The following is a 72,089-nucleotide window of genomic DNA, read 5'->3' on the forward strand; positions in this document are numbered from 1 at the left end:
GCCGGATTCGCGAATATCGTCGAAGGAATGAGCGTTACACCGAGGCCTGTACTCTGGAGCGGGATCGATTTGGAGGTGGAGGTCCGTCATGGTCTGGGGCGGTGTGTCACAGCATCATCGGACTGAGCTTGTTGACATTGCAGACAATCTCAACGCTGTGCGTTACAGGGAAGACATCCTCCTCCCTCATGTGGTACCCTTCCTGCAGGCTCATCCTGACATGACCCTCAAGCATGACAATGCCACCAGCCGTACTGCTCGTTCTGTACGTGATTTCCTGCAAGACAGGAATGTCAGTGTTCTGCCATGGCCAGCGAAGAGCCCAGAACTCAATCCCATTGAGCACGTCTGGGACCTGTTGGATTGGAGTGTGAGGCCTAGGGCCATTCCCCCCAGAAATGTCTGAGAACTTGCCTTGATGGAAGAGTGGGGTAACATCTCACAGCAAGAACTGGCAAATCTGGTGCAGTCCATGAGGAGGAGATGCACTGCAGTACTTAATGCAGCTGGTGGCCACACCAGATACTGACTGTTACCTTTGATTTTGACCCACCCTATGTTTAGGGACACATTATTCCATTTCTGTTAGTCAAATGTCTGTGGAACTTGTTCAGTTTATGTCTCAGTTGTTGAATCTTGTTATGTTCATACAAATATTTACACATGTTAAGTTTGCTGAAAATAAACGCCGTTGTCAGTGAGGACGTTTCTTTTTTTGCTGAGTTTATATTGTGTATTTTTTTATATAAAAATAGACAAAAAAACATAATGAAATGTATCTTATTAAATATCAAATGAACAGATCCATATAATCGAAAAACAAGCAAACAAATTCCAGGAAGCTTATTTACAGAAGTCATAATGTGAAATGATATTTTGTCACGTTACTATGCACAATCCACCTTGAATCCGCCTTGGAGGAGACTAAAATAAAATTCAAAACATGACTCGGTGATCGTGGTTCGTCCTTTTCCTCGTGTTGATAATGTAGTACTGTAGGAGTCTGTGAGGGGAATTAACTGGGGATGACACCTGTAGCAAACAGGATGATGAGGATGAGGATGATCAGAACGATCACTCCGATGATGATCATCATCTTGGCGTTCTTCCACCAGTACTTCCGGGCTACCCGCGTGGATGTCCTCTGAAAGGAGTCTGCCTGAAAATGGGAGGAAATTATGGAAGGTTAACTCGAATATAATTGTGTTTCAAGTAAGCTAAAGCAGAAACAGACAGGAAAGCAAATGCAGCTTGGCTGTTTAAAGCCATTCTCCACACTACAGGAACCGCACTTCCTTATCACCTTGCCAGGATAAGAAAAAAAAAAAAACACAATTGTCTTTTTTATAATACTTACGGTTGCTTGTAGGTCATGTGTCTTGTCAACCAAGTCATCTAACCTCTCTCCCCTCTCCAGCACTTTGTTAATGTTGTCTTTGAGTATAACTTTGACTTCGTTGACTTGGCCCTGCACCGAGTCCAGCTTAGAGGAGGCTGGCTGTTGAGAACTGTAGTCAGCCTACAGAGAGGAGGAGGAAGGGGAGAGAATCTTCTCTGAATAACATCAACATATTAGGTATGACATACTGTGTAAACATTGTCGTCAGAATAACATGACACGTATCATTACTGTAGGATAACTATTTTTATGACCAATTTCACCACAGATCATCACATAGAAGGAAATGGAAAACCTGCATTTGTTCACAGTGTGGAAATTTGCATCTGACTTAGCAATGATAACAGTAGCAACATTAAGAGGACTCGTCAATATCAATTAACTTAAACAAAATGTGCAAAATATAGGAGCCAATACATGATGGGGCAGAATGCAATTCCATGCAATTCCAGGACATATCATATGAACATACTGTATCTGAAAGCAGGGCCAAGTGGATATTGCTTTAGCGCTCAGCCTCAACCATTCCTTTATTGACACTCTCCTGACAAAGAAAATCCTCCTCACAGCTAGGTCACCGATTTGTTTAGTCCAAAAGCTTCTTGCAATGTTACGAGATCACTGGACTCTCAGACATTTACTTACACATGCAAGTCACATGTAAATAATTGTATTCACAGTCTGTTGTTCCTAGTCTCCGAGGCTTTAACCATTCATGCGCTGCTCACCCTAGTGCTAACAGTTCAGATCATTAGTGTGCCCTCAAGGCCTCACAACCTCCACTTGACAAAAGTCAAAATACTTACCATGTCAGAATAGTACAACAAAATGAATATACATCCACAACCACTTCAGAGGGTAAAGGTTTCACAAGGACGTTTTATCCAGACTGACTACAAGCATAGTAAATAAAGTCGAGACGGGTAAAGTCTGTTTCAAGCAGCTGCAGGTTGAGACACAGGTTTCACACAGCGCTTCCCCTCCCTGTAGTTACACATTAACTACTGCTGCTGCACTGGAGCGCTACCATTGGCCCAACGTTAGTCACTCATCTCTTTACATAGAACTAGGAGTAGTAGAAAAGACATTGCTCTTAAACCCACCCCATGAAGATCTTCATAACGTTATATATTTCTATGGCACACCCAATATTGCACGTAGAGCACTTCAGATAGAAACAGGAAATCTGACTGAGAGATGATGTGATAATAAGAATGTATGTCATGTTGTTCTGACTAGGAATTCTCATTCTACTAATTCTATGTGTCTTTAGGACATACCATCAGCTGTCCAAGCACCTGATGCAGGTCAGAGCTGAATTCATACGGCTGGGCAAAGGCCGCTTTCTTTATCAGGGGGCTGTTAGCAAAGAAACTGCAGATCTGGAAGGCAATAAGAAGTGAAGTCGCTTGCTACATAAGCTACACCTGATTTCCATGGCTGGTCACGTTCAGAGCTTTCTGTTCAAACCAGGAAGAGCAGGGCATACACTATATTTATGGAAATAAGCTCTGCTCTTGTTCTTTTAAAGAGACAGATTTGATCTAATTGTTTTGGCATGCTTAAGTGTTACTGTTTAGGTATCACAGGATGGTTTAGAATGAATTGTATAACTTAGTGACTTCTGTAAAGAGGGTATAACTTGAAGAAAATAAAGAAACAATTTCTTTGGCCATCAAACAGTACCAGTACCCTATGTCTTGTGGTGGAGTCTGCCATTGTAACTCGTTATGTAAGCCACTACAGTATAAGATTGTACATGTAAACTGACCTGGTTAAGGAATTCATGGGCCCTCCTGGACTCATAGCTGAGCTCTGTGACACAGACGTAGGACACTCCACCCTCTGACAGGATGTGGTATCTGAACCTGATTGTTAAAACAAACACATTATGGCCAGCACATGGAATTACATTTGCAATGATGTAGTTTAGTAATAGTTCTCTCACCCATCCAATTGTATGGACCTTCGATACAGAGCTCCAAAAGGAAGAGGTCTCAGAAAACTCAGTGCTGCGTCCTACAACCCAAAAATGCATCTACAGTTGTGTTAGGAATAATCCCCCCCCCCCACACACACACACACACACACACTGACACACACTAGCCTACCTGAAACCTTCCACCTCTGAGAGCAAGATCAGCAAGGATGATGTTGCTTCTTTCTACACAGCAATACACTATTGGCATGGTCTTTGGTTGATTACAAAAAGTCAAAATACTCATCTGTGCTGCAGTGTTCTTGTAGGTAAATCTGTCATTTGAGGAGAGTAAATATTGCTTGGTTAATCACAAATGAATTTATGATACGCTAAACTCATATGTTGCATAGGTTTGCAGCAATTTCACTTTGTTGCTACGGTTATCTTTGTCCATCTGATGACCCTACCTGTGTAGCCTGCGCGCTTGTCACTGTTACTTTGTAACAATTTATTCAATATAATCTAGCTAGGCCTATGTTGGATTCAAAAGCATATGTAAAAGCACAACGTTAGCTAGTTTAAAACAGAACTAGTAACATACATTTAGTTAGCTAGCAAAATGGCTGGACCGTTCCGTTTCCAAGGGGACGTTAGAATGACACGAGATTCGAAGACAGATCCATCATAAGGTTGATCAACAGCTGGATGCATGCACATCATATCATGGCCAGCAGCCGGCGCTATTTTTATTTTGTGTTTTTGTATTTTATTTCATCTTTATTTAACTATGCAAGTCAGTTAAGAACAAATTCTTATTTACAATGACGGCCTACAAAAAGACAAAAGGCCTCCTGCGGGAACGGGGCCTGGGATGAAAAAATCTAAAATAAATACAATATAAATATAGGACAAAACACACATCACAAGAATAGAGACAACACAACACTACATAAAGAGAGACCTAAAGACAACAACATAGCAAGGCAGCTACACATGACATGGGAGCAACAACATGGTAGCAGCACAAAACATGGTACAAACATTATTCGGCACAGACAACAGCACAAGGGCAAGAACAATACATCACACGAAGCAGTAAGAGTGTCCATGATTGAGTCTTTGAATGAAGAGACTGAGATAAAACTGTCCAGTTTGAGTGTTTGTTGCAGCTCGTTCCAGTCGCTAGCTGCAGCGAACTGAAAAGAGAAGCGACCCAGGGATGTGTGTGCTTTGGGGACCTTTAAACAGAATGTGACTGGCAGAACGGTTATTGTATGTGGAGGATGAGGGCTGCAGTAGGTATCTCAGATATGGGGGAGTGAGGCCTAAGAGGGTTTTATAAATAAGCATCAACCAGTGGGTCTTGCGACGGGTATACAGAGATTATCAGTTTACAGAGTAGGATAGAGTGCAGTGATGTGTCCTATATGCAGTGAACTTGAAACGGTCGCCTACTGTAGATGTATAAATGTAATAATCATTCATCAATAGTATGTATGGCACCTGTTTCCGTTCTAACCTCAAATCCAACTCAAGCTTTTGATTGAAGCGCTTGTTTAACCAACTGAAGACGAATCCCAGGGGCAACAGGTCCAGTGTGAAACCACCTCAACATGACTGAACTCTTTGTGCACTATAAGCTGTTGTGAAGACGGGTATGGTTATGTTGTGAGGAGAGGTCACCTCCAAGGCTGTAGTGGCTCTCGTGGAGCTGGTCAGGAACACGGTTAAGAAGATCGGTTACGTTCATTCCTCCAAAGGTACAGTTATTCACAGAGCAGAGTTAGCCTCAGCCGAGGTAACAGACTGTTTATGCATTTCGCAATGGTACATCTTTGCAAGACAGCATCGGTCCACAATTTAATTTGAAAATAGAGTAAATTGGTTTCTAGTGATAGCCTACATCACGAGGTCAATGTGTACGTGAAAGTGACAGTAATGTAAGGCGGCTGTGTCTTCCAGGGTTGGACTGTAAGAGGTGGAACTGTTTCCTCCGGGGTTTGACTGTAAGAGGAAACTGTGTCACTGTCTTTCTCTATTTGACAACTGTCTCCTATACTGCATGGTTTGACCTCAGTGGCGATTTTAGCATGTAAATCTTGGTGGGGCAAAAAAATACCAAAATGGGATGCATGCCAGCAAGCCACTACACAACACGACACTAAACAATACATTAATTACACTATAACGGTGACAAACGGTGCCCACAAACTGTTAGGGCCTACATAAAGCTGTCTGGCAGCGAAACAGATCATTCAGCCTTATTTACTGACCTTTAAAAAAACATAGCTGATATGGCTGACTTGCTTAAACAAATGTGGCTTCTAATGACAATTGAGATGTACAAACTATGATATAAGGGGACGACAAGCGGATAAGAGGCAATCCGTGATTTCGATTAAGACATTAATGAGCGATCTAGGACAGACGTAGTCAATATAACTATTTGTTTAGCACTTTTGAAATGTACAGCGATAGAATTCAGAACATGGGCCATTCTTACAGTGTTCTCCCTGTACACCAAGTCAGAACCGTAGGATAAATAATGAGGGCACATAAGCAGACAATGAAAGCTCTTACAATATTCGATGATTACATTTCTCTAAAACAGGTTATAGGCTACATGTGCACCACCAAGTCAGAACAGTAGGCGAAATTAAGAGGGGTAAATAGACCAAATTATTAGGGTGAGGCTCATGGGCTACTATCATCTTACTACACAACATACTTGTGTATTACTTTCTTAGCTACAGTATACATATCTCCCTGGCATATTACAACATTTATGCAGCAGTATACAATACATTTTTGGGCACACCATGTTGTACTGTGCTCACTTGAACAGGAAGGTGGAGTGGCGGTCCTTCGTGGGCAAATTTTGTCATCAAACTTTGTCATTTGGCCAGTCTTGAGACAACATTTTGAACAGAAATGCAATGGTTCATTGGATCAGTCTAAAAATTTTGCACATAAACTGCTGCCATCTAGTGGCCAAAATCAAAATTTCGCCTGTGCTGGAATATACATTATGGCCTTTCTCTTGCCTTTCAAAGATGATGGTACAAAGAAATACACAAGAACGGTTGGTTTTTTCTTTGTATTACCTTCTACCAGATCTATTGTGTTATATTCTCCTACATTCCTTTCACATTTCCACAAACTTTAAAGTGTTTCCTTTCAAATGGTACCAAGAATATAACTCTACCCTACTGAGGCCATTTGCCCAGAGTGGATTTGCCATACATAGATTTTTTTCAGCATTAAAAATCTTCAGCATTAAAAATGTATTAAAAGATGATCTTTTAATTAAATCTCTCCTTTGTGTCCTCATGTTCACATTAATTTGATGTGTTCTATCATCATTTATAATGCTTATTGCTTCTGCATTGCTTTACGTTACAGACAAGTATATATTATACACATATATTTTATTTTAGACATTAGAAAAACATATTTTTGTGCATTTTGGATTTCCTACATTTACTTACTGTACAGACAAGTAGATTTTATACACATATTTAGATTTTAATTTTAATTTTCGGTCTTCCCTGTGGCTCAGTTGGTAGAGCATGGTGTTTGCAATGCCAGCATGGTGTGTGCAACGCCAGGGTTGTGGGTTTGATTCCCACGGTGGGCCAGTACAAAAATGTTTTATGCATTCACTACTGTAAGTTGCTCTGGATAAGAGCATCTGCTAAATGACTGTAATGTGAAATGAATATGCATATCCTTGCTTCAGGGCCTGAGTTACAGGCAGTTAGATTTGGGTATGTCATTTTGGGTGAAAATTGAAAAAAAGGGGAGGATCCTTAAATAAGCAAGTCAGCCATATCAGCTATGTTTTTTAAAAAGGCAGTAAATGAGGCTGAACGAACAATGAAATAGCTGCCAGACAAGGCTCCGCTGATTGTCAGGTGTAGCAGTGGTAAGGTGTTGGGACTGCTGTTGGGACAGTTTTATGTAGGCCCTAACAGTTTGTGGGCACCGTTTGTCACCGTTATAGTGCAATGAATGTATTGTTTAGTGTTGTGTTGTGTTGTGTAGTGGCTTTACTGGAATGCATCTAAAAAAATGTTTTTGCCCCACCAAGATTTACATGCTAAAATCGCCACTGATAATATTTAATAACCGTGGCTTATGAGTCAACCTGCGCAGTAGCAACCAATGTGATAATGGCTTGGGTTATTCATATCACTACACTGTATTTATTTTATTATTTTATTGAATGTTTTTCAGGTTATAAAACGTTTTGAATTCAATGCACTAAATTTTGTATCTCTAAATGCCAATGGTTTACGAAACATAACTAAAGGAAAAGCACTTTTTTATTTTGTTAACACTAATGCAGATTTCATTCTACTCCAGGAGACTCACTCCTACGATTCAGATTCTAGTTTGGTCACACCCTGATCTGTTTCACCTGTGTTTGTGATTGCCTTCACCCACCTCCAGGTGTCTCCTGTTTTCCCCATTAGTACCCGGTATATTTATCCCTGTGTTTCCTGCCTCTCTGTCCCAGTTGGTCTTGTATTGCCAAGTCAACCAGCATTTCTCCTAGCTCCTATTTTTCCCAGTCTCTGTTTTTTTCCTAGCCCTCCTGTTTTGTTTTGTTTTATAGTATTTTTATTTTTAGCCCTCCTGGTTTTGACCCTTGCCTGCCCTGATGCCGAATCCACCTGCCTGACCACTCTGCCTGTTCTGACCTCGAGCCTGTCTATCCCCTTGTACTGTTTGGACTCGGACCTGTTCACTAAACCCTTGCCTGTCCTGACCTCGAGCCTGCCTATCCCCTGGTACTGTTTGGACTCAAACCTGGTTTATGAACTCTCGCCTGTCCCCGACCTGCCTTTTGCCTACCCCTTTTGGTACAATAAATATCAGAGCTCAACCATCTGCCTCCTGTGTCTGCATTTGGGTCTCACCTTGTGCCCTTATAAGTTTTTGGAAATCACAATGGGGAAATACTGTTAATTATAGTCACGGGTCTAGCCACTCAGCTGGTTATATGATATTGCTTCATAACTTTAGAGGTGATATTTCAGAGTCTTGTGTGTCCAAAGATGGGAGATGGGTTATATTGATCTCCAAACTAGATGTTTTTTTTTCATATGCAATGTGTATGGGTACAATTCTCACACCTCAAATAATACTTTATTTTTGGATCTTGCTGATAAGCTTACTGAGCTACAAAACAAGTATACACATGCATGGCTTATAACAGCCAGGGTGTTTCTTTAATACAAACTTAAACGATTATACCTGGTGTAATAGGTCAATGATGGTCAGATCCAGAATTGATTTGTTTCTCATTTCTACGCCACTTTTACAGTATGTACAAGAAGTAAGTCAGAAACTTGCTCCTTTGATTGATCATAAAAGGATATTTTTGAAGTTGGAATGTTCTGAAAAATCCAGTGGCATTTGAGGATACCGGAAACTTAATAATTCACTTCTAAATGATCCAGTTCTTTATGCTCTTGTTAAAGACAAGAGCGTAAAGAACTTGATCATAGACTTATTTAATTCAGATGATTTAGAACCAAAGTATGGAAGTAACTGGGAAATATTTCATATTTAAGGTAAGATCTATCGCCATTACACTCAGTAAGGAACTATAGAAGCAAAAATGTTTGAAAGACAATGAGCTTATGAATAAATTGAATGTTCTTTTAGAAAAGGCTACCCTTTCAGCAAAGGAAGAAACAGATTTGAATACATCTCGAATAGAACTAGATCAAATCTACATTGATTTAGCTAAAGGGGCCTTTATTAGATTTAGAGCAAAATGGGTTGAGGAGGGTGAGAAAAACACAAGCTGTTTTTTTGCTCTTGAAAAAAGAAACTATAAGACCAAATCTCTTTCTGCCTTAAATATTGACAACACCTTGTGTAAAGACCCTATGAGCATCACTAGCTTTGTGTATTCTTTCTATGACAATGGGTATACATTTAATGGGATTGAATGGGAACATTTTATGAAACATGTCCATGGTCATGTTCCAATTATTTCTGATGAGTTCAAGTCCATATGTGAAGATTAGTTTCCTTTAGTGGAAATTAGAGATGCGCTTAAATCTATGAAGAAGAGCAAAGCACCTGGAACAGATGGTCTTTCTGCAGAATGTTATTTACACTTTTGGGAACATTTAGAGGGACCAGTATTCAACATGTTCCAAGAATGCCTAGCTAAGGGTGAAATTCTTACTACGAAGGGTTATTTCCTTAATACCGAAACTTGATAAAGATCCCCTTTTCATAGATAATATGGATACCTATTACATTATTAAATGCATATTATAAATTGATTACTTTAGCGTATGTTAATAGACTTACAATGGGCCTAAACCACCTTATTCATGATAGGTTGCCACATCAGCTGTAACATTGGGTTCGTTTTAGACTTGATTAATTATGTTGATTCAATTGACTCAGAGGCTATTATTTTATTCCTCGACTTTTGTATAACTGAACACAAATTCCTAATACAGTTGTAGTACACTTTTGGTTTCAGGACTAGCTTTGTGTCTGTTATCAATATGTTTTATAATGATATTAATAGTTATATTATGATTAATCTTAACACATCTAAAATATTTAATATTCACCGTAGTGTACGTCAGGGTTGCCCTATTTCAACTTTCTGATTCCTTTTAGTTGTAGAATTACTATATATTAGGATTTTAAACAACCCTGAATTAAGAGGTATTTCAATATTTGGAAAATGAATACAAATATCTCAATTAGCAGACGACACAGCTCTGTTTCTAAAAGACAAGGATCAAGTTGCTATTGCACTTAATATTATCAAATCATTCTCTTCAGCGTCTGGTCTGTAACTTTACTTAAATAAATGTGAAATATTCGCCATAAATAACTCAAATTACCAATCTGTTGAGAATATTCCAGTGAAAGATCATGTGAAATATTTAGGGGTGCACATGGCGAAAAACCATATTGTCCATCAACATCTCAATTTCTCTCAGAGATTAAAGAAAACAAAATCCATCTTTAATAACTGGCTCCAGCCTGACCTCTCTATTATTGGAAGGGTTTTATTGTCCAAAGCAGAGGGTCTGTCACGTTTTGTCTACCCTGCTCTATCCCTATCTGTAGCTGATCAAACCAGCAAGGAAATCAACAAAACTTCCCTAGACTTTATATGGAAAAATAAACAACACAAACTTAAGAAGTCTGTAATATCAAACCAAAGAGCTGATGGTGGGCTTGAAGTACTAGACTTCATTGATATCAACAATACCTTTAAAAATATGTATGCTTTGCTCTGAATCTATATGGTACTTCATTCCCTGTCATATTTTTATGAAACCGTTCTCCAGCCAAATTACCCATCAAACTGTTCAAATTTCATGAACAAGCCCTTTTAGCCTGGAAACACTTATGTCCACAACTTCTCCCCACACAAGGCACTTCTGTGGAACAACAAAGATATCGTTGTTAAAAACAAGTCTTTGTCCTTCCCTAAGTGCTTTGAAAGAAATATTATATTTGTGCTTGATTTATTTGATAAAGAAGGAAATATACTCTCTTATAGAAAGTTCTTACAAACATCTAACTTCCCAATACATTCAAAATAATTTAATTCTATACGCAAAGCAATACCTTCAGGACTTACTCAATTAATGAAATCGAATCTGTGCTTTGGAGAACATAGATGCACAAATTAAGATAGATGCACAATTTATGTTAGAAGGTTGCCCTCTGCTGGATAAGAAATGTAATAATACATTCTTAAGAGAGCCTTTAAACTCCGAAAACAAGATCTCTCCTAGAGAGAAAATCTTTTGGAATGCATATATTACTGAAATTGAATGAAAGAAAGCTTGGTTGCTCCCTCACAAATTTTGTATATCAAATAAAGTAAAATAAATTCACTTTACAATTGTGCACAAAATATACCCTTGCAATAACTTGTCTAAATTAATGAACATAGTGGACATATGCCTTTTCTGTGGTAAAGAAGGGGAAACAATTATACACATTTTTTATGAGTGTGACTCTGTGAAGTTATTTTGGAGCGAGATAAGTATCTACATTTATTATTTCATTAATGAGACCCATGTATGTACAATGAAATATGTAATATGTTATTATTTCAAATGAAAACTACGGAATTTGTCATTCATTTCTTCATTCTCTCTGGTAAATATTATATACGCAAAAACAAATATTAGAAATCTGTCCCCAAATGCAATATATTTTTATTTGAAATCCAATATTTCATTAAAAACAAATAACAAAAAGCCACCGTATTCCCCAGGTGGTAAAGGTAGGCAATAACACGTCTGCCACGTTGATCCTCAACACTGGGGCCGCTCAGGGGTCCGTGCTTAGTCCCCTCCTGTACTCCCTGTTTACCCACGACTGTGTGGCCAACCACGACTCCAACGCCATCATTAAGTTTGCTGACTACACAACAGCCTCATTATCGACAATGATGAGACAGCCTATAGGGAGGAGGTCAGAGACCTGGCAGTGTGGTGCCAGGACAACAACCTCTCCCTGAATGTGAGCAAGACAAAGGAGCTGATTGTGGACTAGGCCCCCATTAACATCGACGGGGCTGTAGTGGGGCAAGTCGAGAGTTTAAAGTTCCTTGGTGTCCACACCACCAACAAACTACCATTGTCCAAACACATCAAGACAGTCGTGAAGATGGCACGACAACACGTTTTCCCCCTCAGGAGACTGCAAAGATTAGGCATGGGTCCCCAGATCCTCAAAAAGTTATACAGCTACACAATCGAGAGCATCCTGACCGGTGGCATCATCGCCTGGCATGGCAACTGCTCGGCATCTGACCGTAAGGCGATACAGAGGGTAGTGCGTACGGCCCAGTACATCACTGGGGCCAAGCTTCCTGCCATCCAGGACCTATATTTATTTTATTTGTATTTAACCTTTATTTAACTAGGCAAGTCAGTTAAGAACGATTTCTTATTTACAATGACGGCCTACCCTGGCCAAACCCGGACGACACTGGGCCAGTTGGTCGCCGCCCTATGGGACTCCCAATCACGTCCGGATGTGATACAGCCGGCTGTGATTGATATATACTAGGCAGTGTCAGAGGAAAGCCCAAAAAATTGTCAAAGACTCCAGTCACCCAAGTCATAGACTGTTCTCTCTGCTACCGCACGGCAAGTGGTACCGGAGCGCCAAGTCTAGGATCAAAAGCTCCTTAACAGCTTCTCCCCCAAGCCATAAGACTGCTGAACAATTAATCAAATGGCCATCCGGACTATTTGCATTGACCCCCCCCCAAATTTGTTTTTACACTGCTGCTACTCGCTGTTCATTATCTATGCATAGTCACTTTACCCCTACCTACATGAACAAATTACCTCGACTAACCTGTACCCCCGCACAGTGACTCGGTACCTGTACCCCCTGTATATAGCCTTGTTATTGTTATTTTTTGGGGGTGACTTTTAATTATGTTTTACTTGACTTTATTTGGTAAATATTTTGAACTGCATTGTTGGTTAAGGGCTTGTAAGTAAGCATTTCACGGTAAGGTCTACACCTGTTGTATTCGTGACAAATAAAGTTTGATTTGATTTGAACTCCCATAGGTTTGTACATTTGTAACCCCTGACCTTATTTTATTTATTTTATTGTAGGTGCTTTAACTTTTGAAACTCAAATCATGTGTAGTGATTTTATTATTTTACTTGAATGTTATTTTATGTTTCTTCAGAGAAAATATACGTGTAGTGATGTCCTATGGTTTTTTCCTGTTATTGTATTATAATTTGAAATGTAATAAAAATACAGAGTTTCAAACCCCCCAAAAATTATAAAGAATGAATGATAATGGCTTGGGTCATTTTTGCTTGTTTTTGCTATTCTCAAAATAGCATTTTAGAGTTTTTAAATTGTAGCCTATAGAAATGCAGTAGTCTAAATGAGCTTAAACGCTTAAAAAATGTATAGGATGGGAAGACCCCCCCCCCCAAGTCCGGACCTCACCAAAACCCAGACCCTAGCGATGGCCCTACCAGCAGAGATTATTGTTACACACTTATTACTTATGCCTCGAGAAAAGTGAAAGGCACAATATTGTCACGTCCTGGCCAGTATAAGGGTTAATTGTTATTGTAGTTTGGTCAGGACGTGGCAGAGGGTATTTGTTTTATGTGGTCCGGGGTGGTGTTTTGGTAAAAGGGTGTTTGATTTAGTATTTCCGGGTTTATGGTCTATGTTTATGTATTTCTATGTGTAGTCTAGTAAGTGTGTTTCTATGTGGAGTTAATTGGGGTGGACTTCCAATTGAAGGCAGCTGTGTGGTGTTGCCTTTGATTGGAAGTCGTATATTAGTTGGGTGTGTTTGTCTGTGTGTTTGTGGGAAATTGTTCTGTGTTTAGCCTTGTGCCTTGCCAGACTGTCAGTGGATCGTTCGTTCTCTTGTTTGTTGTTTTTGTGTTCGTTTTGATTTAATAAATGTTCAAAATGAACAAACACAGTCCTGCTGCATTTTGGTCCTCCTTCACCGACGATACCCGTGACAAATATTCACCATCACCGCACATTGACTCTGTACTGGGTCCAAACGCCCTTGGCTATCTGCTCTGTTTTTTTTGCGGTCGATAAAACGTTGATCTGACGGGGGGGTCCTACTCCTATTTGTCCACTCCAAAGTCACGAAATCTCCACTTCAGTCCATCAAATGTGAAAATTGTCCAGTCTGTTCCTCAAAGCAAGCTCGACCTGATACACTAAAAGGGTCTTCTTTCTTGCACGAGGTTTCAACCAATTGAAATCTCTGTAACATAAAGCTGTGTCACAACAAATATTATTGGTGTAAATTCACTAACGTTGCCATTGTTCTTAATAAGAGCATTATATTCTGCAGCAGCAGAGACAACATCAAGCTTTATGTGAAAAAGTAATTGCCCCCTAAACCTAATAACTGGTTGTGCCACCCTCAGCAGCAGCAACTGCAATCAAGTGTTTGCGATAACTGGCAATGAGACTTTCACATCGCAGTGGAGGAATTTTGGCCCACTCTTCTTTGCAGAATTGTTTTAATTCAGCCACATTGGAGGGTTTTCGAGCATGAACCACCTTTTTAAGGTCACACCACAGCATCTCAATTGGATTCAAGTCCAGACTTTGACAAGGTCACTCCAAAACCTTCATTTTGTTTTTTTAAAGCCATTCAGAGGTGGACTTGCTGGTGTGTTTTGGATCATTGTCCTGCTGCAGAATCCAAGTGCGCTTCAGCTTGAGGCCACGAACTGATGGCCGGACATTCTCCTTCAGGATTTTATTGTAGAGAGCAGAATTCATGGTTCCATCAATCACAGCAAGTCGTCCAGGTCCTGAACCAGCAAAGCAGCCCCAGACCATCACATTACCACCACCATATTTGAATGTTGGTATGATGTTCTTTTTCTGAAATGCTGTGTTACTTTTACACCAGATATAACGGGACGCACACCTTCCAAAAAGTTTGACTTTTGTCTCGTCAGTCCACAGAATATTTTCCCAAAAGTCTTGGGGATCATCAAGATGTTTTTTGCCAAAAGTGAGACGAGCCTTTAGATATTTTTGGTCAGCAGTGGTTTTCGCCTTGGAACTGCCATGGATGCCATTTTTGCCCAATCTCTTTCTTATGGTTGAGTCATGAGCACTGACCTTTGAGGCAAGTGAGGCCTGCAGTTCATTAGATGTTGTGGGTTCTTTTGTAACCTCTTGGTTGAGTCGTCGCTGCGCTCTTGGGGTAATTTTGGTAGGCCGGCCACTCCTGGGAAGGTTCACCACTGTTCCAAAATGTTCTCCATTTGTGGATAATGGCTCTCACCGTGGTTCGCTGGTGTCCCAAAGCTTTAGAAATGGTTTTGTAACCCTTTCCAGACTGATAGATGTCAATTACTTTGTTTCTCATCTATTCCTGAATTTCTTTGGATCGCGGCATGATGTCTTGCTTTTTGAGATCTTTTGGCCTACTTCACTTTGTCAGACAGGTTCTATTTAAGTGATTTCTTGATTCAACAGGTCTGGCAGTAATCAGGCCTGGGTGTGGCTAGTGAAATTGAACTCAGCTTTGCAAAAAATGTGATTAAGTCACAGTAAATTCATGATTTAACAAGGGGGGGCAATTACTTTGATACATAGGGCCATGAAGGTTCAGATAGCTTTTTTACCTTAATAAATAAAATCGTCACTTAAAAACTGCATTTTGTGTTTTCTTGGGTTATCTTTGTGTAATATTTAAAAAATTTGACGATCTGAAACATTTAAGTGTGACAAATGTGCAAAAAAATAAGAAATCAGGAGGGGGGCAAATACTTTTTCACAGCACTGTATATATATATATATATATATATATATATATATATTTTTTTTTTTCAAATAACCAAAGCCTGTGCGATGTATGTCCCAACCCTGTGAACATTGCAACATTGGTTTGAGGTGTCTAGGTCACATGGTCAATTAGATATTTAATTTTAAGTGACTTTGTATAAATATAGATATAAAAAAGGCATGCGCTATTTCTTGCTGAAGTGCTAAAGTGCTAAAATATAATTCACAAGTGATAGACTAATATTGTCACCTATCAGACTATTCTTAATTTCATATCGTCTTTACATTTAATAAATAATATATGCGTGAAATGTGTTTTGATTTAGAATGGACCATTATCGTGCACCTGTCTTGAAACGGGCAGGGGAAAACAATACATGTAATCTTTGCACTTAAATAGCGAATGGAGCACGTTTTCCCCGTGGTTCATTTTCATGCCAGCCAGGTAGAGTATACTCCTGTTAAAGAGAAGCAATGTGCTTAATATTAGTAAAGTCGAGAAATAAATATAGTAGGCCTAGCCTATATAAAGCTGATGTGATCCTCCTCTTTTTAATCAAGGCCATCACTCCTTTTTCTCACACAATTGCATAGCCTTTAGAAATGTTGTGCAACATGAGCTCATGGGCCCTCATGAAGTGTTTGATTAGATTTTCGATTACATTTGAATTGATGTCAGAGTGATTAGAGGGACAATAGAGTGCTGAGTACCAGGCAGTTGGCAAGTTTGGTAGGCTAATAATGACCATCAGCAGCATCAGAGCTTGGAGAAGCCTAATTACCATGACTAAACAGTCACTTGGAATTTGCCTGCCATCATGACTCATGACCGCTGGTGTGGCGGCAATACGATCACTGCAACAGCCCTAGGGACACAGTATAGCCTATTATCGTTTAGACAGGACTTTGAAATATCTTCATGCCTAGTATAAAAACCTCCAGGCTTCCATCACAAGAGTCAATTACGTTCGAAAAAATGTACAATTACAGGGGCCAATTTGGAAAAACAAATCAATCCTGTGTGAATCGTCCTCTGGAATAACACACATGCTTGGATAATAATTACATAACCAACGTCTCTAGTAATACCTGTCCGAATAGGGCTATAACATGGCATTGGCAAAGAATAGTCTAATCAGCAATGTTCCCTCTAATTTTGTTTGGCACTGAGTACATTTCAGGTCTGCTGATCGCAAACTTGAACATTGTGAAAATGCTGTGCAACTTCCAGCGTGCATTTACTGTGAACACTGAGGCAGTACCAGCTTTAAGTTACAGTTTTAACAGTGGCCAAGTAGGCTACTGTGGCTATTTGATCATAATGTAGGCCTACCAGAGTGGCCTACCATCAAAAACAATGGAGAAAATGTGTTGCATAACATTTTAACATGCAGGGCTTGACATTAACCTGTTTATCCACTTGTCATTCAGACAAGGAGGTGACTGAAAATGTTGTTGTGTTGTTTGATGCAAACCACTTTACAAAATAAAATGCATTATTATGCTACCCTCTGCCTATTGGCTACTTAGCTTATTCAAGCCTGTATCAAAATACAACATTGCCACTTTAAGACACAAAAAGCTCTTTGTCAGACCCGCTTTTCAAAGATGACTGGCACAGATCCATATATGGCAATTGTCTATTTGCATATAGGCCTACTGCAGCTCTGATTGGTTATGCTGCAGTACAGGCTGAGTCGTGCGTGTCAATGCAATAAAATCCTACTCTGATGCGTTCTGCCTACAACAAAATCACTTGCATAGTTTTACATACTAAGTCTCGCATAGTTCGTTTTGTTTCGGTATGTTGCATTGAAAGTGGCTAATATTGCGTTGACTCAATCATAATACCCACAGTAATGGGAAACATTGATAGTGTTAACTAAGTGGGAAAACTCTAGAAAGTTGAGTAAAATTCAGTCTCGTGCTTCTCTGCGCGTGCCGATATTTCATCACCCCATGGGATCCGTCAAGGCTGCGCACAACAGAAATATCACTGAAATATTGTAGTTCCTACACATCACCTTCTATATTCAAAGAAAATAGGCTTTTTATAGTCTAAGTTGATGAGCTAATGGCAGGGCCGGCCCACTCATTCGACAGGATTAGGTGGATGCCTATGGCGGCAGATTGACGAGGGCTGCATTTTATGAGCTAAACTGACCATGACTCACCTCCAACAACACATAAAACAGGGACGGAAAATATTTATCTTGTCCATTCCCAGCGCACCTCTCCTAGGTGCTGTTGGAGAGATGCAGAGCTCCACCAATGTTATGTCAAAAACAGAATCTAACAAAGCCTTTAGCAGAAAGTGTATGTGGCCTTTTCTGTAGCCTACAGGCTGGAGAGAAAATGTATGACAATGTAATTAGACTGAAACTTTTTACATCATGCAGGTTTCTCCGATCAAGTAGCCTAACATAAATGGCGCCCAATCAAATAAAGAATGCATTGACATGTTAACAAACATCATAGCCTATCTTATCCTAAATACAAGACAGGTCAAATTAAAATGGACAATATGGAATGTACAATCAGGCTACTCACAACTGCTGTCCAGGAGTTTCATCCCGTTGTCTCGCCCTGACCTGAGAGAGCCGTTTTTCTCTGTTTGGTTAGGTCAGGGTGTGATATGGGGTGGGCATTCTATGTGTTGTATGTCTATGTTCTTTTTTCCATTGATTGGCCGAGTATGGTTTCCAATCAGAGGCAGCTGTCATTCGTTGTCTCTGATTGGGAATCATACTTAGGCAGCCCTTTTTCCCACAGTCAGTTGTGGGATCTTGTCTTTGTTTGGTTGCATGTATTTTTTGCACGACGAAGCTTTTCGTTCGTTGTGCTGTTTATTGTTTTTTGCTGGTTCACCTTTAAAATAAAATATGATGAACCCAACTCACGCTGCGCCTTGGTCTACCCATAACGACGAACGTCACACCCGTGGGCTCAATTGTCATGATCATTGGCTTCAATTTTTGACGAGTTGATGATAGTGAAAAAGAAAATATTTCTGCATTTCCTGTGTAAACACATTACAAATAGGCTCAGGATAACTCCTCCTGATAAAGTTGGGTAGCTGATATTCAGAGCTTAAATAGCCATATTAATAAGTCTCAGGAATCAGGTCTAATAAAGCCAATGCAATGACCTGTCTTACAAACGGTGGGCCTACTACATGGATGGGCATTTATAAAATTCCATTGGGGGCCGACATGGTAGGCTATAGCTCAGTACGCAGGGGCCGATGCCTTTTGGACATAATTTTTTGGTGCATGCCTTGATTTCCACGTCCACGGACGTTGGTTTTTGATCATATCCGAACCATATCTGAACCAATTATAGACGTCTATGTTTGGTTCCGATTTGGTCCGGTCTGGATCAGCCTTGATTTGGCCCAAACATAGACATCTATAAATTATGTCTTTCCATCTTTCATTCAGAATTTAATTTGAACCTAACTTCAACATCTGGAAAATAGCCAATATTTTCGTCTCGCCTAGGGCAGCAGAATGGCCCGGACTGGCCCTGCTTCCTAGTAAGACTCTGCAATAATAAGGTGTGTGTGTGCATCCATTTCAGCGTGTTTTGGGAGTGGAGCAAGAGTGGAATCCTTCGACTCCAACCACAGGAGTTGGAGTTGACTCCAAAAATCCTGCAGTCATCCAACACTAGTGAGAAGTGTGGTAGCAATTCTATAGGAAGAGAGAAACGGCAGATTATTTTAAACAACACTTTATTATAAGATTTGCAAAAATGGAGAATCAATCATCCACTCAACAGTGCATAGTTGAAAGCTCAACGAAAAGTTCTCAGCTTTGATAGAGAAGCACATCCTTTTTGTATATGTGGCAGTCAGCAGATAGTGTGTAAAAGGCAATTAGTTGTCTGTGCAGATTTAAGATAGCACGAGGTTGTTAGCCCGAGGGCTCAACTGTCTAACTGCATTCACAACAGAAAACACTATAATGTGCTCCTTTCTGGAAGTTTCCATACATGTGACTTTCTATAGATATTAAACCCACAGGATGTCACATGCTGCGGTCGCTCCCAAACGGACCTTAGCTATACGCCCAGTCTTATGACTAAGTCCCACAAAGACAAGTTTGTATCAGGTTAAAAAAACACTAGCATATAACAAGAGACTATTCTTTAAGCAGTAAAACACAGGATAGCATGACTATTTATTTAATTTTACATTACATTTCGTCCCTTTTGAGACTAAGTCTCAAACCTTATAGAAAATGACTTACAAGCATTTTCATTAAACAAGCATTAACATGAGGAAAAAGAGGGAAAAGGAAAGACTTTCTTACACTTAGTACATTACAATTGTAAATTACTTCCGTTGTCATTGAGTTTCAACCCTTCACATAGTGCAATTGCAATTCACTCTCAGAAGGGGGAAAGGAACATATGAATTTAAACATCACTACATACTTTATCACCACACACAAGGTAATCACTTCGTTGAGACTGTCCATATTACCACAGGGTCACTATGATGGTAGGTGTCATTATCCGTGTATGTAGGTGGCAGGGAAGTCAGGCGCAGGAGAAAACAGAGTGGTTTAAAAAATTGAATATTTATTTCCAAAACCAACGTAGAAAAGAATCCGGGTAAAACAATAACCCGTCGCACACCGATATAGAAACAACACGTACATAACAAACAAACAATCACCGACAGAGAAATGAGGGGAATCAGAGGGTTAAATACACAACATATAATTACTGGGATATGAAACAGGTGTGTAAAGAGACCAGACAAAACCAATGGAAAATGAAAAACTGGTCAATGGTGGCTAGAAGGCCGGTGACGTCGACCGCCGAACACCACCCGAACAAGGAGGGGCATCAACTTCAGTAGAAGTCGTGACAGTACCCCCCCCTGACGCGCGGCTCCAGCAGTGCGTCGACACCGGCCTCGGGGACGACCCGGAGGGCGAGGCGCCGGGCGATCCGGATGGAGACGATGGAACTCGCTCAGCATGGAAGGATCTAACACGTCCTCCACCGGAACCCAGCATCTCTCCTCCGGACCGTACCCCTCCCAGTCCACGAGGTACTGAAGACCCCTCGCCCGACATCTCGAATCCAGGATGGATCGAACGGAGTACGCCGGGGCCCCCTCAATGTCCAGAGGGGGCGGAGGAACCTCCCGCACCTCGGCCTCCTGGAGCGGGCCAGCCACCACCGGCCTGAGGAGAGACACATGGAACGAGGGGTTAATGCGGTAATTGGGGGGAAGCATTAACCTATAACATACCTCGTTCAATCTCCTCAGGACTTTAAACGGCCCCACAAACCGCGGACTCAGCTTCCGGCAGGGCAGGCGGAGGGGCAGGTTTCGGGTCGAGAGCCAGACCCTGTCCCCCGGTGCAAACACCGGGGCCTCACTGCGGCGACGGTCTGCACCAGCTTTTTGACGTCGTACGGCGCGCTGAAGGCGGACGTGAGCTGCGTCCCAGGTCTCCTCCGCGCGCCGGAACCAGTGGTCCACCGCAGGAGCCTCGGTCTGGCTCTGATGCCAAGGGGCCAGAACCGGCTGATAACCTAACACACACTGAAACGGAGTGAGGTTAGTGGAGGAGTGGCGGAGCGAGTTCTGAGCCATCTCTGCCCAGAGCACAAACTCCGCCCACTCCCCCGGCCGATCCTGGCAATAAGACCTCAGAAACCTACCCACATCCTGATTAACTCTCTCCACCTGCCCGTTACTTTCGGGGTGAAAACCCGAGGTAAGGCTAACCGAGACCCCCAGACGTTCCATGAACGCCTTCCAAACCCTTGACGTGAACTGGGGCCCTCGATCAGACACTATATCCTCAGGCACCCCGTAGTGCCGAAAGACGTGTGTAAACAGAGCCTCCGCCATCTGTAGGGCCGTAGGGAGACCGGGCAAAGGGTGGAGACGACAGGACTTAGAAAAGCGATCCACAACGACCAGGATCGTGGTGTTACCTTGTGATGGTGGAAGATCGGTTATAAAATCCACCGACAAGTGCGACCACGGCCGCTGTGGAACGGGTAACGGTTGTCTAGGAGCCTTGCACTGGGCGCACACCGAGCAGGAGGAAACATAAACCCTCACGTCCTTAGCTAAGGTGGGCCACCAGTATTTCCCACTAAGACAGCGCATTGTCCGACCAATCCCAGGATGACCAGAGGAGGGTGACGTGTGAGCCCAGTAGATCAATCGGTCGCGGACAGCGGACGGAACGGAGTAAATCAGAATGTCATCGATATACACCACTACACCCTGCCCGTGCAGGTCCCTGAAAATCTCATCGACAAAAGATTGGAAGACTGATGGAGCATTTTTTAACCCATACGGCATGACAAGGTACTCATAATGCCCTGAGGTGGTACTAAATGCTGTCTTCCACTCGTCTCCATCTCAGATACGCACCAGGTTATACGCACTCCTGAGATCCAGTTTTGTGAAGAAGAAGCGCCGTGCATTAATTTAATCACCGGGGCGATCAGAGGTAGCGGGTAACTGTACCCCACTGTAATTTTATTAAGACCTCGATAATCAATGCACGGTCGCAGACCCCCATCCTTCTTCTTCACAAAAAAGAAACTCGAGGAGACGGGTGAGATGGAGGGCCTAATGTATCCTTGACGCAGGGATTCGGAAACATATGTCTCCATAGCCACCGTCTCCGCTTGCGACAGGGGATACACGTGACTCTTGGGAAGTGCAGCGTCTGCCATGAGATTTATCGCACAATCCCCCTGTTGATGAGGTGGTAATTGAGTCGCCTTCTTTTTACAGAAGGCGAGAGCCAAATCGGCATATTCAGGGGGAATGTGCACGGTGGAGACCTGGTCTGGACTTTCCACCGTAGTAGCACCAACGGAAACCCCTACACACCTACCTGAGCACTCTCGCGACCACCCCGTAAGAGCCCTCTGTGGCCAAGAAAAAGTGGGGTTATGACTAGTTAACCAGGGAAGACCCAGCACCACCGGATACGCAGGAGTGTCGATAAGGAAAATACTAATTTTCTCCTTGTGACCCCCCTGCGTAACCATAGTCAATGGAGCCGTGGCCTCCCTAATCAACCCTGACCCTAATGGTCGACTATCTAAGGTGTGAATGGGAAAAGGTACTTTCACCGGTACAATAGGGATCCCTAAACTATGAGCCAACGTTTGATCAATAAAGTTCCCAGCCGCGCCTGAATCTACTAGTGCCTTATGCTGGGAATGAGGGGAAAAAAAAATCAGGAAAAGTGACAGTCACAAATATATGAGCAACAGAGGGCTCTGGATGAGAATGGTGCCTACTCACCTGGGGTGGCGCCAGAGCGCCCTGCCTGTTACCTCGATTCCCAGAAGAACCTGCCCGGCACCGACCAGCAGGGCCTTAACTCTACCTTGGGAGCACCATTCATATACCCCCATCCCCCTGTGGGCATGGACATGCTGCACTATTAACTCAATGTTTTTACCTTGGTGTTATGGATTATCATTGTCTTCATCAGACATGTAATCAGACAGGAAATAAATCAGGTAAATTGGGTTCTGGGCGCCTCCTTCAGGGGTCAGTAATGACATGGCAAGAATAGTCTCAATGGCTTTGCTGCACAATTTCTTAACAGGTGTCGGAGTCGACTATAATAAGCATTATTGTAAAAAAAAGTAACTAAGCCATAAATCAACCAATGATATATTGTAGCTCCCATAACACCAAATAATAACCCATCCAAACCAATTTCAATCATTGTCTGGTTGGTGATCTTTTGCGAGATCACCACTGAGCTCTTTCAGATGCTCCACAGATGCTAGTCCACTTATATAGTTATAACCATACTAAAACATGCTCAAGTCAATTGTGCTCTATCATCCAGAAAGAAATATGTATTAATGCATTTTAACATTAGAATTCTGATAACATGGTAAAACAAAACCCCTACTATCAATGTTATACAACCCAAATTTAGAATGACAGTCTTCAATGCTCCACGTTGAGTCTATCACTCAAATTCAAGACCCTCAACTTAGCACACATTGACACGGTTAAAATGTACATTTACAAACAGTATATTCATCTTATATTCCCAACATTAACTATTCTCATCACTTCTGATAATTACAGATTGGTACAGTGGGGGAAAAAAGTATTTGATCCCCTGCTGATTTTGTACTTTTGCCCACTGACAAAGAAAGGATCAGTCTATAATTTTAATGGTAGGTTTATTTGAACAGTGAAAGACAGAATAACAACAAAAATATCCAGAAAAACGCATGTCCAAAATGTTATAAATTGATTTGCATTTTAATGAGGGAAATAAGTATTTGACCCCCTTTCAATCAGAAAGATTTCTGGCTCCCAGGTGTCTTTTATACAGGTAACGAGCTGAGATTAGGAGCATACTCTTAAAGGGAGTGCTCCTAACCACAGCTTGTTACCTGTAAAAAAGACACCTGTCCACAGAAGCAATCAATCAATCAGATTCCAAACTCTCCACCATTGCCAAGACCAAAGAGCTCTCCAAGGATGTCAGGGACAAGATTGTAGACCTACACAAGGCAGGAATGGGCTACAAGACCATCGCCAAGCAGCTTGGTGAGAAGGTGACAACATTTGGTGGGATTATTCGCAAATGGAAGAAACACAAAAGAACTGTCAATCTCCCTCGGCCTGGGGCTCCACGCAAGATCTCACCTCGTGGAGTTGCAATGATCATGAGAACGGTGAGGAATCAGCCCAGAACTACACGGGAGGATCTTGTCAATGATCTCAAGGCAGCTGGGACCATAGTCACCAAGAAAACAATTCGTAACACACTACGCCGTGAAGGACTGAAATCCTGCAGCGCCCGCAATCCTGCTCAAGAATACATATACATGCCCGTCTGAAGTTTTCCAATCAACATCTGAATGATTCAGAGGACAACTGGTGAAAGTGTTGTGGTCAGATGAGACCAAAATGGAGCTCTTTGACATCAACTCAACTCGCCGTGTTTGGAGGAGGAGGAATGCTGCCTATGACCCCAAGAACACCATCTCCACCGACAAACATGGAGATGGAAACATTATGCTTTGGGGGTGTTTTTCTGCTAAGGGGACAGGACAACTTCACCGCATCAAAGGGACGATGGACGGGGCCATGTCCCGTCAAATCTTGGGTGAGAACCTCCTTCCCTCAGCCAGGGCATTGAAAATGGGTCGTGGATGGGTGTTCCAGCATGACAATGACCCAAAACACACGGCCAAGGCAACAAAGGAGTGGCTCAAGAAGAAGCACATTAAGGTCCTGGAGTGGCCTAGCCAGTCTCCAGACCTTAATCCTATAGAAAATCTGTGGAAGGAGCTGAAGGTTCGAGTTGCCAAACGTCAGCCTCGAAACCTTAATGACTTGGAGAAGATCTGCAAAGAGGAGTGGGACAAAATCCCTCCTGAGATGTGTGCAAACCTGGTGGCCAACTACAAGAAACGTCTGACCTCTGTGATTGCCAACAGGGGTTTTGCCACCAAGTACTAAGTCATGTTTTGCAGAGGGGTCAAATACTTATTTCCCTCATTAAAAGGCAAATCATTTTATAACATTTTTGACATGCGTTTTTCTGGATTTTGTTGTTGTTATTCTGTCTCTCACTGTTCAAATAAACCTACTATTAAAATTATAGACTGATCATTTCTTTGTAAGTGGGCAAACGTACAAAATCAGCAGGGGATGAAATACTTTTTCACCCCACTGTATCTCAATGCATTCTTAGTCTAAATTACAATACATTTCGCAGTGTGCAGACCTCCACAATCAACCTGATACCCCAAATAAACAATTACGGGCACGGTTGACCAACCCCTAAATATGTTATCTCTTGTATCGCTGGTTGTACTTACCCATATGATGCCTTGTGACCCTGCTCTACCAAATAGTTTACTAATGTGGTGATGTTTGGCATGAGTTTCTTTGTCTTTTTACGCCAATAAGTCACTACATACTGTATCAACACAGAACCCTTAAATGTACACCATTTAGTGATTGTTTAAATGCGTCAAGATACAAAGTTTGACTATTTGTTAACCTCATTCGTGCTCTCGCCCATATATACTGCCAATTTTAATATGTTACCCCCGCAATATCCATGTTAATAACAGGTTTCAAACCTGCAATCAAAACATATGTACACATTTTATCAATATACTCGTAAACCTAAGCTGTGTTCAAATACCCATACTAATATACTATATACTACATGTTTAGTGAGTATATACTTCATACTATTAGTTTATTTTAGTATACTGTAAACAAATGGTAACCTTTCAGTTGAGCTTTGCATGTCTACCGGAAGTTGATGCTGTTGCTATGCAGCCTCTTGCTAGCTTGTTAGCATAACAAATGACTAGTTAGACATTTTACAACCTTGGGTGTTTTGGAAATTCAGACTGTTCAGAGCGCACACTGCCCGCTCTGGCCAAAGAGCAGGGTTGATCCAAGGTCTCTGACGTAACAAAGGCAGTCAAGCACCCATTCTAACATGCTAAAGTTGGCTAGCTTGCTAGCTACTTCTAGACACAAATAAGAGAACACATCCTCACTCTTACCATTCTACTCACCCTAACAGAGCTGGTAAGGCTTTTTCCATGTTATCCAAAACATTGGTGACTAACTGTGCTGCTGGCAAGAATTGAATTGCGTTATTTTCCCCCAACGTTTACTGACACGGGCCATATTCAACGGTGTTGAGAGTTTGTAAATGTATCAGTTATTCTGCGCTCTGGTACATTCAGACAAGAGTGTTCTGAAATCTGAGCAGATAGCCAGAGCGAATTTACAAAGCACTCATTTTAACAATGCCCATTGAAAACGGACAATGACAATAATATTTAGCTAAGGCAAGAGTGACGTGAATAATCAAGTCAATAAATGTTGGGTAGTTGAATTGTAACGGCTGTTGCAGGGAGTAGACCAAGGCGCAGCTTGTTGAGTGCTCATCATATATTTATTGTACTGAGAACACATAAACAAAGAAACAAAAACCGACAGCCAAACAGTTCTGTCAGGTTAGCAACACTAAACAGAAATTAACCACCCACAAAACCCAAAGGAAAACAGGCTGCCTAAGTATGGCTCCCAATCAGAGACAACGATATACAGCTGTCCCTGATTGAGAACCATACCTGGCCAAAACAAAGAAATACAAAACATAGAAAAAAGGACATAGAATGCCCACCCTAGTCACATCCTGGCCTAACCAAAACAGAGAACAAAAACCTCTCTATGGCCAGGGCATGACATGAATAGCATATAGTTCATATACTGGAAGATTTGATATATTAGTAGCCAGCTAACGTTAGGCAGCTAGCTAACATGAACTCAGCAAAAAAAGAAACGTCCCCTTTTCAGGACCCTGTCTTTCAAAGATAATTCATAAAAATACAAATAACTTAACAGATCTTCATTGTAAAGGGTTTAAACACTGTTTCCCATGCCTGTTCAATGAACCATAAACAATTAATGAACATGCACCTGTGGAATGGTCGTTAAGACACTAACAGCTTACAGACGGTAGGCAATTAACCTGTTGGGGATAGGGGACAGTATTTGCACGGCCGGATAAAAAACGTACCCGATTTAATCTGGTTACTACTCCTGCCCAGTAACTAGAATATGCATATAATTAGTAGATTTGGATAGAAAACACTCTAAAGTTTCTAAAACTGTTTGAATGGTGTCTGTGAGTATAACAGAACTCATATGGCAGTCAAAACCCTGAGACAAATCCTAACAGGAAGTGGAAATCTGATGTATGGAATCACTTCAAAGCCTTTGCCATTGAAACACAAAGGGACTTATTAATCATTTAGCACTTCCTAAGGCTTCCACTAGATGTCAACAGTCTTTACAAAGTGGTTTGAGTCTTCTATGGTAGAAACTGACCCAAAGAGAGGCTTGGGAAGTTGGTCACAGGGGGAGGGCCATTACTACTATGACGCGGGCGCCCATGGGAACCCTTTTGTTCCGAAACGTTTAGTAAGACAATGCAATCGTCCGCCTTGAATATTATTGAAGCTCTGGTTGAAAAAGGCCCTAAAGATTTATGTTATACAACGTTTGACATGTTTGAACGAACGTAAATATATATTTTTTGCACATTCGTGACGACAAGTCCCGCGCGCTTCAGTACATTATGAGTAGCCTTCGGAACGCGCTAATAAGAAGGAACTATTGGGACATAAATTATTAACTTTTTCGAACAAAACTACATTTGTTGTGGACCTGGGATTCCTGGAAGTGCCTTCTGATGAAGATAATCAAAGGTAAGGGAATATTTACAATAGTATATTTGATTTTAGATGGTTCCAAGATGGCGCTAACATGAATCGCCTAGCCTATTTTTCTGAGCATACCACGTCAATTATTGCAAAGTGTGATTTCCCAGTAAAGTTATTTTTAAATCTGGCAATGCAGTTGCATTCACGAGATGTTTATCTATAATTCTTTGAATGACAGTATTACATTTTAACCTCTTACATCTAGACGTTCCGCTAGCGGAACACCTGCTCCAATATCCAATGATGGGCGTGGCGCGAAATACAAACTCCTCTAAAATCCGAAAACTTCCATTTTTCAAACATATGACTATTTTACAGCATTTTAAAGACTAGACTCTCGTTAATCTAACCACACTGTCCGATTTCAAAAAGGCTTTACAGCGAAAGCAAAACATTAGATTATGTCAGCAGAGTACCCAGCCAGAAATAATCAGACACCCATTTTTCAAGCTAGCATATAATGTCACAAAAAACAAAACCACAGCTAAATGCAGCACGAACCTTTGATGATCTTCATCAGATGACAACCCTAGGACATTATGTTATACACTGCTCAAAAAAATAAAGGGAACACTAAAATAACACATCCTAGATCTGAATGAATGAAATAATCTTATTAAATACTTTTTTCTTTACATAGTTGAATGTGCTGACAACAAAATCACACAAAAATAATCAATGGAAATCCAATTTATCAACCCATGGAGGTCTGGATTTGGAGTTACACACTCAAAATTAAAGTGGAAAACCACACTACAGGCTGATCCAACTTTGATGTAATGTCCTTAAAACAAGTCAAAATGAGACTCAGTAGTGTGTGTGGCCTCCACGTGCCTGTATGACCTCCCTACAACGCCTGGGCATGCTCCTGATGAGGTGGCGGATGGTCTCCTGAGGGATCTCCTCCCAGACCTGGACTAAAGCATCCGCCAACTCCTGGACAGTCTGTGGTGCAACGTGGCGTTGGTGGATGGAGCGAGACATGATGTCACAGATGTGTTCAATTGGATTCAGGTCTGGGGAACGGGCGGGCCAGTCCATAGCATCAATGCCTTCCTCTTGCAGGAACTGCTGATACACTCCAGCCACATGAGGTCTAGCATTGTCTTGCATTAGGAGGAACCCAGGGCCAACCGCACCAGCATATGGTCTCACAAGGGGTCTGAGGATCTCATCTCGGTACCTAATGGCAGTCAGGCTACCTCTGGTGAGCACATGGAGGGCTGTGCGGCCCCCCAAAGAAATGCCACCCCACACCATGACTGACCCACCGCCAAACCGGTCATGCTGGAGGATGTTGCAGGCAGCAGAACGTTCTCCACGGCGTCTCCAGACTCTGTCACGTCTGTCACGTGCTCAGTGTGAACCTGCTTTCATCTGTGAAGAGCACAAGGCGCCAGTGGCGAATTTGCCAATCTTGGTGTTCTCTGGCAAATGCCAAACGTCCTGCACGGTGTTGGGCTGTAAGCACAACCCCCACCTGTGGACGTCGGGCCCTCATACCACCCTCATGGAGTGTGTTTCTGACGGTTTGAGCAGACACATGCACATTTGTGGCCTGCTGGAGGTCATTTTGCAGGGCTCTGGCAGTGCTTCTCCTGCTCCTCCTTGCACAAAGGCGGAGGTAGTGGTCCTGCTGCTGGGTTGTTGCCCTCCTATGGCCTCCTCCACGTCTCCTGATGTACTGGCCTGTCTCCTGGTAGCGCCTCCATGCTCTGGACACTACACTGACAGACACAGCAAAACTTCTTGCCACAGCTCGCATTGATGTGCCATCCTGGATGAGCTGCACTACCTGAGCCACTTGTGTGGGTTGTAGACTCCGTCTCATGCTACCACTAGAGTGAAAGCACCCCCAGCATTCAAAAGTGACCAAAACATCAGCCAGGAAACATAGGAACTGAGAAGTGGTCTTTGGTCACCACCTGCAGAACCACTCCTTTATTGGGGGTGTCTTGCTAATTGCCTATAATTTCCACCTGTTGTCTATTCCATTTGCACAACAGCATGTGAAATGTATTGTCAATCAGTGTTGCTTCCTAAGTGGACAGTTTGATTTCACAGAAGTGTGATTGACTTGGAGTTACATTGTGTTGTTTAAGTGTTCCCTTTATTTTTTTGAGCAGTATACAATGCATGCATGTTTTGTTCAATCAAGTTCATATTTATATCAAAAACCTGCTTTTTTACATTAGCATGTGACGTTCAGAACTAGCATACCCCCCGCAAACATCCGGTGAATTTACTAAATTACTCACGATAAACCTTCACAAAAAACATAACAATTATTTTAAGAATTATAGATACAGAACTCCTCTATGCACTCGATATGTCCGATTTTAAAATAGCTTTTCGGTGAAAGCACATTTTTGCAATATTCTCAGTAGATAGCCCAGCCATCACGGCTAGCCATTTAGACACCAACCAAGTTTAGCCCTGACCAAACTCCGATTTACTATTACAAAAGTTTGATTACCTTTGTTGTCTTCATCAGAATGCACTCCCAGGACTGCTACTTCAATAACAAATGTTGGTTTGGTCCAAAATAATCCATCGTTATATCCAAATAGCGGCGTTTTGTTCGTGCGTTCAAGACACTATCCGAAGTGTAAATAAGGGTCACGAGCATGGCGCAATTCGTGACAAAAGATTTCTAAATATTCCATTACCGTACTTCGAAGCATGTCAACCGCTGTTTAAAATCAATTTTTATGCCATTTTTCTCGTAAAAAAGCGATAATATTCCGACCGGGAATCTGCGTTTAGGTAAACAGACGAAAGAAAACAAAGCATTCTGTCGACGCGGGCACGAGCCTGAGTCTCACAGTACTGTAACCAGCCACTACCCAAACGCGCTACTTTTTTTTCAACCAGAGCCTGCAAAGCCACGATTCAGCTTTTTGCCGCCTTCTGAGAGCCCATGGGAGCCGTAGGAAGTGTCACGTAACAGCAGAGATCCTCTGTAATGGATAGAGATAATCAAGAAGGGCAAGAAATTGTCAGACAGGCCACTTCCTGCATGGAATCTTCTCAGGTTTTGGCCTGCCAAATGAGTTCTGTTATACTCACAGACACCATTCAAACAGTTTTAGAAACTTTGGAGTGTTTTCTATCCAAAGCTAATAATTATATGCATATTCTAGTTTCTGGGCAGGAGTAATAATCAGATTAAATCGGGTACGTTTTTTATCCGGCTGTGAAAATACTGCCCCCTAGCCATAACAGGTTAACAATGTTTTCGAATAGTAATTTTGTAAATTGTAGCGCTGATTCACCGGAAGCATTTGAGGGAAAATATTTTCTGAACGTCACGCGCCGATGTAAAATGAACTTTATCGAACAGAAAATGCATGTATTGTATAACCTAATGTCCTAGGAGTGTCATCTGATGAAGATCATCAAAGGTTAGTGCTGCATTTAGCTGTGTTTTGGGTATTTGTGATGCATGCTAGTTGCTTGGAAAATGGCAGTGTGATTTTTTTTGGCAGGGTACTCTCCTAACATAATCTAATGTTTTGCTTTTGCTGTAAAGCCTTTTTGAAATCAGACAACGTGGTTCGATTCAGGAGAGGTGTATCTATAAAATGGTGTAAAATAGTCATATGTTTGAGAAATTGAAGTTATAGCATTTATGAGGTTTTGTATTTCGTGCGACGCGATTCCACTGGCTGTTGACTAGGGTCAAGCGTCCCACGTTTCCAGACAGGTTAAGGTCACAGTTATGAAAACTTAGGACATTAAAGAGGCCTTTCTACTGACTCTGAAAAACACCAAAAGAAAGATGCCCAGGGTCCCTGCTCATCTGCGTGAACGTGCCTTAGGCATGCTGCAAGGAGGCATGAGGGCTGCAGATGTGGCCAGGGCAATAAATTGCAATGTCCGTACTGTGAGACGCCTAAGACAGTGCTACTGTGAGACAGGACGGACAGCTGATCGTCCTCGCAGTGGCAGACCATGTGTAACAACACCTGCACAGGATCGGTACATCCAAACACCACACCTGTGGGACAGGTACAGGATGGCAACAACAACTGCCCGAGTTACACCAGGAACGTACAATCCCTCCATCAGTGCATAGACTGTCCGCAATAGGCTGAGAGAGGCTGGACTGAGGGCTTGTAGGCCTGTTGTAAGGCAGGTCCTCACCAGACATCACCGGCAACAACGTTGGACCAGACAGGACTGGCAAAAAAGTGCTCTTCTCTGACGAGTCGCGGTTTTGTCTCACCAGGGTTGATGGTCGGATTTGCGTTTATTGTCGAAGGAATGAGCGTTACACTGAGGCTTGCACTCTGGAGCGGGATTGATTTGGAGGGTCCGTCATGATCTGGGGCGGTGTGTCACAGCATCATCGGACTGAGCTTGTTGTCATTGCAGGCAATCTCAATGCTGTGCGTTACAGGGAAGACATCCTCCTCCCTCATGTGGTACCCTTCCTGCAGGCTCATCCTGACATGACCCTCCAGCATGACAATGCCACCAGCCATACTGCTCGTTCTGTGCGTGATTTCCTGCAAGACAGCTTCGTTGTCCTGAGTGTGCACAACCCTGCCAGGACCTAGGATCAAGGGAGACACTAAAGTGTTTTAGTACTATATCTCTTGACACAATGATGAAAATAATCATGGCCTCTAAACCTTCAAGCTGCATACTGGACCCTATTCCAACTAAACTACTGAAAGAGCTGCTTTCTGTGCTTGGCCCTCCTATGTTGAACATAATAAACGGCTCTCTATCCACTGGATGTGTACCAAACTCACTAAAAGTGGCAGTAATAAAGCCTCTCTTGAAAAAGCCAAATCTTGACCCAGAAATTATAAAAAACTATTGGCCTATATCAAATCTTCCATTCCTCTCAAAAATTTTAGAAAAAGCTGTTGCACAGCAACTCACTGCCTTCCTGAAAACAAACAATGTATACGAAACGCTTCAGTCTGGTTTTAGACCCCATCATAGCACTGAGACTGCACTTGTGAAGGTGGTAAATTACCTTTTAATGACATCAGACCGAGGCTCTGCATCTGTCCTCGTGCTCCTAGATCTTAGTGCTGCTTTTGATACCATCGATCACCACATTCTTTTGGAGAGATTGGAAACCCAAATTGGTCTACATGGACAAGTTCTGGCCTGGTTTAGATCTTATCTGTCGGAAAGATATCAGTTTGTCTCTGTGAATGGTTTGTCCACTGTCAAATCAACTGTAAATTTCGGTGTTCCTCAAGGTTCCGTTTTAGGACCACTATTGTTTTCACTATATATATTTTACCTCTTGGGGATGTCATTCAAAAACATAATGTTAAATTTCACTGCTATGCGGATGACACACAGCTGTACATTTCAATGAAACATGGTGAAGCCCCAAAATTGCCCTCGCTAGAAGCCTGTGTCTCAGACATAAGGAAGAGGATGGCTGCAAACGTTCTACTTTTAAACTCGGACAAAACAGAGATGCTTGTTCTAGGTCCCAAGAAACAAAGAGATCTTCTGTTGAATCTGAAAATTAATCTGGATGGTTGTACAGTCGTCTCAAATAAAACTGTGAAGGACCTCGGCGTTACTCTGGACCCTGATCTCTCTTTTGAAGAACATATCAAGACTGTTTCAAGGACAGCTTTTTTCCATCTACGTAACATTGCAAAAATCAGAAACTTTCTGTCCAAAAATTACGCCGAAAAATGTATCCATGCCTTTGTTACTTCTAGGTTGGACTACTGCAATGCTCTACTTTCCGGCTATCCGGATAAAGCACTAAATAAACTTCAGTTAGTGCTAAATACGGCTGCTAGAATCCTGACTAGAACCAAAAAATGTGATCATATTACTCCAGTGCTAGCCTCCCTACACTGGCTTCCTGTTAAGGCAAGGGCTGATTTCAAGGTTTTACTGCTAACCTACAAAGCATTACATGGGCTTGCTCCTACCTATCGTTCCGATTTGGTCCTGCCGTACATACCTACACGTACGCTACGGTCACAAGACGCGGGCCTCCTAATTGTTCCTAGAATTTCTAAGCAAACAGCTGGAGGCAGGGCTTTCTCCTATAGAGCTCCATTTTTATGGAATAGTCTGCCTACCCATGTGAGAGACGCAGACTCAGTCTCAACCTTTAAGTCTTTACTGAAGACATATCTCTTCAGTAGGTCCTATGATTAAGTGCTGTCTGGCCCAGGGGTGTGAAGGTGAACGGAAAGGCTGGAGCAACGAACTGCCCTTGTTGTCTCTGCCTGGCCGGTTCCCCTCTTTCCACTGGGATTCTCTGCCTCTACCCCTATTACAGGGGCTGAGTCACTGGCTTACTGGTGTTCTTCCATGCCGTCCCTGGGAAGGGTGCATCACTTGAGTGGGTTGAGTCACTGATGTGGTCTTCCTGTCTGGGTTGGCGTCCCCCTTGGGTTGTGCCGTGGCGGAGAGCTTTGTGGGCTATACTCGGCCTTGTCCCAGGATGGTATGTTGGTGGTTGGAGATATCCCTCCGTGGTGTGGGGGCTGTGCTTTGGCAAAGTGAGTGGGGTTATATCCTACCTGTTTTGCCCTGTCCAGGGGTTTCATCAGATGGGGCCACAGTGTCTCCTGAACCCTCCTGTCTCAGCCTCCAGTATTTATGCTGCAGTAGTTTGTGTCAGGGGGCTAGGGTCAGTCTGTCACATCTGGAGTATTTCTCTTGTCTTTTCCGGTGTCCTGTGTGAATTTAAATATGCTCTCTCTAATTCTCTCTTTCTCTTTTTCTTTCTTTCTCTCTCTCGGAGGACCTGAGCCCTAGGACCATGCCTCAGGACTACCTGGCTTGATGACTCCTTGCTGTCCCCAGTTCACCTGGCCGTGCTGCTGCTCCAGTTCCAAATGTTCTGCCTGCAGCTATGGAACCCTGAACTGTTCACCGGACGTGCTACCTGTCCCAGACCTGCTGTTTTCAACTCTCTAGAGACAGCAGGAGCGGTAGAGATACTCTCAAAGATCGGCTATGAAAAAGCCAACTGACACTTACTCTGGTGTTACTGACTTGTTGCACCCTCGACAACTACTATGATTATTATTATTTGACCATGCTGGTCATTTATGAACATTTGAACATCTTGGCCATGTGCTGTTATAATCTCCACCTGGCACAGCCAGAAGAGGACTGGCCATCCCTCATAGCCTGGTTCCTCTCTAGGTTTCTTCCTAGGTTTTGGCCTTTCTAGGGAGTTTTTCCTAGCCACCGTGCTTCTACACCTGCATTGCTTGCTGTTTGGGGTTTTAGGCTGGGTTTCTGTACAGTACTTTGAGATATCAGCTGATGTAAGAAGGGCTATATAAATAAATTTGATTTGATTTGATTTGAATGACAGTGTTCTGCCATGGCCAGCGAAGAGACCGGATCTCAATCCCATTGAGCATGTCTGGGACCTGTTGGATCGGAGGGTGAGGGCTAGGGCCATTCCCCGCAGAAATGTCTGGGAACTTGCAGGTGCCTTGGTGGAAGAGTGGGGTAACATCTCACAGCAAGAACTGGCAAATCTGGTGAAGTCCATGAGGAGGAGATGCACTGCTGTACTTAATACAGCTGGTGGCCACACAAGATACTGACTGTTACTTTTGATTTTGAGCCCCCTCTTTGTTCAGGGACACATTATTCTATTTATGTTAGTCACATGGCTGTGGAACTTGTTCAGTTTATGTCTCAGTTGTTGAATCTTGTTATGTTCATACAAATATTTCCACATGTTAAGTTTGCTGAAAATATATATGCAGTTGACAGTGAGAGGACATTTCTTTTTTTGCTGAGTTTATTTTTCCGGTACATACTGCTGTAATGATATGCTACACGGTTCATAAGGATAGAGTAACTAACAAATTGTCATAATTAGCCATAGCAACCAATATTTTTGCACTGATTAAAGTATTTTGTTTTTTGTCGGGATTTTGTCCTCAGATGGAAGGATGAAAATAGTATAAATGTACTTATTAAAATAGCATGCAGAACGCATCACATGTATTACAAGCATATGCAATTTGGGTGAAAGTGCAGTGATTGGACAGTGCCCTTACAAAAAAATATTGCAGTTAGAGTGCAGTATAACTGCAGTATGCTGCAAATGCTGCATCCAAAATACCACAGTCGACTGCAGTTTCTTCACTTTTACTGCAGTTTTAAAACTGCAATCTTTTTTTGTTATGGTGAAAATTCTATATGTTGCTCTTGACCCGTGTCACTGGCTATTTTGACACCGTGATTCTGGAGCTCCGGGGCTGGGCCAGCTAGCCCTGGGCTAAGGAGGCTCTTAGCCCTGGGCTAAGGTGCAGCGTGAACGCGCCTTTTGTTGTTTAGTCAAGGAACTGGTGTAGAGAAATTGCCCTGAAACAGTAGCTCAGCCTTCTGTTGACTACAGGGACAGGACATTTCAGGACAGATTATATAAACATAACTTTGACTGACCAGGTATCAAATCTATTATACTTCACCTCCTTTGACCTCCTGAACGGCCCCAATAGCTGATGGGCATCACCTCAAGGAATCCAATTTATGTCAATAATGTGACCGACTGATGACTGACTAGTTTTGAACCTGGGTCAACTGTGCACCACAAGACTGTGTTAGCTCACCGAGCTAAAGCCTCTGACAATCACATGCATTACTCCACAGTCTATGTTCAGTAGATTCCTAACCGCCCCTCGTCCTCTCTTATCTGGCTTCAGTCTGTTAGCCCTCTGAGCTAAAGCCTCTGAAAATCACCTGCAGTAGTTCAGCTCTGTTCAGTACATTCCTAAATCCCCCCTCCCCTCTCCTGCCTGTCCCCAGTCTGAAGCCTGCTCCAGGGGATGGTGTGGTGATGACCAACCCATCTAAACATCACCAGGACCATCTGAACGGGGAGCTGGACCGGCTGACTGGCCTTCTGCCCTTCTCCCAAGAGGTCAGGGGTCGACTGGACAAACTGACCGTCCTCAGGCTCAGCGTGGGATATCTCAAGGTCAAGAGCTTCTTCCATGGTGAGTGGTCTACGGAAGTGCACACACACACACAGGCACACACACACACACAGGCACACACACCCACACACACACACACACACACACACACACACACACACACACACACACACACACACACACACACACACACACACACACACACACACACACACAGAACCATACACACACCACAATGTATCTCTAAACTCACTGTTGGAAAGTAATTAGGCTATGAACATGCTCTACATTCATTACATTTGCAGGTTATTTTTATGTCCGCCAGAAGTGTGAAGTGGAGAGTATAGATTACCATAGACAACGAGGAATGTGTGTGTGTGTGTATCGCTACATTGCCACTGACAGTTGAGGGTGTCGGAAGGAACTATTTCCCTGTTTGACCACTAGGTGTTATGGGTATTATGACACCTCCATTGTGGGGCTCTAAGTGGTAACGATGAGTCGAAATCCACTTAGCCTAATTATTGTTTTCTGGCACATTCTTTATTTACTTTCGCGTGTTTCCTATAGCCCATAGCCAGCCATGGAGTCATGGTGCATAGGCTATTTACTATGCTTTGATTGACGTTTGAACAGCAAGTGTTGACTAGTTCATAAAAGGTGTCGAACTCACTGAATAAAGTTGATCTCCTACACTACCATTCAAAAGTTTGGGGTCACTTAGAAATGTCCTTGTTTTTGAAAGAAAAGCAAAAAAAATTGTCCATTAAAATAACATCAAATTGTTCCGAAATACAGTGTAGACATTGTTCATGTTGTAAATGACTATTGTAGCTGGAAACGGCTGTTTTTTAATGGAATATCTACATAGGCGTACAGAGGCCCATTATCAGCAACCATCACTCCTGTGTTCCAATGGCACGTTGTGTTAGCTAATCCAAGTTTATCATTTTAAAAGGCTAATTGATCATTAGAAAACCCTTTTGCAATTATGTTAGCCCATCTGAAAACTGTTGTCCTGATTAAAGAAGCAATAAAACTGGCCTTCTTTAGACTAGTTGAGTATCTGGAGCATCAGCATTTGTGAGTTCGATTACAGGCTCAAAATGGTCAGCAACAATGCACTTTCTTCTGAAACTCGTCAGTCTAATCTTGTTCTGAGAAATGAAGGCTATGCCATGTGAGAAATTGCCAAGAAACTGAAGATCTCGTACAACGCTGTGTACGACTTCCTTCACAGAACAGCGCAAACTGTCTTAAAAAAGGTTTAATGTTCTTCACTTAGTAAATAGTCCTGTTTATAGGCCTAGATGATATCCAAAATAATACAAAAAAATACACTGAATTCATACATTTTCAGTAATGAAATTGTAGTTTCTACTCAATACCACAACTCATTTTACCAATCTGGGGGGTAAAGTATTAAATGAGTTCGCTGTGTATTTCAGATGGAATCAAGGCATTAGAATGTAACTGAGGCAACTAAAATAGAGCATGTTAATAATGGTATATTCTCTAGATTGACATAACATTTTGTTTGGAAAAAGACCCCAGTCTTACCCAACCCACTGCTGTGGCACATAGATGCCATTTTGGTTTGGGATTGTTACGAGAGTCAGCCTAATCCTTTGAAGGCTTCTTTTCTTTTTGTCACATTTGGATGAAGGTTGTTGTTTTCTCCTCAAACAACCCCTTCTTTCTCCACACTCTCTTTCTTTTTATTCCTCCTCTCTCCCTTTCTCTCTACTGTCCTTTTGTTTTTCTTCCTATACCCTTTGTCTCTGTCTCTCTCTCTCTTTTGTTAATTTGGATCTCGTTAGTAACTAAACACTGATACACTGATAGACAAGGAAAGTCACAAACATTTAAAATACAATGATATACAAACAATGCAACAAAAAAAATAATACAAACAATACAACAACAAAATTATATATGTCATTTTGCTGTTTGCTTGAGTAATTGGAGATGGAAGGGAGTTCCATGTGTGATTATGTCACGATGTGCGCAACTGGTTGAAGGTAAGTCAGGTGCAGGAGAGCAGAGATGGGTGATAACAGGAGCACTTTATTCATGCCCAAGGTAAACAGCGATAACGCCCAAAGTACACAAACGGTACAATAAACAAAACACACGGGTCAAACACATACCTGGCGCAAACCAGCCTGATGCGAACCACACGTAACAAACAAACAATTCCACACACAGACATGGGGGGAACAGAGGGTAATATACATTTAGACAGATGAGGGAATGTGAACCAGGTGTGAGGAAAACCAAGACAAAACAAATGGAAAATGAAAGGTGGAGCGGCGATGGCTACAAGACCGGTGACGTCGACCGCCGAACGCCACCCGAACAAGGAGAGGGACCGACTTCGTCGGAAGTCGTGACAGTAACCCCCCCCCTTGACGCGCGGCTCCAGCAGCGCGCCGACACCGGCCTCGGGGACGACCCGGAGGGCGAGGTGCAGGGTGATCCGGACGAAGACGGTGGAACTCCCACAGCATAGAAGGGTCCAAAATGTCCTCCACCGGGACCCAGCAGCTCTCCTCCGGACCGTACCCCTCCCAGTCCATGAGGTACTGAAGGCCCCTCGCCCGACACCTCGAATCCAGTATGGAGTGAACGGAGTACGCCGGGGCTCCCTCGATGTCTAAAGGGGGTGGAGAAACCTCCCGCACCTCAGACTCCTGGAGCGGGCCAGCCACCACCGGCCTGAGGAGAGACACATGGAGTGAGGGGTTAATACGGTAATCGGGGGGAAGCTGTAACCGGTAACTAACCTCGTTCAGTCTCCTCAGGACTTTAAATGGCCCCACAAACCGCGGCCCCAGCTTCCAGCAGGGCAGGCGGAGGGGCAGATTTCGGGTCGAGAGCCAGACCCGGTCCCCCGGTGCGAACACCGGAGACTCACTGCGGTGACGGTCTGCGCTGGCCCTCTGGCATAGCACGGCTCGCTGGAGGTGAACATGGGCGGCGTCCCACGTCTCCGTGCGCCTGAACCAGTCGTCCACCACAGGACCCTCAGTCTGACTCTGATGCCAAGGCGCCAGAACCGGCTGGTACCCCAGTACGCACTGGAAAGGGGAGAGGCTAGTAGAGGAGTGGCGCAGCGAGTTCTGAGCCATCTCGGCCCAGGGCACGAACGCCACCCACTCCCCCGGCCGGTCCTGGCAATAAGACCGCAGAAACCTACCCACATCCTGGTTCACTCTCTCCACTTTATTCATGCCCAAGGAAAACAGCGATAACGCCCGAAGTACACAAATGGTACAATAAACAAAACACATGGGTCAAACATATACTGGCGCAAACCAGCCTGATGCGAACCACACGTAACAAACAAACAATTCCACACACAGACATGGGGGGAACAGAGGGTAATATACATTTAGACAGATGAGGGAATGTGAACCAGGTGTGAGGAAAACCAAGACAAAACAAATGGAAAATGAAAGGTGGAGCGGCGATGGCTAGAAGACCGGTGACGTCGACCGCCGAACGCCGCACGAACAAGGAGAGGGACCAACTTCGGTGGAAGTCGTGACAGATTATGGCTATGTATAAAACTGAGTGTTACGGTGAATTAGTTTTGGACTGAGAACTGTGAAGAGACCCCTGGTGGCATGTCTTGTGGGGTATCTGAGCTGAATGTTATTTGATTATGCAGACAATCTGGCATTTTTGTCACAGTAATATTTCTCATAAAAACTAGAAGAGAAACAGTTAATCTCTTGATAAGGGAATAATATGTTCAAAGGTAAATGATTAAAGAATCCAACCCTGTCACATAACCAATTAGTAGTTATATAACATGTATAATGAATAATTAAAGTACTAATCAAAAGGCCCATAAGGTCTAGAAGAGGCCCGGGGCAAAAATTAAATGTGTGTGTGTGTGTATTAGTGGGCCTAAGAAAACAACAAGTAGACTGTGATTGACCCGACTGCTGAGGAACATGGAGTAACTTAGAGAAGAAAGGGAGTGACCCTCAAGGTCCCTCTAATCTCGGGGGAAAGGAACAGGCGCTGTTGCACCTTCTTCACCACATTGTCTGTGTGGGTGGATGCCGAGGAACTTGAAGCTTTCCACCTTCTCCACTGCGGTCCCGTCGATGTGGATGGGGGGGTGCTCCCTCTGCTGTTTCCTGAAGTCCACGATCAGCTCCTTTGTTTTGTTGACATTGGGTGAGAAGTTATTTTCCTGGCACCACACTCCCAGGGCCCTCACCTCCTCCATGTAGGCTGTCTCGTCATTGTTGGTAATCAGGCCTACTACTGTTGTGTCGTCTGCAAACTTTAGTAGGCCTGATTACCAACAATGACGAGAGTCTCTTAGGTACTGTTATCAAGCTGCTGAGCATTGCTGTTGATGGAGGAGGCAGGGTGAGACAGGGGGAGGTATCAAGAGGGGGAGGTCAGGGGGAGGAGTCCTAGAAGCTCTGAAGCACAGTGGCACAAAATGCGGGCTCTTGACAAGGGTGTGTGTATGTGTTGTGAGTGTGTGTTTCTGTGTGTGGATGGGAGTGGGGGGGCTTTCCAGCGTCTAGGTGATAGCGAAACTAACAAACATCAACATGTCAGACCAGTCACATGGGATGATGACGCCATATTCTGTAGCGGTTATCGTAGTCCTACAGCTTTCTACCTCCACTGTAGCCACAACAACACAGGCAGCTACTGTATGGAGACTCAGGCCTCTTGATACTGACATACAGCTGCCAACATGCAGCTAGTTCCCCAGTCAACTAGTCAGTCACAGAGCAGGATGTGTTGTAGAGTTTATATGTGTTCTTAGAGTGAAGAATCCTATCTGGAGATAAGTACTCTGCAACTCAAACGTTCACTCAAATCTCCCATTGACATCAATGCATGACTTGTGTGAGAACCTGTGTGAGAGAAATTCAAGTTTCCAGCCTACTGAGAATGGCTAAGTCCATGGACATATCTGAAATGGCACCTTATGGTCTGGCCAAAAGTAGTGCCATAGAAAGAGTTTTATCGAGGATCTGAACACTGAAATATAGCGAGAGATGGCGAGACGAGAGAGAGAGAGAGAGAGAGAGAGAGAGAGAGAGAGAGAGAGAGAGAGAGAGAGAGAGAGAGAGAGAGAGAGAGAGAGAGAGAGAGAGAGAGAGAGGGAAAAGTGGAGAGATAGAGAGGGGGAGACAGAGAGCGAAAAGGTCTGAGGTAGAGAAAGACAGGGAAAGAGAGAGAATGCAGGAGAGACTGACTCCCTCCATCTGGAGGAGCATTAGATCAGGCCTCTCTGATACATCTCCCCACTGTTCCAATCCCCTCTGCTGAGCAGCTGTACCTTTGCACCGTATGTCATCCTGTAACAACATATTATCTATCCGTCTCCAGCCTAACATGCAAATCTCACCGGCCACGTTGCAAGCGCGAGTGTTGCAAAATAAATGTACGAGCGTGAACGAGCGTCTGCGTAGCCAAGCTCTAAAATAGAACAAGTCCCCTCCTTATTGGATATCAGGAAGACAAACGAGGAAAGATTCATTAATGTTAACTAAATGAAAACTAACTAGGTTTCCATTTTTATCCGTGATTTAATTGTTGGAGTAGAGAAACACAAGGTTTTGTTTGACTCCGGGTCAAAAGTCTACAAAGAACCAGCTAAAAAGAGGGCAATATGCATGTCAGGTGTTAATCTCCCAGGACAAACTAGCTAGCTAGATACATGTAAATTTAATGTTTCATGTGTGTTTCGACATGCCCCCAAATGAATATAGTTGGTTCACAGTTGATTTTGATATTTTAACCGGCATGTTATGGTCGGGTCTGGTGTAGATGGACAAAATCATCATGCGCACATTGGCGCTCACGCCTGGCGGGTGTAGTCAGCATGCAACTCTGTTTACATCTGTACCTATGTAAAGCCTGGCGGGTGTAGTCAGCATGCAACTCTGTTTACATCTGTACCTATGTAAAGCCTGGCGGGTGTAGTCAGCATGCAACTCTGTTTACATCTGTACCTATGTAAAGCCTGGCGGGTGTAGTCAGCATGCAAGGCTCCGTATCTGTACGCGTGATAAATAAGATACATAACAAATATTATGTATACGCGCCAATTTAATTCCACTAAATTATGCAAATGAACCTTTAGACCGATAAGCATGACCAGTCAAATGAAGTTCCATAGACTGGTATTTCCACCAAGGAATAAGCAAAAAAGCATTATTTCACAATGGGATTTTTTCTTCTTCTCCTGGGAAATTGGCTGGTGCTAGTTTTATTTATCAGCTTTTCAAAAAAAATGTATAAGCCAAACGCCGGCTATTACAGGCTAAAGGTTGTGTGTGTGTGTGTGTGTGTGTGTGTGTGTGTGTGTGTGTGTGTGTGTGTGCGTGTGCGTGCACGTGCACATGCAATAGTGGTGTAATAGGGATATCTGTGCCAGTTTATAGTTAATCAAGCTATTCATTATCAGAATGGCTCGAGGGGTTCTGGAACACACACACAGTGACACACTGTTAGAATGTCTGACAGGACAAGCTATTGTCGGTTACCTCATTTTGTTCTTCTCTTACCACTGAATCCTAACCTCAGAGCTGTCTCTGTAACGCAAACCTTTTTCCCTCAAATCTTCCATTGCATGATCAATGAGTGATTTAAATGAAAGTCTTGAGTTAAAGCACATGCACAAATCTCAAGTCAAGAGTCAGCCCTCCATGTTGAGTGTTTGTTCCTCTGAGTTTAGGTGCAGCTCTTGATGTTCTGTATGTTCTGTATGGTTAGTGGTTGTGTAGTGCCCATGTCTTTGTCCTGTTGTCTGTCTGTCAGAGGTGGCTGAAGCCTGGCTGTCTGTTGTCTGTCTGACAGGATGATTCCCTTCCAGGGAGAGGAGAACAAAGAGACTTAATAGAGAGGTGAATTTTTCTGACCCAGATTTGGTTGTGTGTGTGTGTGTGTGTGTGTGTGTGTGTGTGTGTGTGTGTGTGTGTGTGTGTGTGTGTGTGTGTGTGTGTGTGTGTGTGTGTGTGTGTGTGTGTGTGTGTGTGTGTGTCTGGGCCTCTTTATCGCCCCTGTATGTGTGTGTGTTGTTCTGTAGTAATTGCTAGTGCTGGACCATATGGCCTAAAAATCATATCTACATTTTTTCAAACTTATGGGCGATTCACGATATATACAGTATCTTGATTTTTTTTAAACGTTCTCTAAATAAGCGTTGTTGTACAATTTAAAGGTCAAATACTTTTTATTTATGTTTATTTAACCTTTATTTAACTAGGAAAGACAGTTAAGAACAAATTCTTGTTTACAATGACGGCCTACCAAAAGGCAAAAGGCCTCCTTCAGGGACGGGGGCTGGGATAAAATTTGTTTTAATATAGGACAAAACATACATCACGACAAGAGAGACAACACAACACTACATAAAGAGAGACCTAAGACAACAACATAGCATGGCAGCAAGCATGGTAGAAACACAACATGACAACAACATGGCAGCAGAGCAACATTTTTATTTATTTTTATTTCACCTTTATTTAACCAGGTAGGCCAGTTGAGAACAAGTTCTCATTTACAACAGCGACCTGGCCAAGATAAAGCAAAGCAGTGCAACTGTCACGCCCTGGCCATAGAGAGGGTTTTATTCTCTATTTTGTTAGGCCAGGGTGTGACTAGGGTGGGCATTCTATGTCCTTTTTTCTAAGTTTTGTATTTCTTTGTTTTGGCCGGGTATGGTTCTCAATCAGGGACAGCTGTATATCGTTGTCTCTGATTGGGAGCCATACTTAGGCAGCCTATTTGCCTTTGGGTTTTGTGGGTGGTTAATTTCTGTTTAGTGTTGCTTACCTGACAGAACTGTTTGGCTGTCGGTTTTTGTTTCTTTGTTTATGTGTTCTCAGTACAATAAATACATGATGAGCACTCAACACGCTGTGCCTTGGTCTACTCCCTGCAACAGCCGTTACAGAACCACCCACCAAAAGAAGACCAAGCAGCGTGGATTGGAGCACTCTTTCTCTTTACCTGTGTGCACCTACGTTGTAAACTTTAATTCATAAGCTAGGTTGTAGCAACCTCATGATGGGTATAGTGAAAATTTGAGTATCATGTAGTAGCCTAAACTTATCGATGTGACATTGAACTGGATGAATGGAATATGAATGACAGTCACCCAATATGCTGTATTAGAAATAAGGTCATGCTCATAAAAAACATGTATCGTCCTTCCTCATCTTAAATGGCACTGACTGCCAGTGATGTATACTTAGTGGACTAAAGGTCTGTGCTTTAAGGTAATCCAATTTATAGATCAGAAACATTGCAGATAGAAATATACAGTATAGAGCTGATAGGATTTGTTATTCTTAGTACCATGTCTGTTCTAGATAACACATTTCTATCTAAGCACTCTATAAACATGGCACCCTTGTGAATAAGCCCCAGGTGAGGCTATCCACATCGCCTAGTGTTGGTTACCATGGTTACTCCCTCTCCCCATAGCAACAGGGAGCTTTAGCTTATACTTATCCAGAGAACCTTTATTATGATGTTGTTGTTGTTGCCCACTGGCTACATTCACTTTTGTTATTTGAGGTCGTGCTGTCATCAGCCCCCAGCGCCAATCAGATGTGTGTATCTGAGCGTTGGTGCAGCTGTGTGTGTTATGGCCTGGCTGTAAGGATGTAACGAATCACCACAGGTTCAAATGTTTAAGATGAGTGCATCGGTCTGTGGGACCCCAAACCGATACAAATTTAGCGTTCACTGGTCAGAAAATCGATTCAAACGTTACGAATCGTTGGTTCACTGACATTTTTTGCTCATATTATTTTCTTTCTACCTTCCAAAAATACATCTCATATTTTGTGACAACTGTCCTCTCCTTCAGTGTATGAACTAAACATGTAACTGCGTTGACAGTCACTGATCTACAAGTCATTTTGCATGCCAATCAACCCCGAGTCAAACTGTGCACTGTTTGTAATTTGAATCAATGTAATTTTAATTTGAAAATTGTGTTTTTGCTTTAAACAATCAGTGTATATGGTCATTTTTAGATATACAGGGTAAAGTTGATCATTTCAAAACGAGGACAGCAATCACTTTTGCAAGCGACACTACATGGTCCAAGCAGGAGGAGAAGCGCTCCATAAAAACTTCCAAACAGTCAAAACCATTCGATTTTGAGACGGGGGTGAAATTCAAAGCTATATATTCATTGGCTATGTCATAGATAATTTTTAAAGATCAATATTTACACATTACTAGCTCAAACAATTTTAATCTAGAAAAATGACAAGTAAATGATGGTGAATTTCAGATCAAAAGTGGGGGGAGAAAAAAACAGGCTGCATTGCCCCCCCCCCCCATTTCCATGACATAGACTGACCAGGTGAATCCAGGTGAAAGCTATGATATCTTATTGATGTCACTTGTTAAATCCACTTCAATCAGCATAGATGAAGGGCAGGAGACATGTTAAAGAAGGATTTTTAAGCCTTGAGACAATTGAGACATGGATTGTGTATGCGTACCATTCAGAGGGTCTATGGGCAAGGCAAAATATTTAAGTGCCTTTGAAAGGGGTATGGTAGTAAGGTGCCAGACACACCGGTTTGATTGTGTCAAGAACTGCAATGCTGCTGGGTTTCCCTTGTGTACCAAGAATGGTCCTCCACCACCCAAAGGCATCCAGCCAACTTGGTGCAGCATCCCTGTGGAACATTTTCGATGCCTTGTAGTCCCAACGATTTGATGCCCCGACGAATTGAGGCTGTTCTGAGGCAAAATGGAGTGCAACTCAATATTAGGAAGGTGTTCCTAATGTTTTTATGTTTTGTAAACTCTGTACATAATTTACACACACACACACACACACACACACACACACACACACACACACACACACACACACACACACACACACACACACACACACACACACACACACACACACACACACACACACACACACGGGTCATTGAATGGAGACCAAGGCGCAGCGTGTATAGTGCTCATTCTTTGTCTTTAATGAATACACTTTAACAACAAAACAACAAAACAACCAACAACAGTCCCGTCAGGTACACTAGACTAAACGGAAACAACTACCCACAAACCCCAAAGGAAAACAGGCTGCCTAAGTATGGCTTCCAATCAGAGACAACGAAATACACCTGCCTCTGACTGGAAACCATACCCGGCCAAAACATGGAAAACGAAACATAGAAATAGAATTCTAGCACGATCCCACCTAGAAACAGAAAACCCCAAAACCACCCAAAACAACCACCTGTCACGCCCTGACCACTCCACTATGGCAAATGACCTCCTACAATGGTCAGGGCGTGACACACACACACACACAGAGAAGTAAGGTCAGACAGATTCAGCTCAGAGGTAGATTTGAATTTAGAACGAAAAATGTATGTGTTTATGCAACAACTGTTAGTGCATCGAATCTTATCGCATCAAACCGAATCGCATCGATTCGTTCCTCTAATCAAATTGAATCGCATTGAATCGTTTCAATCCAAAAACGTATCATTCCTGTATCATATCGGAGCACATGTATCTAGATATCTATCGAATCGTCTTGAAATGGGAAGATGCACATCCCTACGTGCCTGGCTAATCATGAGGCCTGTTTCCTGTGTTTGTTGATAAGAAAAGGTGAGGGGGTAAGGGAGGAGGGGTGAGCAGGGTTGAGGCCCAGTTAGTTCAGTCATTAACCTAACCCTGGCCTACCACACCACCATTTGTTTATTTCACTTGCTTTGGCAACGCCCACATAGGTTTCCCATGCCAAAAAGCCCCTTTGAATTGAGTTGAGTTGTTCACTGGTGTACTCCTCTAATGGATTGGATATTGATAAGATGAACAGTCAACTCCTGATAAGTGCAAACTCTGTTTAAGTGTAATACAGATTTCACCTACTTCTATTTGAATAGCTCGTGATAACTACATGCTCTAGTTTAGTGCATATTGTCTGTCACAACTGCCTCAGCTGCCAGGAATTGACTGTACTACCTCTGTTATACCAAGTGACGGGACGGTATATGACAGGACAGTGTAGGAGAACAGGACAGTATATGACAGGACGGTATATGACAGGACAGTGTAGGAGAACAGGACAGTATATGACAAGACAGTGTAGGAGAACAGGACAGTATATGACAGGACAGTGTAGGAGAACAGGACAGTATATGACAGGACAGTATATGACAGGTCAGTATATGACAGGACAGTGTAGGAGAACAGGACAGTATATGACAGGACAGTATATGACAGGACAGTATATGACAGAACAGTATATGACAGGACAGTGTAGGAGAACAGGACAGTGTATGACAGGACAGTATATGACAGGACAGTATATGACAGGACAGTATATGACAGGACAGTGTAGGAGAACAGGACAGTATATGACAGGACAGTGTAGGAGAACAGGACAGTATATGACAGGACAGTGTAGGAGAAGAGGACAGTATATGACAGGACAGTATATGACAGGACAGTATATGACAGGACAGTGTGACAGGACAGTGTAGGAGAACAGGACAGTATATGACAGGACAGTATATGACAGGACAGTGTAGGAGAACAGGACAGGACATGACAGGACAGTATATGACAGGACAGTGTAGGAGAACAGGACAGTATATGACAGGACAGTGTAGGAGAACAGGACAGTATATGACAGGACAGTGTAGGAGAACAGGACAGTATATGACAGGACAGTGTAGGAGAAGAGGACAGTATATGACAGGACAGTATATGACAGGACAGTATATGACAGGACAGTGTAGGAGAACAGGACAGTATATGACAGGACAGTGTAGGAGAACAGGACAGTATATGACAGGACAGTATATGACAGGACAGTGTAGGAGAACAGGACAGGACATGACAGGACAGTATATGACAGGACAGTATATGACAGGACAGTGTAGGAGAACAGGACAGTATATGACAGGACAGTGTAGGAGAACAGGACAGTATATGACAGGACAGTGTAGGAGAACAGGACAGTATATGACAGGACAGTGTAGGAGAACAGGACAGTATATGACAGGACAGTATATGACAGGACAGTGTAGGAGAACAGGACAGGACATGACAGGACAGTATATGACAGGACAGTATATGACAGGACAGTGTAGGAGAACAGGACAGTATATGACAGGACAGTATATGACAGGACAGTGTAGGAGAACAGGACAGTGTAGGAGAACAGGACAGGACATGACAGGACAGTATATGACAGGACAGTATATGACAGGACAGTGTAGGAGAACAGGACAGGACATGACAGGACAGTATATGACAGGACAGTATATGACAGGACAGTGTAGGAGAACAGAACAGTATATGACAGGACAGTATATGACAGGACAGTGTAGGAGAACAGGACAGTGTAGGAGAACAGGACAGGACATGACAGGACAGTATATGACAGGACAGTGTAGGAGAACAGGACAGTATATGACAGGACAGTATATGACAGGACAGTGTAGGAGAACAGGACAGTATATGACAGGACAGTATATGACAGGACAGTGTAGGAGAACAGGACAGTATATGACAGGACAGTAAATGACAGGACAGTATATGACAGGACAGTGTAGGAGAACAGGACAGTATATGACAGGACAGTAAATGACAGGACAGTATATGACAGGACAGTGTAGGAGAACAGGACAGTATATGACAGGACAGTATATGACAGGACAGTGTAGGAGAACAGGACAGTATATGACGGGACAGTGTAGTAGAACAGGACAGTATATGACAGGACAGTATATGACAGGACAGTATATGACAGGACAGTATATGACAGGACAGTATAGGAGAACAGGACAGGACATGCTGATGTGTTGTTGTTGTGTTGTTTTTCATAATGTGGCTTTCATAGTAATGCTTTTTGTATCCTGTCACTTCCTTCTGCCTGCACTTCCTCTTCAACTGGGGCAGTATCAGAACACCCACCCACCCACACACACACACACACACACACACACACACACACACACACACACACACACACACACACACACACACACACACACACACACACACACACACACCTGCCATCCCGTTCATGTGGTCAAGCCAGGTGTGTGTGTGTGTGTGTGTGTGTGTGTGTGTGTGTGTGTGTGTGTAGATGAACTGGCTCTGACTGGACTACTGTAGTTTCCCTTTGAGTGTGAGCCCCCCATCTCCCATCTAACCTAACCGGAACTGAAACCTAAACTTAACCTAAACTAACTCTCTGAATGTACAGTACTGTAGTGTAGTCTCCCCCGCCTCTGTCTCTAGGATACCTGAAACCGGACCGGAAACCAGATCTAACCCAAATTGAATATCAAGTAAAGCTGCATATCCTGTCCTGTATTGTCCTGTATTGTACTGTAGTGTAGAGAGCCAGTCTAGCCCCCCGTCCCCCGTCCCCCGTCCCCCCCGTCTCACGGACCTTATCTCTCTGGCGTGGCGTGCAGCGTGTTCCTGTGAACTCTTCACCCCACCAGCCCACAGAGCCCAGTAGAGGATGGAGAGAGAGTAGAGGAAGGGAGGCAGGAAGGGATGCTAGTGAAGGGGGGCAAAACAAAGCGAGGGAGGAGGAGGGAGGTTAGACAGAGGGTATAGGGTTACTGTGTAGAGCAACAAGTTATGAAAGTGGAAAGTTAATCCCTTTACTAAATCTTTCCAATTTGTTATGTTTAATTGAAAGAAGTTAAATATTTAACACATTTTGTACTGTTCTGTGTGCTCACTACTTTTGCAGTGCTGGATGTAGTCGGTGACATTATGATGCTTTGAGTCTGCAGTGAAAGAACTGTGTACATAGTCCTGATTCTTTTAGCTTTTAGGTTGTGGAGAGATGCTAGTTCATCAGAGGATCCTTGATTTTGTAAGGAGGGGAAGGGGGCTTGGAGATAAAGAGTAAAGACGGGGGAGTTGGTTGCCATGCCGTTGAGTCATTGGGACAAGGAAAGGAGGATCACAGTGCTGAATGAACGCCAGCCAGAGAACATAGATTAGATTACAACTGGCCTAGAGAACACAGACCTTAAACTACTGCCTTTAGAACCAGAAGCCCGACGAATACAGACTTCAAACTAAGGACTACATCCATAAAACTGCTGACAACCCAAACGACCGCCATGAGTTATCTGGTGACCCTCAAAACACACGGCTCATATGAAGCGACAATCATTTTCTCTGCTTTCTGCCATGTCCTGTTGTCATACTCACACAGGGGAGGGCTGCTAGTGTGTGTGTGTGTGTGTGTGTGTGTGTGTGTGTGTGTGTGTGTGTGTGTGTGTGTGTGTGTGTGTGTGTGTGTGTGTGTGTGTGTGTGTGTGTGTGTGTGTGTGTGTGTGTGTGTGTGTGTGTGTAAGGCCTGTAGGAAGTCACTTATACTCTGTCTGTTCCAGAAATAGCCCAGTGAAACATGATCAGGGACGTAATTGCAGCGGACTAGAATCTGAAGTCAAATGTCTACTGTTTGCTGATGATCTGGTGCTTCTGTCCCCAACCAAGGAGGGCCTACAACAGCACCTACAGTTGAAGTCGGAAGTTTACATACACCTTAGCCAGATACATTTAAACTCAGTTTTTCACAATTCCTGACATTTAATCCGAGTAAGAATTCCCTGTCTTAGGTCAGTTAGGATCACCACTTTATTTTAAGAATGTGAAATGTCAGAATAATAGCAGATAGAATGATTTATTTCAGCTTTAAATTTCTTTCATCACATTCCCAGTGGGTCAGAAGTTTACATACACTCAATTAGTATTTGGTAGCATTGCCTTTAAATTGTTTAACTTGGGTCAAATGTTTCAGGTAGCCTTCCACAAGCTTCCCACAATAAGTTGGGTGAATTGTGGCCCATTCCTGCCCGCAAAGTTTCTATAGGATTGAGGTCAGGACTTTGTGATGGCCACTCCAATACCATGACTTTGTTTTCCTTAAGTCATTGTGCCACAACTTTAGAAGTATGCTTGGGTCATTGTCCATTTGGAAGACCCATTTGCGACCAAGCTTTAACTTCCTGACTGATGTCTTGAGATGTTGATTCAATATATCCACATAATCTTCCTCCCTCATGATGCCATCTATTTTGTGTAGTGCACCAGTCCCTCCTGCAGCAAAGAACCCCAACAAAATGATGCTGCGACCCCCATGCTTCACGGTTGGGATGGTGTTCTTCGGCTTGCAAGCCTCCCCATTTTTCCTCCAAACATAACGATGTTCATTAAACCCAAACAGTTCTATTTTTGTTTCATCAGACCAGAGGACGTTTCTCAAAAAAGTACGATCGTTGTCCCCATGTGCAGTTGCAAACCGTAGTCTGGCTTTTTTTATGGCGGTTTTGGAGCAGTGGCTTCTTCCTTGCTGAGCGGCCTTTCAGGTTATGTCGATATAGGACTTGTTTTACTGTGGATATAGATACTTTTGTACCTGTTTCCTCCAGCATCTTCACATGGTCCTTTGCTGTTGTTCTGGGATTGATTTGCACTTTCCGTACCAAAGTACATTAATCTCTAGGAGACAGAACGCATCTCCTTCCTGAGCGGTATGATGGCTGCGTGGTCCCATGGTGTTTATACTTGCGTACTATTGTTTGTACAGATGAACGTGGTACCTTCAGGTGTTTGGAAATTGCTCCCAAGGATGAACCTGACTTGTGGAGGTCTACAATTTTTTTTCTGGGTTCTTGGCTGATTCCTTTTGATTTTCCCATGATGTCAAGCAAAGAGGCACTGAATTTGAAGGTAGGCCTTGATATACATCCACAGGTACACCTCCAATTGACTCAAATGAGCTTCAGGAGCTTCTAAAGCCATGACATCATTTTCTGGAATTTTCCAAGCTGTTTAAAGGCACAGTCAACTTAGTGTATGTAAACTTCTGACCCACTGGAATTGTGATACAGTGAATTATAAGTGAAGTAATCTGTCTGTAAACAATTGTTGGAAAAATGACTTGTGTCATGCACAAAGTAGATGTCCTAACCGACTTGGTTAGTGAAACACGGGGGTGGCAGCATCATGTTGTGGGGGTGCTTTTCTGCAGGAGGGACTGGTGCACTTCACAAAATAGATGGCATCATGAGGGAGGAAAATGATGTGGATATATTGAAGCAACATCTCAAGACATCAGTCAGGAAGTTAAAGCTTGGTCACAAATGGGTCTTCCAAATGGACATTGACCCTACAAAGTTGTGGCAAAATGGCTTAAGGACAACAAAGTCAAGGTATTGGAGTGGCCATCACAAAGTCCTGACCTCAATCCTATAGAAAATTTGTGGGCAGAACTGAAAAAGCGTGTGCGAGCAAGGAGGCCTGCAAACCTGATTCAGTGACACCAGCTCTGTCAGTAGGAATGGGCCAAAATTCACCCAACTTATTGTGGGAAGCTTGTGGAAGGCTACCTGAAACGTTTGACCCAAGTTAAACAATTTAAAGGAAATGCTACCAAATACTAATTGAGTGTATGTAAACTTCTGACCCACTGGGAATTTGATGAAATAAATTTAAAGCTGAAATAAATCATTCTATCTGCTAATATTCTGACATTCCACATTCTTAAAATAAAGTGGTGATCCTAACTGACCTAAGACAGGGAATTCTTACTCGGATTAAATGTCAGGAATTGTGAAAAACTGAGTTTAAATGTATCTGGCTAAGGTGTAGTATGTAAACTTCCGACTTCAATTGTATCAAATGTGATCCATAGGTTAACCATAATCCATTAATGATATCAACAGCACTCGCCTAAAAATACATTTGAATGATTCCCTGTATGCATCACGTGCTCTCTCTCCTCTAGGCGTTGAAGTTCCAGGGGCATCTGAAGTATGTGTGTGGTCAGGGGAGGCTGGGGGATGACGAGGCCACGGCCCCCGCTCAGCTGGCCCTCCTTACTCTCATCTTCCAGACCAAACGCATTGGTATAGACACCAGGTACTGGAGTAACCCCAAAACCCTGTAGTGTTTTAACCCTTACCCTAACCCCATGGGTATAGACACCAGGTACTGTACAGAAAGAAGGGGAAGCAATGTGTGCAATCTCTCATCACATCTCACAGCATCACTGAAAATATTGTACCCTCACTGGGACTAATATAGAGGGAACTTGAGAGGACAATGTTGGTTTTCTTCTAATAATATGTGCTACGGCATCGGACCTTCATAAATTGACCTGTGTGTGTGTCTCTGCACGTCCGTGCGTGTGTGTCCGTGTGTGTCCGTGTCCAGTGTCCGTGTGTGTGTGTGTGTGTGTGTGTGTGTGTGTGTGTGTGTGTGTGTGTGTGTGTGTGTGTGTGTGTGTGTGTGTGTGTGTGTGTGTGTGTGTGTCTCTGCACGTGCGTGCGTGTGTGTGTGTCTGCACGTGTGTGTGTGTGTGTGTGTGTGTGTGTGTGTGTGTGTGTGTGTGTGTGTGTGTGTGTGTGTGTGTGTGTGTGTGTGTGTGTGTCCGCACGTCCGTGCGTGTGTGTGTCTCTGCACGTGTGTGTGTGTGTGTGTGTGTGTGTGTGTGTGTGTGTGTGTGTGTGTGTGTGTGTGTGTGTGTGTGTGTGTGTCTCTTCTATCCCCTCCAGAGGTAAAGTGGTGCTGGGTTACTCTGAGACAGAGTTGGTCACTAGAGGCTCAGGCTACCAGTTCATCAATGCTGCTGACGTGATGTACTGCGCAGACAACCACCTCAAAAGTGAGTTAGATTGTAGTTACTCATTACACACATGCACACACGCATATGAGTAAACATTTTCTGAAGCTTACATCTGGTGTTTTGCAAGCCAACATTCAGTATGATGCAGAGTCTGACTCCTTTCTCTCTCCCGCTCTCTCTCCTCCCCTCTATATTTCTCTCTCCCCCTATCTATCTCTCCCTCTCTCTCGCTGCTCCCCTCTATCTCTCTGTAGTGATAAAAACAGGAGAGACTGGTTTCACCATTTTCAGGCTGCTGACTAAGGCAGGTGTGTGGGTTCAGGCCAACGCCAGGGTCGTCTTCAGGGCAGGGAGACCCGACTTCATCGTCGTTCGACAGAAAGCCCTGACGTGAGCCTACTGTTGACATTTATCTTTGTTCAAAATAGTTGTATCATTCCATGCTATGTTTTACATACAGTATGTTTTAGTGGCCTTTGACCTTTGTCACCCATCTACAGGAACCAGGAGGGCGAGGAGCACCTGCGTCAGCGGAGAATAGAGCTTCCCTTCAACTTTGCCACTGGGGAGGCTCTGCTGTATGAGTCCTGTCCCTCGCTGGATACTGCCGTTATGCCTCCAGGACCACCCATCCCCCCAGGCCTCACTCCCCCAGGCTCCAGCCCTGAGGACAAGCACCTGGACCCTGCCTCTCTCCTGGGGTCCCGACTCTGTCAAGACCGGTCCGTTTACACTCAGCCCCAGGACCCTAACCCTAGCCTGGACCTCCAGGACTTTTCCCCAGACTTAGACCTAGCCTTCCCCCAGGACCCAGGCCTGGAGAGAGCCTTCCTGGACAGCCACGCTCTGCTGAGTGTCCCCGGGGAGCTCCAGGGTCCCCATAGGCCCAGCTTGGTAGACCCCACAACCCAAACCATGATGGACTCTCTGGGGGAGATCCTGGGGGCGATGGGGACGGAGGGCCTGTAGGAGCTGAGGATGGAGGAGACAGAGCTGAGGGAGTGGGAGAGCACCCTCTTCAGGATCAACATGGAACAGCAGGTTGTGACGGGGAAGCTGGATGATAACTTAGCCAATGACGTGTTCTCGTACGTGAAGGAGGCTCTGATGAGGGAGAATGATGGTGGATGTGTGATAGGCAGCTTGGGACAGGCCACTGAGCCAATAAACAGACTCCCTGCTCACAACACTGCCAATCCGAACACACTGGGCATGTTCCCTCACTCCCAGAGTTCCTTATTGCCAGTCATCCAGGGCTTCAATGGCGGGATAGGCTCACACTGTGAGAACCGATGGCAGATGGTTGGTCCACACATGACCTCTAATCTCAACAGCTATGAAGAGCAGAGGCTGCTGGGAAATGGAGTTGTTAGTGGCGTGGAGCATGGGCTGGGGTGTAGTCCTGGGATTGTTAGAGAGCCACGCAGCGTTGTAAACACAAATATACTACCCAAGGCTGCTCAGACGTTTGCAGGGCAACGGACTCAAGGAAGTGGCGGCTATCTCCATGGCAACCGAACGGTCCCACAACCATCCCATATTAACAACCAACCAGTCCTGGATACATTCCATCCAAAATATTATCCTTAATAATCCCATCCCTGTCCCTGTTCCTCTCCCAAACTTGTACAATATTCTCCCTGAGGCCTTTGACCAAACCATACAACCCAGCCTGGAGTTATACCACTCTGGGACTGGAGATGCAAACAGGCAGTTCTCCGGGCAGCCCTGTCCGGGTCCTTCATATCAGGACCCAAGGCAGTCTTGGCAACAGCCACGGCAAAGTACACAGTGGCAACCCCGGCAGATACCACAGTGTTTTCCAGCAAAGCCAGTAAATGGACTCCGTCAAACACACCCCAAACACACCACACACATACCGTCCAATAACGCATCCAGAACTCAAACACTCACACACACCACACACACACCCTCAGGCAGCTGTATGTTTGAGAAAAGGGCTTAAAATATCAGTGGCCTTACACCTTCCCAAAACAGATCACATGGTCCCATACCTGCCCCAACTCAGTCCAATGGACCCAGACCCACTCCCATTCTTTCCAATGACTGTAGAATCAGCTTCTCTACCTAGGCCCCCAAACCCTTTGTGCCTTACCCTGAAGCATCCCTAATCCCAAGACCTTCTTACCCCCAAACCTCCCTCCCTAACCCAACCTACAGCCGCCATCCCTAACCCCATCCCTGCCCTATCCAGAGGGGCTCAGCCAGGGGAGGGCATGGCAGCTCTCCCTGCCTGGTCTGGGGCTCCATACCTGGGCATGAAGCATCTCCCAGGCCCCTTTCACAGCCCCCAGCTGGTTCCCCGGAGCTCCAGGGGGAAGCAGCTGTAATAATAGCAGCTGTAATAATCCCAGTGAAGGGAGCTTGACGCTGGGTGAGAGGGGGTTGGAAGGCAGCCTTTTTTCTGGATGTCCGATGCCAGGGTTTCCTCCTGAGAACGGATCTGTACAGTCGTCTTTATTCTACACAGGTGAGAGTGCTACAATCCATCTTACTACTGTTTTAGCAAGGTTCTGGGGGGCCTCCCATCCTCACAAGACTTGTAGGTACTGGAATGTGACCTACAATGACCGTCCAATGTGATGTGTGTCTTCATCTGTCCCTCCATCTGTCCCTCCATCTGTCCCTCCATAGGTCCCTAGCAGTTCGGTGATGCGGATCCTTTTCTCTTCACTGGCCTGGCTAACAGAACCACCATTTCCTAGACTCTAGGACCTAGAGGAATACAACAAACCATCTCCACCGTGGCACCACCAACATCTCCTGGAGGAATACAACAAACCATCTCCACCGTGGCACCACCAACATGTCCTGGAGGAATACAACAAACCATCTCCGCCGTGGCACCACCAACATCTCCTGGAGTAATAAAACAAACCATCTCCGCCGGGGCACCACCAACATCTCCTGGAGGAATACAACAAACCATCTCCGCCGTGGCACCACCAACATCTCCTGGAGTAATAAAACAAACCATCTCCGCCGGGGCACCACCAACATCTCCTGGAGGAATACAACAAACCATCTCCACCGTGGCACCACCAACATCTCCTGGAGGAATACAACAAACCATCTCCGCCGTGGCACCACCAACATCTCCTGGAGGAATACAACAAACCATCTCCGCCGTGGCACCACCAACATCTCCTGGAGGAATACAACAAACCATCTCCGCCGTGGCACCACCAACATCTCCTGGAGGAATACAACAAACCATCTCCGCCGTGGCACCACCAACATCTCCTGGAGGAATACAACAAACCATCTCCACCGTGGCATCACCAACATCTCCTGGAGGAATACAACAAACCATCTCCGCCGTGGCACCACCAACATCTCCTGGAGGAATACAACAAACCATCTCCGCCGTGGCACCACCAACATCTCCTGGAGGAATACAACAAACCATCTCCGCCGTGGCACCACCAACATCTCCTGGAGGAATACAACAAACCATCTCCGCCGTGGCACCACCAACATCTCCTGGAGGAATACAACAAACCATCTCCGCCGTGGCACCACCAACATCTCCTGGAGGAATACAACAAACCATCTCCGCCGTGGCACCACCAACATCTCCTGGAGGAATACAACAAACCATCTCCGCCGTGGCACCACCAACATCTCCTGGAGGAATACAACTGTACAACAAATCTCACCTCTTTCGGAGACTGGTCCTTGGAGCTGGATAATATGATATTTTGTTACTTTCCATTTCAAGAAACAAGATGGCTCAACCTGTAGCTTTAAAGACAGATGGGCGGCAGTATTTTTGGAAGTTGCTGTAAAATAATGTTTTGAACTCAAATGCAGCTGTTTGTGTATGAGTGAGTGTCCATGTCGATGTGGTAAGCATAAAAAGGAGTATATTGTTTTTATGCTTCGTCATGTTTGTTTGTTTGTTTTGAACTTGTCTGGTGTCGTGCTGTTTTGGTCTTCAAAGACATCCTCTTGTATTGACATTATTGTTTCTGCTCAGGCTTTAGCTGTGAAGACACACACACACACACACACACACACACACACACACACACACACACACACACACACACACACACACACACACACACACACACACACACACACACACACACACACACACACACACACACACACACACACACACGAAGGAAGCAAGCAGTTAGCCTAGTCTAGCCTGAAGCCTAGTCACTCTTAGATCTCCAGAGTTCCTCTGTGGAGGTGGGAGAACCTTCCAGAAGGACAATCATCTCTGCAGCACACCACCAATCAGGCCTTTATGGTAGAGTATCCAGACAGAAGACACTCGTCAGTAAAAGGCACATGACAGCCCGCTTGGAGTTTGCCAAAAGGCACCTACAAGAACTCAGACCATGAGAAACAAGATAATCTTGTCAGATGATACCAAGATTGAACTATTTGGCCTGAATGCCAAGTGTCACGTCTGAAGGACACCTGGCACCATCCCTACGGTGAAGCATGGTGGTGGCAGCATCATGCTGTGGGGATGTTTTTCAGCGGCAGGGACAGGGAGACTAGTTAGGATCGAAGGAAAGATGAACAGAGCAAATACAGAGAGATCCTTGATGAAAACCTGCTCAAGAGCACTCAGGACCTCAGACTGGGGTGAAGGTTCACCTTCCAACAGGACAACAGCCCTAAGCACAAAGCCAAGACAACGCAGGAGTGGCTTCGGGACAAGTCACTGAATGTCCTTAGGTGGCGCAGCCAGAGCCCAGACTTGAACCTGATCGAACATCTCTGAAGAGACCTCAAAATATTTGTGCAGCGACGCTCCCCATCCAACCTGACAGAGTTTGAGAGGATCTGCGGAGAAGAATGGGAGAAACTCCCCAAATACAGGTGTGCTAAGCTTGTAGCGTCAAACCCAAGAAGACTCGAGGCTGTAATCGCTGTCAAAGGTGCTTCAACAAAGTACTGAGTAAAGGGTCTGAATACATATGTACAGTAAATGTAATATTTCAGTTTTTGCTTTATCATTATGGGGTATTGTGTGTAGATTGGAGAGGAAAACATTGTTTTAATCCATTTTAGAATAAGGCTGTACCGTCACTGTGGAATTAGTCAAGGGGTCTGAATACTTTCCGAATATAATAATTGATATAGAAAAGAACGGATTGATGCGTCAAATGTTGTTTTGTATATCAGTTCATATAACCTGATCCCATGGTACTGAGACATCAAAAATCTGTTCTCAACTATCTTGACTTTTATGCCTTATAGTTATCAAACCTCTCAACCTTTTATACTAGTCATTTGAAGCAACGCAAGGTTTTGATTGGAGTCAGACAAACTAATTCATTCCTTTCTCTTTTGAGTAATTGCCCCTTCGATTTTTTTGTGGCAGAGCTGCAATGAGTTGGTTATACTTTCGTATTGAGCATGCATCTCCATACACCTTTTTTAATTGCTTATGTGACAAAATGTTATGTAATTCATAAACATACCTTCCTTATACATCCAATAAAATGTGTCTTTCCTCTATCAGTACATTGGAGTTGAGCCATATTATATTCTGCAATATTCTTTCTGCTTCTTCTGGAGGATGAAATTGTAATTATAACCAACTCTGTATGGCTTAATTTAGAAAGGAGGATACTTTAAACAGGATTCCATTGTCAATCCACCGGAAATGGTTTGTTTTAATCTGTATAATGGCAAAGAGACCCCTTTTGGACATTGGATATGCCTCTCTTAGTAACCTGCTGGAAAAGCAGTTTGGATTTCGATATATTTTCAGGATACTGGAGGCTTTAAGTGAGAGATTTAATGCCTTAATATTTAACTTGGTCTGGTTTTCCATTCCAGATAAAATGGAGGAAAAAATTCTCACATGATCCTCCTGGAGTCAGTAGAGCCATGAATACATACAGTGCCTTCAGAAAATATTCACACCCCTTTTTTTGTGTTACAGCCTGAATTTAAAATAGATTAAATTGAGATTTTGTGACACTGGCCTACACACAATACCCCATAAAGTCAAAATGGAACTATGTTTTTGAAAATGTGTACATATTAATTAAAAATGAAAAGCTGAATTGTCTTGAGTCAATAAGTATTCAACCCATTTGTTATGGCAAGATCAGGAGTAAAAATTAGCTTAAGTCACATAGTAAGTTGCGTGGACTCACTCTGTGTGCAATAATAGTGTTAAACATGCATTTTTAATGACTACCTCATCTCTGTACCCTACAGTCGTGGACAAAAGTTTTGAGAATGACAAATATTAATTTTCACAAAGTCTGCTGCCTCAGTTTGTATGATGTCAATTTGCATACACTCCAGAATGTTATGAAGAGTGATCAGATGAATTGCAATTAATTGCAAAGTCCCTCTTTGCCATGCAAATTAACTGAATCCCCCAAAAACATGTCCACTGCATTTCAGCCCTGCCACAAAAGGACCAGCTGACATCATGTCAGTGATTCTCTCGTTAACAAAGGTGTGAGTGTTGATGAGGACAAGGCTGGAGATCACTCTGTCATGCTGATTGAGTTCGAATAACAGACTGGAAGCTTGAAAAGGAGATTGGTGCTTGGAATCATTCTTCTTCCTCTGTCAACCATGGTTACCTGCAAGGAAACACGTGCCGTTATCATTGCTTTGCACAAAAAGGGCTTCACAGGCAAGGACATTGCTGCCAGTAAGATTGCATCTAAATCAACCATTTATCGGATCATCAAGAACTTCAAGGAGAGCAGTTCAATTGTTGTGAAGAAGGCTTCAGGGCGCCCAAGAAAGTCCAGCAAGCGCCAGGACTGTCTCCTAAAGTTGATTCAGCTGCGGGATTGGGGCACCACCAGTACAGAACTTGCTCAGGAATGGCAGCAGGCAGGTGTGAGTGCATCTGCACTCACAGTGAGGCGAAGACTTTTGGAGGATGGCCAGGTGTCAAGAGGGGCAGCAAAGAAGCCACTTCTCTCCAGGAAAAACATCAGGGACAGACTGATATTCTGCAAAAGGTACAGGGATTGGACTGCTGAGGACTGGGGTAAAGTCCTGATGAAGAAAGAAAATCTCTGATGAATCCCCTTTCCGATTGTTTGGGTCATCCGGAAAAAAGCTTGTCCGGAGAAGACAAGGTGAGCGCTACCATCAGTCCTGCGTTATGCCAACAGTAAAGCATCCTGAGACCATTCATGTGTGGGGTTGCTTCTCAGCCAAGGGAGTGGGCTCACTCACAATTTTGCCTAAGAACACAGCCATGAATAAAGAATGGTACCAACACATACTCCGAGAGCAACTTCTCCCAACCATCCAGGAACAGTGTGGTGACGAACAATGCCTTTTCCAGCATGATGGAGCACCTTGCCATAAGGCAAAATGAATAACTAAGTGGCTCGGGGAACAAAACATCGACATTTTGGGTCCATGGCCAGGAAACTCCCCAGACCTTAATCCCATTGAGAACTTGTGGTCAATCCTCAAGAGGCGGGTGGACAAACAAAACCCCACAAATTCTGACAAACTCCAAGCATTGATTATGCTGCCATCAGTCATGATGTGGCCCAGAAGTTAATTGACAGCATGCCAGGGCGGATTGCAGAGATCTTGAAACAGAAGGTTAAAAAACTGCAAATATTGACTCTGCATCAACTTCATGTAATTGTCAATAAAAGCCTTTGACACTTATGAAATGCTTGTAATTATACTTCAGTATTCCATAGTAACATCTGACAAAAATATCTAAAGACACCGAAGCAGCAGACTTTGTGGAAATTAATATTTGTGTCATTCTCAAAGTTTTTGGCCATGACTGTACACATACAATTATCTGTAAGATCCCTCAGTCAAGCAGTGAATTTCAAACACAGATTCAACCACAAAGACCAGGGAGGTTTTCCAATGCCTTGCGAAGAAGGGCACCTATTGGTAGATGGGTAAAAAAAATACTGACATTGAATATCTCTTTGAGCTTGGTGAAATTATTAATTACACTTTAGATAGTGTATCAATACACCCAGTCACTAAAAAGATACAGGTGTTCTTCCTAACTCAATTGCCGGAGAGAAAGGAAACCGCTCAGGTATTCACTATGGTGACATTAAAACAGTTATAGAGTTTAATGGCTGTGATAGGAGAAAACTGAGGATGGATTAACAACATTGTAGTTACTCCACAATACTTACCTAATGAACAGAGTGAAAAGAAGGAAGCTTGTACAAAATAAAAAATAATATTGCAAAACATGCATTCTGTCTGCAACAAGGCACTAAAGTAATACTGAAAAAAATTAGGTAAAGCAATTCACTTTTTGTCCTGGATACAATACGAAGCGTTACGTTTGTGGCAAATCCAATACAACACATTACTCCATATTTTCAAGCATAGTGGTGGCTGCATCATGTTATGGGTATGTTTGTAATAGTTAAGGACTAAGGAGTTTTTCAGGATTAAAAAATAAACAGAATAGAGCTAAGCATGGACAAAATCCTAGAGGAAAACCTGGTTCAGTCTGCATTCCACCAGACAGTGGAAGATGAATTCACCTTTCAGCAGGACAATTACCTAAAACACATGGCGAAATCTACACCGGAGCGGCTTACCAAGAAGACAGTGAATGCTCATGAGTGGCCGAGTTACTGTTTTGACTTAAATCTACTTGAAAATCTATGGCAAGACCTGAAAATGATTGTCTAGCAATGATCAACAACCAATTTGACAGACCTTGAAGAATTAAAAAAAATAATAATGGGCAAATGTTGCACAATCTAGGTGTGGAAAGCTCTTAGAGATTTAGCCAGAAAGACACACAGCTGTAATCGCTGTCAAAGTTGCTTCTACAAAGTATTAACTCAAGGGTGTCATATATTTCTGTATTTCATTTTCAAGAAATTTGCTAAAATTTCTAAAAATATGTATTCACTTTGTCATTATGGGGTATTGTGTGTAGATGGGTGATAAAAAAATGTAAATGTCAAATTCATGCTGTAACACAACTAAATGTGGAATAAGTATTACTACTCTCTGAAGGCACTGTATGTAAAGTGCAATATCAGGGTAATTTACCCGTAGATGGACAGGTGTTTCCCTCTCAACGGTTTCAAGATCCTATCTATTTTACTAAGTTTACTATTAAAGTTAATAGTTGCAAGATCATTAGACTTTTCCGGGATATGTACACCAAGCAAATAATCTTCACCATACGCCCATACGCCCACTGGTGAAACTTCCAGGTCCTCAATTAGCCCCTTAATGTTATCGTTGGATCTGAATTTTATCCCCAACACTTCAATGGCCATAATAAATAGGTATGATGACAGAGGGCAACCTTGTTTTACACCTCTTGACAGTTCAACATTTTCAGAGAAGTAACCATTATTTATTATTTTATATATAGTGTTGACTTTTACCCATCTTATGAGATATTCTCCGAAGTTGAACAAATCCAGGCACTTATAAACAGATTCTAGACGTACTGTAGCAAAGGCTTTCTCTATAAAGATGATAAATTTTTTCCCTGTATTCTCATAGTTTTCAATTATTTCTCATTTTGGCTCCAATATACACTTTATATACAAAAGTATGTGGACACCGATGCAAATTAGTGGATTCGGCTATTTTAGCCACACCCGTTGCTGACAGGTATATAAAATCGAGCACACAGCCATGCACTCTCCATAGGAAACATTGGCAGTAGAATGGCCTTACTGAAGATTTCAGTGACTTTCAACGTGGCACAGTCATAGGCTGCCACCTTTCCAACAAGTCAGTACGTCAAATGTATGCCCTGCTAGAGCTGCCCCAGTGAACTGTAAGTGCTGTTATTGTGAAATGGAAATGTCTAGGAGCAACAACGGCTCAGCCGTGAAGTGGTAGGACACACAAGCTCACAGAACGGGACCACCGAGTGCTGAAGCGCGTAGCACGTAAACATAATCTGTCCTCGGTTGCAACACTCACTACGAGTTCCAAACTGCTTCTGGAAGCAACGTCAGCACAATAACTGTTTGTCGGGAGCTTAATGAAATGGGTTTCCATGGCCAAGCAGCCGCACACAAGCCTAAGATCACCATGCGCAATGCCAAGAGTTGGCTGGAGTTGTGTAGAGCTCTCAGAATTTGGACTCGAGCAGTGGAAACATTCTCTGGAGTGATGAATCACGCTTCACCATCTGGCAGTCCAACGGACAAAACAGGGTTTGGCGGATGCCAGGAGAATCTTACCTGCCCCAATGCATAGTGCCAACTGTAAAGTTTGGTGGAGGAGGAATAATGTTTGGGGCTGTTTTTCATGGTTTGGGCTAGGCACCTTAGTTCCAGTGATGGGAAGTCTTAAGACTACAGCATACAATGACATTGTAGACATTCCAACTTCCTACTTTGTGGCAACAGTTTGGGGAAGGCACTTTCCTGTTTCAGCATGACAATGCCCCCATGCACAAAGCGAGGTCCATACAGAAATGGTTTGTCGAGATCAGCCTCACTAATGCTCTTGTGGCTGAATGGAAGCAAATCCCCGTAGCGTCTAGTGGAAAGCCTTCCCAGAAGAGTGGAGGCTGTTATTAGCAGCAAAGAGGGGACCAACTCCATATTAATGCCCATGATTTTGGAATGAGATGTTCGACGAGCAGGTGTCCACATACTTTTGGTCATGTAGTGTATATTCCTTTTAAGAATCCCGTCTGATCGAGATGAATAATGTCCGGTAGGACCTTTTTAATTCTATGAGCAATACACTTTGCCAATGCTTTTGCATTGCAACATTGAAGGGTGATAGGCCTAAAAATATATATATATACTGGGTCTTTGTATTGCTTCCTGGCTCCTGCTTCAGTAGGAGAGAGATCAATCCTTCTTTTTGTGTGTCTGATAGTAGTGGATCTATCAGTAGTTCATTAAAAGTTTGATATATTGAGGCAAGGGGGTTTTTCCCGCCTAAAAGGAACCAATTGCCAAATGTAGTTTGTCCTGTGTAATAATGCTATCACAATATTTTTTGGGTGTCACAGAAAGTTTAACATTAATTTTTGTGAGAAGGATATCACAAAACTCATCGTCAAGTGAGTTTGTTTACATTTTTTCATTCAAACTGAGAATAAGGATTTCTCCATCATTTGTAACTATTTTCTGTAGGTTATTTCTGGTCGTGTTTCTATGCTGAAGGTTTAGGAAAAACTTTATACATTTTTTGTCGTTCTCCATCTAATGTGCTTGTTTTTTTAGATAAATGAAACTCGATCCTTCCTGAATAAGTTCCTCAAACTCCTTTTGTTTTGCGCCTAGATTATTCAGTGCTTCTGTAGTACATTCATCAACATCATTGATATGTACTGAAACGATTTTCTATTTCTGTTGTAAGTCGTTTCTCTGCTGACCAAAACCATTTTTGTTTTTGGGATGAAAACTAAATTGAGTGGCCTATAAAAAATTCTGTTATGAATTCCTTCATTTCTGTTAAGAAAGTACTGTCTGTCAATTAACCCTGGTTACCTTTCCAATATCCCATCCTCGTGGAAAGTCTGTTATCTGGAGGGATATAAGTTGATGGTCTGATTGCATTTGATCCTCAATCAATATTTTTGTTCAATTTTAGCACCATAGAAAAAGATAACAGAAAATAATAAATCCGGCTAGCTTGATTAAGCCTCCTCCAAGTATATCTTACAAGGTCCAGGTATTTAAGCCTCCAAAGATCAGTCAATTGGAACGCGTCCATAATGGCCATATTATTATTCTGCAACTTGATGATTATCCAAGCTTTTATGTTTGTAATGGCTGTTGAATGGAGTAGACCAAGGCGCAGCGTGGTTAGTGCTCATCATAATATTTTAATGGAACACTTTAAACAAAACAAGAAATGAACGACAGCCAAAACAGTTCTGTCAGGTAACAACACTAAACAGAAATTAACCACCCACAAAACCCAGGAAAACACGCTACCTAACTATGGCTCCCAATCAGTGACAACGAAGATCAGCTGTCCCTGATTGAGAGCCATACCAGGCCAAAACAAAGAAATACAAAACGTAGAAAAAAGGACATAGAATGCCCACCCTAGTCACACCCTGGCCTAACCAAAATAGAGAATAAAACCCTCTCTATGGCCAGGGCGTGACAATGTTAAACAATATAACTTTATTGTATTCCTTATGTACCAAATGTTACCCGTGTTGACAAGTATACTGTATATATTCAACTATTTTGGCTTTTGCCTTATTACCGTAAATTCCGGACTATAAGCCGCAACTTTTTTCCCAGCTTTGAACCTCGCGGCTTAAACAATGACGCGGCTAATATATGGATTTTTCCCGCTTTTTTCTCAAAAAAACACATTCTGTGACATGCTCAGTTTTTTTGGCAGCACGAAGCTTTCATTAGACCAATGAAATTGCCGAACGGGTTAAGGTCAAACAAATTTTTTGTTTACTGTTTAGATTAAATCGAGCACTCTCAAACTTCCCATCATTCTGATTACGGTAGTCATTTTGTAACCCTCATCATGGCAAAGACACGGAGAAATGCATATGATGCAGCTTTCAAGTTGAAGGCGATTGATCTGGCTGTTGGAAAAGGAAATAGAGCTGCTGCACGGGAGCTTGGTCTTAATGAGTCGATGATAAGACGTTGGAAACAGCAGCGTGAGGAATTGACTCAGTGCAAAAAGACAACTAAAGCTTACTGCAAATGTTTTATTTTTTGTTACAAGCCGTGTTTCGTTAAAGCCTATTTATTTTTGTTACAAGCCGTGTTTCGTTAAAGCCTGTGTAAAGTTCATTTGTTTCAATGTACCGGTAGGCACCTGCGGCTTATAGACATGTGCGGCTTATTTATGTTCAAAATATATATATTTTTTAAATTCAGTGGGTGTGGCTTATATTCAGGTGCGCTTAATAGTCCGGAATTTACAGTAAGTATTTTATCTACGACAGATAGGTAACATTGACCTACACTGTCCAACTTTCAACTACTTTAACACCCACCAACTTCCTACTGGACACATCATTTCAACATCTATTCCACGTTGGTTCAACGTCATTTCATTGAAATGAGATGCAAACCATGTTGATTCAGCCAGTGTGTGCCCAGTGTTTTGCGTTGTGCCCAGACTGATACAGGTTAACGTGTTTCCACTGTATCCACTGTTTGTGTTTTGTCTTTTCTCTTCCTTCTCCCTCATTACTCTCTCAGGAGACGCTGTGTTCCCACAACCCCTTTATGTAACCGCCTGCATCCCTTTATCTCATTCCGTCAGTCTCTGTCTCTGTCTCTCCCTTCGTCAGTCTCTCTCTCTCCCCTATCACCCTATCCATCCACTATAAGCTCTGTGTCCTAAAGCCTTGTTTCGCATTGGCAGTTTGAAGTGACTCAAATCCTATTTCTTTGCATATCCTATTCAAATCTGCTCTTTTTCCTGCAGTCTGAACAGCCAAAAGCCACATGGAATCCGATATTTCAAGCTACATTTCAAACCACCTTCATATGTTTCCCATGCCAATAAAGCCCTTGAATTGAGAGAGAGAAGAGGAGAGTATGGCAAGCGGTGAGTAAGGGGGAGGAGGAAGAGGGTGAAGATACTATCTTGATTCTCAAACTTTTTGAAGAAGGAAATGACCGATTGTGTTTAACGATGAAGAAAACCTTTGAGTGTTGGACAAACATATAGGCCTATGATTCATGAACGTCTTACATGAGCGTCTTAAATGTCTAACGTACGTTAACTCCTCATGAGTCCTTATGGCCGCGTATTAAGCTCGTATGATAACTAACTGCGTGTCAGTGTTTCACTCATGATGAGCATGTAACTCTTCAACTCTCCTCTCAAACCAGGTCTGTTTTCATTGTGTTATTAACGCCCCCTGTGGTTAGGTGATATCATTTTTCTCCGGAGAGTTCCGCCCTCTCTCTCTTGCCACAATGATCCCATTGTCCTCTAAGCTCAGTGTTTCTCAACCAGGGGGTACTAGGACACCTGGGGGTACTTGGCCTATTCACAGGGGGTACTTGAGAAGACGCATGAGATCACAGGCTTATTGGTAAAATGCATATGAGAGGGTACTTCAAGGGTACCCTGGGCAGAGCAGAATGTACAGTATCCGCAAAAAGGTTGGGATACAGCGCTCTAGCTAGCCCTCCAATATCCACAACCTGAAAAACCCAGGTCCTTGACGAAGGTGTTACGTTGTTAATGGTTAACTTAGCTGTTTGTCCTGATTACAACAAGAATTTGCCCAGGCCATTTGATGTATTGTCAAAGTGCCTTTCATTGGTGTAACGTTTACTTACTATAGAGGCTCCATGCAAAAACAACACAAACCCACGGAACACCCTCCCCTCAGCAGTCAGTCCTTCTCTACCTCCTGATTCAGTGAGAAGAAGGGATCTCTACCTCCAGTACACTGACCTACGATGCCCTCTGGTGGGCCCGGGGTACAATCCTATTGCACTGGCTGTGCATGTAAAACTTGAGCTCCCCCCCCCACCTTTAAACCATTGTACTGTTGAAGACATAGCCGTGTGTGAGGGACTTGAAGTATGTGGGAGCATTTTCTGAAGGAAGTGGGGTAATGTTATTTCAGCAGGACGTTCTGTCTGTCTGTCTGTCTGTCTGTCTGTCTGTCTGTCTGTCTGTCTGTCTGTCTGTCTGTCTGTCTGTCTGTCTGTCTGTCTGTCTGTCTGTCTGTCTGTCTGTGTCCACCTCAGTAATGAAGCACTCAGTCCCCAAACAACCCAGACACAGACACACTGGGGGTCACGACCTGTATGGTCACACACTCAGTAAATCTCTGACCTTTGACCTCCAGGATGGAGAGGCACATATTTCTCTCAGATTACACAGACCCACAAAGAATTTGAAAACAAATCCAATTTTGATAAACTCCCATATCTATTGGGTGAAATACCACAGTGTGCCATCACAGCAGCAAGATTTGTGACCTGTTGTCACAAGAAAAGGGCAACCAGTGAAGAACAAACACCATTGTAAATACAACCTGGATTGATGTTTATTTATTTTTCCTTTTGTACTTGAACTATTTGCACATCGTTACAACGCTGTATATAGACATAATAGGACATTTGAAATGTATTTAATCTTTTTGAACTTTTGTGAGTGTAATGTTTACTGTTAATATTTATTGTTTATTTTCACTTTTGTTTATTATCTATTTCAATGTTTCCCATGCCAGTAAAGACCCTTAAATTGAAATGGGGTGGGGGGGGCTAATAAACTAGCTAGAGAGAGAATGTGACATGGGAGGAAGAGAGCAGAATGACTGCCCAGTTGTTGTTGGCAAGGCAACAGTGTAACATGGGTGAAAGCTGAACAGGAATAGCCACCCAGGGTTTTTCTACATGTACTGCAGATGCAGCCTAGACCTCTTCGGGGCAGTGTTCACCATTGTCCTGGTGTGTAGCCACACCATATGCTATATAACAGCGTTCACCCACCGGTCGATCGCGATCTTCAAGGCATTCCTAGTCGATTACCAAACATTTCTGTAGAAAAGCCGACGATAAAGGCTTGCGTTACTTTTTTTGTGCAGTAGCCGGTAGGTGTGTTTGATTCAGAAGCCCTGTGCACCGGATAGGCAACGTGTTCCCATTTTGAACCTTTTCATTTGTCTGAAAAGACAAATACCGGCAGACCGGAATATCTGTGGCTAAATCGAGTGCTTTTACTGTGCTGGCCAATTGGATAGCTCAAATCACCGTGCCTACAACTTCCATCAAAGTTTGATACTAGCCTACATGAGATTTTAAAAACCATGACCAGAGAGACTGTTAAAGAATACAGCAAATAGCTGTTGTTTTTATGAGTGAGTTCATGTTTAAGTTTTTATTCAGAACTGTCAACACTGTTTTTATTCAACACTATTACAAAATAGTAGCCAAGTGTATCGATAGCCCTGCGTTTTTATTATTATTAGCAGCTCGTCGTCTCTATTTTAATATCGAGGAATATTTCACTTTCTCTGGTCATAGGAACGACATGAATTTGTGCATGAGGCAGATGCGGTGCCACTCGAGTTTCGCCATCAGGTAGAAGACGGTGTCCCTCTAGCTAGTCTCACCGTAGGAAAGGAGGAGAGAGCAGGGACCATGAGAGGCGGACCCTCTGCTGCTCTCTCCCTCCATCCACTGAGACTAATGCTACGTTCAAGACAACTGGGAACTCTCGACTTTCCGACCTGAAGATCACCTGACATCATAATTGTACTTTTTCTCCTTCCGAGTTCCCAGTTGTCTTGAAAGCACCATACCCATCAGATGCAGGTACCATCAGTCCAGTAAAATAAAAAAGCAATTTATTTGAATTTATGCTCAGCTGTGCTTCGCAAGTGCTACACCAACTGGTCTGTTTTGTTATCAAAGCTCGAGTTTTGAAATATAATATGGTCTGAGAAGAACAACATTGTCAGGCCAGGCATATAGCCAATATGCTGTTTTAATGTATTAGGCCTACTTCACAAACCTCATTCCTACAGAACTATTTTTATTAAGTTAATGTTACATTTTTTAAGTAATGTTTAAAACAACTCTAAGCAGTAGATCTCGGCTTGCTTTTTGATTGTGAAAGTCGTCTTGACTCTTGAGAAAAGGTTGGTGACCACTGCTGTAGTAGAATATGGGTTGCACATTTAATGTATGAAAACCCAAAACATCTATTGTTATGCTATGCCCAGAAATAAGATAACAGCTATGGATACAGAGATATGTATATATTTTTTATAATAGATATGAGCCGGTTTGACAGAATATTTTTTCCTGATTTTAATTGTTACCTCAGTTCTCAGTCTTCTGTCAGATAATAGTACTGAAGGTTTGTTTTCCACATAACAACAGATGACTGACTGTCACCAAACACACCCCCCACACACACACACACACACACACACACACACACACACACACACGCACACACACACACGCACTCGCACGCACACACACACACACACACACACACACACACACACACACACACACACACACACACACACACACACACACACACACACGCACACACACACACAGCTCCTCGCTCCTCTGCTCTGCCCCTGGTCATGTCTGAGAGTCTCTCAGGAGAGTTCTTGTCCCTAGGGGGTCGTTCTGGGTCTCTGAGACCTGAACCCATCATAACCTGCTGGAACACTAGGGATCTTCCTCTCCCCCTGTGACCTCCTTCTGCCTCTCCCCCTGTGACCTCCCTCTGCCTCTCCTCTCCTCCCCCTGTGACTTTCCTCTCCTGTCCCACCCCCCCTTTGACCTCCCTCTTCCTCTCCCCCTCTTCCTTTCCCTCTCCCCGTGACGTCCCTCTTCCTCTAGTCTCCCTCTCCCCCTGTGCCCTCCTACCTCTCCCCCTGTGACTTCCCTCTTCCTCTACCTCCCCCCCTTTTGACATCCCTCTTTCTCACCTCCTCTTTCTCTCCTTCTCCCCTGTGACATCCCTCTTCCTCCTCACCCTCCCCCCCTGTGCCCTTCTACATCTTCCTCTCCCTCTGTGCCCTCCCTCTTCCTCTCCCTCCTCTCTTTTGACCTCCCTCTTCCTCTCCTCTCCCTCTCCCCCTGTGACCTCCCTCTTCCTCTCCTCTCCCTCTCCCCCTGTGACCTCCTTCTACCCCTCCCTCTCCTC

The 72,089-nt window shown here is 43.3% G+C and overlaps 3 protein-coding genes and 1 long non-coding RNA gene across 4 annotated transcripts; 2 read left to right on the forward strand and 2 right to left on the reverse strand.

The window, feature by feature from the left end:
* Positions 1-764: 764 nt before the first annotated feature.
* On the reverse strand, positions 765-2,419 carry LOC123723736 (vesicle-associated membrane protein 8). Its single transcript, XM_014127231.2, has 3 exons — positions 2,206-2,419; positions 1,358-1,519; positions 765-1,159 (listed from the first exon to the last, which is right to left on the reverse strand). Exons 1-3 carry the CDS (start codon positions 2,206-2,208, stop codon positions 1,016-1,018), a joined length of 309 nt encoding a protein of 102 aa, XP_013982706.1. The 5' UTR covers positions 2,209-2,419; the 3' UTR covers positions 765-1,015.
* A 239-nt stretch (positions 2,420-2,658) lies between these two features.
* LOC106562364 (vesicle-associated membrane protein 7) lies at positions 2,659-4,021 on the reverse strand. The gene is made up of 5 exons (XM_014127207.2): positions 3,788-4,021; positions 3,511-3,652; positions 3,348-3,418; positions 3,171-3,267; positions 2,659-2,781 (listed from the first exon to the last, which is right to left on the reverse strand). The coding sequence occupies exons 2-5, from the start codon at positions 3,622-3,624 to the stop codon at positions 2,659-2,661; spliced, it is 405 nt and encodes a 134-aa protein (XP_013982682.2). The 5' UTR covers positions 3,625-3,652; positions 3,788-4,021.
* A 22,124-nt stretch (positions 4,022-26,145) lies between these two features.
* On the forward strand, positions 26,146-53,895 carry LOC123723970 (uncharacterized). Its single transcript, XR_006757490.1, has 3 exons — positions 26,146-26,232; positions 36,717-36,907; positions 53,658-53,895. It is a non-coding gene; the product is annotated as an uncharacterized lncRNA (long non-coding RNA).
* A 510-nt stretch (positions 53,896-54,405) lies between these two features.
* On the forward strand, positions 54,406-57,492 carry LOC106561135 (aryl hydrocarbon receptor). The gene is made up of 4 exons (XM_014124777.2): positions 54,406-54,536; positions 54,752-54,887; positions 54,998-56,988; positions 57,153-57,492. Exons 1-3 carry the CDS (start codon positions 54,509-54,511, stop codon positions 55,464-55,466), a joined length of 633 nt encoding a protein of 210 aa, XP_013980252.2. The 5' UTR covers positions 54,406-54,508; the 3' UTR covers positions 55,467-56,988; positions 57,153-57,492.
* Positions 57,493-72,089: the final 14,597 nt, after the last annotated feature.

The sequence above is a fragment of the Salmo salar genome, chromosome ssa01 (genome assembly GCF_905237065.1).
Source record: "Salmo salar chromosome ssa01, Ssal_v3.1, whole genome shotgun sequence".
Classification (NCBI taxonomy): domain Eukaryota; kingdom Metazoa; phylum Chordata; class Actinopteri; order Salmoniformes; family Salmonidae; genus Salmo; species Salmo salar.

What these genes read in the sequence shown, in the direction of transcription:
- LOC123723736 (XM_014127231.2), bottom strand. An exon ending in CACATGACCTACAAGCAACC is followed by an intron (nt 1,160 to 1,357) that starts GTAAGTATTATA and finishes TCCCATTTTCAG; the next exon opens with GCAGACTCCTTTCAGAGGAC.
- LOC106562364 (XM_014127207.2), bottom strand. Translation starts at nt 3,624, where the DNA reads ATGAGTATTTTGACTTTTTGTAATCAACCAAAGACCATGCCAATAGTG. An exon ending in TCAGAGGTGGAAGGTTTCAG is followed by an intron (nt 3,419 to 3,510) that starts GTAGGCTAGTGT and finishes TTTGGGTTGTAG; the next exon opens with GACGCAGCACTGAGTTTTCT. An exon ending in CCCATGAATTCCTTAACCAG is followed by an intron (nt 2,782 to 3,170) that starts GTCAGTTTACAT and finishes ATTGCCTTCCAG; the next exon opens with ATCTGCAGTTTCTTTGCTAA.
- LOC106561135 (XM_014124777.2), top strand. Translation starts at nt 54,509, where the DNA reads ATGTACTGCGCAGACAACCACCTCAAAA. An exon ending in CGCAGACAACCACCTCAAAA is followed by an intron (nt 54,537 to 54,751) that starts GTGAGTTAGATT and finishes ATCTCTCTGTAG; the next exon opens with TGATAAAAACAGGAGAGACT. An exon ending in GTTCGACAGAAAGCCCTGAC is followed by an intron (nt 54,888 to 54,997) that starts GTGAGCCTACTG and finishes ACCCATCTACAG; the next exon opens with GAACCAGGAGGGCGAGGAGC.